The 72,089-nt window shown below is 44.1% G+C and overlaps 1 protein-coding gene across 1 annotated transcript; it reads left to right on the top strand.

Moving 5' to 3' along the window:
• The first annotated feature begins 14,924 nt into the window (after nucleotides 1-14,924).
• On the top strand, nucleotides 14,925-61,033 carry runx3 (RUNX family transcription factor 3). Its single transcript, XM_026151549.2, has 8 exons — nucleotides 14,925-15,146; nucleotides 15,513-15,625; nucleotides 34,380-34,621; nucleotides 35,308-35,464; nucleotides 36,922-37,026; nucleotides 49,099-49,245; nucleotides 55,575-55,649; nucleotides 60,391-61,033. The coding sequence occupies exons 2-8, from the start codon at nucleotides 15,568-15,570 to the stop codon at nucleotides 60,870-60,872; spliced, it is 1,266 nt and encodes a 421-aa protein (XP_026007334.1). The 5' UTR covers nucleotides 14,925-15,146; nucleotides 15,513-15,567; the 3' UTR covers nucleotides 60,873-61,033.
• Nucleotides 61,034-72,089: the final 11,056 nt, after the last annotated feature.

Below are 72,089 nucleotides of genomic sequence, written 5' to 3'. Positions count from 1 at the left end.
GCCAATGTTTCTATATCCTCTGATCTATCACCTGCTGCCTCTAAAACTGCCTGCTGGTGTGTTTATACGGCGCAGCTCCATTTTGAAGATGGCGAACACAGAGATTCACTGTAGAGTAAAGTGGGACGGCCGACGGCATTTGTTGCCTGCAGCAGGTACCCCTGCGTATGACACATCCACAGCTCAAAGCAAGATAGGAAAAATGGAATAAAAATGTTAACATCACTACAACTGCAGACACAAACTGGCAGACTGCAGCAAACTCACATGCACTCAAGTAGCACTGCAGCGGAAACCATATGCCCCGAGTCTAGTCACGAAACAGAGTGCGAACGATATAGAATAGGATCTATACTCAAAAATAAATTCACACACACACACACACACACACACACACACACACACACACACACACACACACACACACACACACACACACACACACACACACACACACACACACAAGCAGATAGAAATACAGAAAAAATAGGCAGTTCCTTCTCGGTTGTCTGCACAGCAAGCAAGCCACCAACCACAACCACAAAGCCCCAGTATGTCAGCAAGCACCTGGCTATATACCCGCTCCCAGACAGTCAGCAGACACACACAAATACTCACACACACAAGCAGAAATTTACATATGAGCACCTTAAGATGCACACTTTGGCTTTTTTTGTGCCTTCCAAGGAAGAACATGCAAAAAGCACCTGCTCCTGTCAAAGCAGCGCCATATATTTTATATAGGTGAAGCGATGCATGGATCGCAGTGGAAGTTTCTCTGTGTGTATTTTTGTATGCGTGCGTGTCTTTTTACCCAGCAGCCTCTAGACCTATTTACAGCAATGAGCGTGGGAAACAACTTCAAAACCCGTCTTCAAAACCGAGAGATCGCACATAAGCAACAAGCGATATATATGCATGAAATACATAAATAAATCAATATATCCCCCCCACACACATATATACATTTATTTTATATAAAATCTCCCTTTTAATATTTTACATACATTACTAGTGACACATATCTTGAATATTTGTTTATTTTTATTTGTATATAAAAAAATAAATAAAGGCAAATTTCCATGAAAGTCTGCACAGAACCAAAGTTGAAGACAGATGTAAGATAGGAGATGCAGAAGATCAGTAAATACTGAGGAAATGACACAAACACGCACCCATCCACCCACACACACGCACACACGCGCAAAGACACGCTTGGATGGCTTTGTGGGAACATTGATTGTTAATACACGATCCCTAACACTAACCATCAAAATGACGTGTGTAACCCCAACGCTTCTCCTAACCTGAACATAAGCCTAATTTACAGCCTAAAGCCAAAGCTGTGAGAGGGTGTGAGAAAGTGAATGCCAGTTCTGATTAACATCTTTTTAAAAGTCATACTGGTTCTTGTGCACCTTCGCTCCACACATGCAAACACTAAAACTGGAATGTCGCAGATGGTGCCTCCATCGCTGATCTCTGCAGACCTTGCTCCTGAGGTCTGAATTTGACTCAGCTATTTCAGTAAATTTGGAAAAAATTTGTCTGTTGTTGTTGTTGGGGGAAAAAAGCATCATCATATAGTTCCCTATAACTCTGTAGAGTTTATATTCTCGTACCAAGGTGTTAAAACCACAGTGCTGGTGAATATATATTCACAGCTTTCTCATTTCTACATTGGTCTGCACCAGCAGAAGCCCAGCTAGCGAGCCGTCATTGTTATTATGCCTTTATATTCCTTTAATCCAAAAAATAAAATACTACTATTATCATTACTGTACGTGTCTTATACTGCATATACTATACATACTCAACATCGACATCAGCATGAGAGAGTCCAACCGTAAAGCGCTGTAGTCCAGAAATGTAAATTTCATGGCTTAAATTTGATTCATGTTCAGGTTTTTGATAAGACGTTGGAGGCAAAGGTGATATTTCATTTTATTTTTGTAGAATACAGCACCACCACTCACATGCTGGGTAAGAAGTGAGCGGAAGCAGAACATTTGTAGCTGCAGCTTCCTGATAGCAGTTACCATCCACCACCGCAAACAGCTCCTCTGGACACAAACATCAAAGTTTCGGTTGTGTTCTCACAATGTTCCTAATGTCTGTTGTTTTTGTTTGAAACAGGTGCCACGGAGAGAGGACGTCCTGCCATAAAATCCTAATTGACCAGTCAGCAGGCTTTACCTGAAGGCTAGCATTTGGCCCTCGGCTTACTGTAGGAGAAAATGGAGAAGCTTCCCTCTAAGAGAAAGACCGTTCTGACATATGATCGATATGGTTTTTGCTTCTTTGTTTAAGAGCGCTTATAAATAACTGTTTAAGTCATTTAGCTCCATTCGCTCCTTTCACACTGGCCTCTAGTTTTTGTTGTTTTCAGATCATTTGAGGTAAATTCTTATAGATATAGCTCTATGGCTGCTGCAGAAGTGGTTCATTATCAGTAGTTGTGAACTATGCTACACTACAATACTGCAAATTTTTAATTGGTTAAAAAAAACGTCTTGCAGAAATGCATTGTTAAATAAGGAAGAATATGTTTTCTTGCTCTACTGACCAGCAGAATGGCGTGTATGGGAACAGCCTTTTCAGCAGTGTGGCTTTTTGGTATGATTTTAATAGCGATGACTGGACAATAACGCAGCTCGGTCACGGAGAGGAATCAACTTTATCAGGCTTCACTTATATACACACACAATATGTGTAAGTAAGGTCAGGTCATACTTACTTGTGGTCATTTTAGGGGATTTTTTTTCCTTCACTGTAGGCTGAATTATATCATCATGGTGACATATTTTGAGCCTCTATTGTGAGCTCTATCTGTGTTGACAAAGCTTGAGTCAACTCCCAGAATGAAACAGCTGTTGTGTGACTTCTCCATGTTGAAAGTTATGGATACAGCAAGTGGCATTTTCTGCTGCTTTTAATAGGGAAGTTTATGACCTTAAAAAGACATAGCGAGGCAGTCATTCGCATCACAATCTGCCCACGGCCGTGGTTTAGCATGTTGTCTCACAGAAATGGCGGAACAGTAAAAGTACGTGTATTGTTCTACATGAAAGAGCACAGGGATGCAAAGTTATTGGGCCTGTGACGTCCACCTAAATCGGGGATGTCATTTTTTTTGTTCATGTGATCCAATCAGAGTGCAAGTGGGCCAGACCAGAAAAATGCTTTACACATATCTATTACACAAACTGAGTCTTCTATTGTAAAGTACATTTATTTGTTACATGTGCAGTACAATCTACAGCTCGCAGTGCCTAAAAAAGGCACAAAAGTGTTTCCAACTGAATACATTTGACTATTTTTATGATTCAAATAACTTTAAAGATGAGGCGATCGCAGCTGAAAAATTCAAATATGCAGTTTTCACATATTTCAGAGCCATCCAGTGGTTTGGATTGGACCCTTTGGTGGGCTGACACTTCATGTCAGGAGCAATATCAGAAGACTGTGTGTGCTCAGCTAAATGCAAAAAGAAAATTGGTAACATTTTAAGGTTTTACTATTCATATAATTGTTTACGTAAAATAAACTAGTCGTAGAGCTCGCTGAGGGTCTGGGTTTGATTGTCTTTAGGGACCTGTGGGTGTTCTGGTTTCCTCAAACCTCTAAATCTAAATAAAAATACAAATGCTAGTCCATTTCTATGCATATGTATGTTAAAAAAAACATGAACTCACAGTACGCAGTCAAGGGTACAACAGCTGTACTTTATTTCCTGAGAGTGTATTGTGCCTGTGAGGTGAAAAATCAGTGGACTGGAACTATCAGCGAGGTGCTCCTTCTATATTAAATAATAGTGAGACCAGGAGAGTCATTAAAAGAAGCCTGACGGTGGTCTTTGACACCATCAGCAGAGTGGAGCACAGGGGAGTGAAGCAGGTTTACGCTGTAGCACGCCTACTATATCGTCGTGCACCCGTGAGTCCAAGCTGTCATACAGCCTGCTAGTCAGCCAGTCTTGGGGGGCCTGGGATGCATTAGAGACCAGGAGAGAGGCCACTGTGAGTGGCCTTCGTTAGGAATCCCCCTCCACAGACACACTCCTCACCCACAAAGGAAACACAACATGTTTCCCTCTGAAAAAAAGCCAGCCTTGGATCACAGATCAGACGTGTGCAGCACCTCGACCAGCGAGGATTCAGACACACACACACACACACACTACACACACTAGGAGACAGCACGAGGATGCATTGCAATGGATGACAAAGAGCAATGAGCTCCGATATTAAAGAGCACAAAGGATGAACGAGGAGGCAGAGAAACACAGGGAGACTTCAGACTGTGTGTGTGTGCGCGTGTTTGGGGAGTCGAGGCGGTGTTATGAGAGTGCCCCGTGTTACCATCACCTCATAAAGCATCGTAATGGACGTCAGTCCTATTTGTCAAAGCAGGAGACAAATGAAAGCGAGGCTGTCGGGGGGTGAAAGTGAGAACGACATTATGGAGAATAATGGTGCGTGCTATTATGTTACTGGCTTTCAAAAGACTGTAAAAAGCTTATGCACATATGCCTACATTCACAGTTTGCACAGACACACACACATACAAGCACACACACAAAAACGCAGCCGTGGATTTCCTGAGCGCCCCCCCCCCCCACCCCCACCCCCCCAAAATCCTGTTCTAGGTCAGTAAAACCACCGAGTTTCTGAGATGAGTTAGCTGCAATATGAAAGCAGGTCACAGCTACAAACACACGCATGCATGCATGCATACAAAATCAGTGGAGTTATGTGAAGGGTATGGTGTCAGCACTGGCCATTACCCATCACACTGAGTCTCAAAATTCTTGGTAATGCAAACATGCTGCTTTTAATTTCACCATGAGCTGTGATCTAACATCCTCTTCTTTGCTGATTATGAAGTAAATATCTTGATTTGTTTGCTCTCCATAATACAGATGCATAATCATGCTGATAATGTGAAGTTCTATTAATAACTTTTTATCATGTAAACAAAAGTAAGACAGTTGTTATCAATCTTATTTCATTATTTAAGCACATTAGCCCTCTGTCTGTCCTATGAAATACGCTCTATTGACTTGACTTTGTTCAAAAGACAATTTTCATTCATCGGCCGCAAAATTTCTCCCACATCACTGAACGCTTTCAGCAGATGAATTTGAAAACAGACGTTCGGTTTATAAACATTTATCATATTATACAGTGAAGGCCAAACAGCCGAGGATTTAGCAATAAGCAAAACATATTTCTGAGGAGAGCGGGAGTTTAAATAACTGAGAAAAATAAAAATTCCACCATTAAAGATGATTTGTTTTTAGTTTCGGATGTGTGGGGAGGAAATAATAAATCACACTAATTTGGTTAAACCATCGCTTACAAACAGTCAGTCATGTGTTATCATACTGCAAACTCTCACGTAATCGCTCACATGCTCCGGTTAAATCAGATGGCATAATAAATACTCCATCAGGTACAAGCTATGGAACTCTTTGGATCCAAATATTAACTTTGATTTTACAGCTGTAGTTACATTTACTTTCCAAAAAAATACTTTAGGCATTTATGATGTCAAAATATATGCTTAACTTATACATTTATATATACACACACTTCAAGCCTACAGTACAAGTCATCATCAAGCATGGGATCTACCAAGGAGACGCTCTGTCCCCACTACTGTTCTGCATAGGCCTGAAGCCCCTCAGGGAGATCATCAGCAATCGTCTGCCACCTCCTCTACATGGATGACATCAAGCTGAATGCCATGAGTGAACATCGATTCACTGATCCACACCACTAGGATCTACAGCAACGATATCGGAATGTCATTCGGATCTGAGAAGTGTAGTCGGATGGTAACGAAGAGAGGGAAGGTAGTCAGAACTGAAGGCAATATTGCAGACATGGAGGACAGCTACATGTACCTGGGGATCCCACAGGCAAATCAGACCCATGAAGAGGCCGCAAGGAAAGCTGTAACCACCAAATACCTGCAGAGCGTCAGGCAAGTCCTGAGGAGTCAGCTGAATGGGACGAACAAGATTCCCTGATGGGGTAAATAAGCTGGCCAAAGGAGGCGAGAGCAGCCACTGACATCAAGACAAGAAACCTTACCACGTATGGAAGGTTTCACCCCAAGTCCAGCACCCTGAGGCTGTACGCTGAGCGGAAGGAAGGAGGCCGAGGACTCGTGAGTGTCAGAACCACGGTTGCTTGAAGGATAAAGACAGGCAGGGGCGAGAGGGGAAATTTTAATACAAAAAAATGTTTATAGTAAATAACAATAATGCTGATAGACCTAGAAGAGGGAGTAAGAACATAACAATTTGGCCTCAAAACCGGCAACTACATTTTGTTCCTATACTTGTAATTTTAACTTGCAAGACAGCTTTTTCATATTGTGTCAAAGCAATTTTGGCACAAGCTAAGGCGCTCACTATTTCCTCCACCACGCTGCAAATGAGAACTTATTTTACATCTAACATTGCTACAGAGGCGCTTTAATGGAGACGAAAATGCACGTCACTTTTTATAGAGTGAAATGCGTGCACACTGGACCTATTTGCTTTGAACTTTTCTTAAACAAGCTGCAGGATTAAAGCGACTGTTTCATGTAGCTATGCAGGGGCATACGCTCACACGCACACAACTAAACCACTATGCATCTGCTGTAGAGGAACATCCTGCCCCACACAGACTAGCATGCTCGCAAGCTTGTCTGTCACATTCAAAACCCATGTCTGAACCACAGGAAATACGTAAAACACGCACACACATAAACATAGACTCATGCGTGCATACACGCACACGTAATAAAACATGCTGATACCAGTTTGACATACTTGCTGCAGCTCTGCAAAGAAAAACATGCAGATGTGCAGAAAATGCACAAATTACACAGGAGTTAGATTTTAGCGGTAACCATGAAATGGTGACACGAAACAGAACAAAAAAGTATGAGAGCATTCCACCTGCGTTAGTGCAGGTGATCCCGATGATGCATTGAGGTCAATGGGATGAATTGGGTTTGTGGCAAGACCGTGGCCTGCTCTATTCTGGTCTGACTGGGGCTGAGATGTGTGCGTGTGTGTTGAGAGTTGGGGCATTTGGGGTAAATGAGGTCTCGGGTTTACGGGTGCTTTTATGTGAGGCTGCAGCTCTTCAGCCCTCCAGCTGCTCTGTTGCCATGATGTGGTGCCTCTGTGTACCTCAAAGCTGAACGTAAATTTACCACTCTGGTGAATACGAGCGGTTCGCAGAACACACAGGCACAATGTGATAAGCACTCTCAAGCAAAACATCATAAAATTAGGAGGCGCTCGGTGGGGTGTTTAGTGTTGTCTTTTCTATCACTCCTCTTCCTCATCTGATTTTCAAAGTAATAGCCACTAATGTTTAAAACAAGCAAAGGCAGCATTATGTCATGTCGCAAACACAGAAAGGAAACCACTGCAGTGCTCACAATTCTCTATTTATGAACACAATGAGAAATACTCGGAGGAAACTTGGGATAGAGGTTTGCACGCTTTCTAAACTAACTCCGGTCACTGTGTGTGTAGGCGTTAGCTCCAAAAGCTGCCGAGTTGTGATGTTGTGTGTCAGAGAATCTGCCAAAAGCTGACGATTTTGCCAAGAAATTAAATTCAATTAAACTAAATCAAATTAAATTAATTATTTCTGGGATAGGTTCATCAAATTTTTGGTAAGCCTGACATCTTTTAGCCGGCACACAACCTTCAGGAAATAACATCTACACCGGCTGGAAATCTGATTGAAGATTCTCTTCAAAGACTTTACAAATTGGGTTAGCTCGGCATTTTTCTTAAATATTTGCTCATATTTGCCTGATATAAATACTTAAATAAAAAACAGTTTTAGAGTTTAACTAGTTCAGATTTAGCAGAATTTTGATTTATACATCCAGAAGTAGCTCTTTTATTTGCTCTTATATATGAAAATATAATGAACAGTAATATGATATGATGCATACAGTATACATTCATTAATTATGGGAGTAAAGAAATTGACTTGATCAGCTAGAAGCTGCAGAAGAATCTGGGCTTGAACCTTGGCCAGGACAAACCTGGCCTAGAATAAGACACGCTCTTTATTATTTATTTAATAATACAGGGTTGGGGTTAGGATCCTAAAATCTTAGAATATTAAATTTGATGATGAAAACAACACGTTGATTAAACATCCAGTACTTAACACATTTTTTAAAACCTTTTTAACCCCATTTTAAGCCCCAAACATCATTCTAAAATACATAAATCGCCTCTATTTAAAGTCCTATAACTTCCTTACCTTTCCATACCTGTTAGAGTGCTTTTAATAGGCTTGGTTATATAGTGGGTGCACACTACTAGACTGTAAAATGTTAAATTTACTTTTTCTTGAACTACTTTTACGTCTCAGCTACCATCCAGACTGTTGCAATAAACACAAAAGATTAACCAACTGGTTATCCTTTGTGAGGGCAGTAGACTAGACAGGAAGTCAGAGAGAGAGAGAAAGCGGACGGGGGGGAACGACGCAAACAGGAAGTGGTCTCGGGGGACTCAAACCTAAGCCCCGGCGATGGCCTTTTGGCCAAGACTCAACCTGACGAGTTATCCCAGCACCTAAAGAGAGCAAATGTATAGGTTCTGTCACGGTCCCCGTGTCTCTCTGGTTGGCCCACGCTGGCTACAGGTTTTGTTGTTGTTAGTTTTGGTTTTTTGTCTCTCCTCCTCCTCTCTGCCTGGGTGGAGCTCATTACGGGCTCTCACTCTTGGCCCACGCACCCGTGTGATGGTGTCCACCTGCGGCTGATCTGGCTGATTTCCCCAGCTGCTATTTAAGGCAGTGGCACAGAGCAGCTCACCGCTGGAACGTTGAACCACCTGAATTCTGGACCGAATCACCGGACCTGTCCAAGTGGGGCAGTGTGTGGAGTGTTGGAGCGAGTGCGGCTGAAGAGGAGTGCGTGTGTGCGGAGGAGCGGTGGCGGTGCCTGAGTGGAAGAGGAAGCGTGTGTGTGGATTCCCCCCCCCTTCTCTCCCTGGAGCCCTGGACCCCCTCCCAACTCACTGTACATATATTTTGCACTAAGGTGATCCCTATTGTAAATAAATCCCCTTTTTGTTTCCTTGAAAGAACTGTCTGCGCGTGAGTCCGTTCAGTAGCCATGACAGGTTCCAAATTATTTAAAGTTGAACCAACTTGGACAATTTTCTCAACAGATTCCTCTTTAGCTGAAGCACTAATTAATACAAGTATGTAGTGCTACCTATTACACTGAAGGTTCTGAGGTGTCTTCCTGTTAAAAGGGTGTTTTCCCTTGCCTGTCACTTTATAAAAGTGGAAAGCTGTAAAACAAAGTTAATACAGTTTAAAGTTTCTGTCCTCTTTCAGTGGGCCGATTCTGGCCCCCAGGCCTTATGTTTGACACCCCTGTCATAGGTGGCCGCCTGATTGTTGGTATTTTTTCTCTCAATGATTGTACGGTCTTTACCTTACTACATAAAGCTCCGTGAGGTGACTGTTGTTGAGATTTGGAAATCAAACGGAATTGAGTTGAAAATTAATAAAAGCAAATCAGATTACGACTTCAAAAATAACTTATTGGGACAAAATGCACTGTTTTTGCACTTTCATTAAATACACAGGGGCACCTGTCTGACGTTCAGCCTGCACGGCTCTTTGCCAGAAGTTGCGTGAAGCCTTTGAATCAACCTGGTGTAAAGGGAGCTGGATGCGCAGTCTTTGCGTTGGCACAGTTTCTGAATAACAGGAAGAGCTTTGGTTAAGGGGGTCGGATGGAGACTTTACTACTTGCAAACATGGTAAATATGTCTTAAAGGGTCGCAGCAGGTGCCAGGGGCCCAAAACTACACTGAATGAATTCAGCCACATCCCTCACCTGGCAGCTGGAACAAAGTTAAGCTTTAATCTCCTCACTCAGCTTATCGTTGCTGATCGTGACCTAATGCAGGGTCAGCTTTCTCCAGAAATATCCACATTGGAGTGGCACAGTTCTCCTTTATTTAGCAGCCACGGGTTACCGTATACTGTACGCGCAGCGCTCCTCGGGATCTCTGGGATACGGCCTGCTGCACCGTGTGTGGCGACACGGCGCCCCCGCTGCCCCTCCTCTCAGTGCGGTTACCACAGTCTCCATGTCTGCTGGAGCCAATAAATAAATAATGGGCCTGGCGATCGCTTCCAACGGTGATACTGCATGCTGAAACCGCTGCATCTGGGAGTGCCTCGCTGACAGTGAAAACAACAACACAAGCATGCGCGCACACACGCATGTAGACACACAGAGAGACACTACAGATTAATGCTGAGCTGGTAACACTGAACTAATTTCTCACACAGCTGCAACTTTCTTTTCTAAGAACTCTCTAGAATAACAGCTCGGGCTGCTCAGCTGCTTCCCGGTTTATTTGAAGTGTGACACGTTAGGAATGTTTTACTTTTTTTTATTTGTCTCTTACAAGGTCCGATGCCCACTTCCTCTTTGGAGTGCCAGTGCTTGAGAATTTCCAGAAGTGTTTGGAGTTATATGTAAAAGGTTTTGTCTCGGAGGCTATTTTTACATGAAATATGGGCAAGTTAATAAATGACACACTGTAAAAAACCGCTGTACACCAAAAGCACTCTAACTTAAACGTTTAAGCAGATCAAGCTCACGTTTTACTAACTTTCTGTAAAAAGAAAGGATTTTTTTTACGATAATTCCCTGTTCTTTGCAGGGAAATAGAAGATTAACAGGAAGACACTTTACATTTTACAATATAACAAAGTTTTTTTCCTTGTTGACGGCCTGGGAGTCATGGAAATGTAACTGCTCGAGTTCAAATAATTAATTTGGAAATGCTGTGAAGTTATTTCAGTTATTTTGTGTTTAAAAACAGCATTTAAGGTTGAGAACATTCAGTGTCTTTACACTAATAATTAAAAAAAACTGTTAATTTACAGCATAACACCCCATCGTAACACATTATTCACGCAGAATACAAAACAAAAAGTACGAAACTTGTTATTACGGTAGACACACTGTAAAATACCAGTTTAATGCTGTCAAATGACACCACCACTACTTTACTGTAATTTGATGGGGAATTTTGACTCTGAGTACTGAAAGCAAACTGGGACACTGGTAGGTGGAATGAGCATTGTAACATAATTAAAAGAAAATCAGGGAAATGAGGTGTGAGTGAGAAGTCAGGACATTGGACCCGTGTACGCAGCCCAAAAATGGGCTCCCATGGCCTATCCTAGAGCGCAGGCAGGATCATGGTGTTTGATGCAATGACGGCCACTTCATTATAAAAGCCTCCTCAAGTCCCACGCTGCATTCCACGTTTATGGGGAACATATGGGGAAGCCTGCAATTTTTAGACCACAAAATAAGCCCCTTTGCAGCTGGACGCACGACCGCACTGAGTCCTTTTTGCTTGCGAGCCACACCCGAGAGGCGTAGGACCACTGACAGTGATTAAACCACCACAGTTTTCTCAGCAAAACAGGAGTTATATTAAGCTTAAATACAGGGGCTTGATAAACAAGGCCTGGGCAGGGGAAAAAAAGAATTGAGAGGAAGACGGCCACAATGATCTTGAGACTATTTTCCCCTCACGGTCATGGGCAGTGCAAAGCCATGAGATACATTTCAAAACATGAAGCAGATGTTTACCTAGACAAAGAAGAAAAAACACACAGTAGACTGAGGCCTCGACTCCGGCGCTTTCTTCAAATGTCAAGTTTGGACAGCAGGAGCTAGTTCCCATTCTTGCACAATGCTGTGGGATGGCTCTTTGCATATATATGTGTGTGTGTGTGTGTGTTTTCGTTTTTTTAGCTTTTCCTTTATTTCTCAGTAAAAATCCAGATGCAGTGTCTTTGTTTCCACAAGCGGACAAAAACAAGGAAATTGACAATAATCTAAAGCAGTCTGCCTTTTTGGAAACAAATAGCAGAAAAATATATTTCTCACTTTAATGAAATCTGAAGAAGAAAACATGACTTATTACCAGCAGCATGTCTCGCTTGCACAAATACAGCCACATAAAATGATTATAAACCGAAACAACCACGAGGCTCTGTACTGTGAAACCAGTACGCTGCACTCCAGCAAACACGGACGAGACCAACGCAGAAGGCGGGAGACCCCTGGCTCCAAACCAACCAAACCGAACCCCCGCCTGTGACCCCAAAGAAGCTAAAAATTCTAACTGACACTCATCAAAAGTTATTCTTTTTTTTAAAGAAACAAAACAACATTTAAGGTTAGGGTTTGGAGATGGGTTGGGGTCCAACCTCCTTGGGCTGAAGCTCAAGACTCTAAAGTATAATACAGCATAAAGGTCTGGAAACCCCGTCTGTGGACTTGCAGGTTTTGCCCTCCGGGCCTGTGTGACAACACTACCTCTTGTTCAGCAGGGAGACATAGAGCTGTAATCTGTCAGGGCTGGCAGGCCAGGGCCGAGGCCATGTCGGGAGGCAGGAGAGGTGTTAGAAGAGGAAGCTCCGCTGTGTGTGAGGTTAAGTCAGAGGCCTATAGTGGCCGCATGGACGGACTGATAAAAGCCCTGGGGCCACGGCTGTGGCCTCAGCGTTCGGCCACACTCGCTGACACGCCGTGTCATTTAGCCCGCGCTGCCGCCTAACTCAACGGCAACTGCTCATTTACAGGGCAGTGCGGCCTACCAGGAAGAGCGGCAAGCTCTCCCTCTCTCTCTCTCACACACACACACACACGTTCAGAACATGGTACTGTATATACACATACAAACACATGCTGTGGTCCATGCAGCAGGTTTGTCCAGCAATTAGCAGATGTGGGCTGACATCCATACACAACAAGGTGTGAAGCAGAAACAGAACAGAAACATGCGCACACACATGCACACGCGCGCGCACACACACACACAGGTTTCCAGGGAAAGCGAGTGGGTCACATGAGTGACCAGACGGTGGTTTGGGTCTGTTGTCCCATGGCCAGACATGGTCAGTGTGTCACTGGGAGACAGGAGAAAGGAGAGAGGAAGTGAGCATCCCAGAGGTCTGCAAATGCCAGTTATTTGCACACACATGCAGATGCTGTGCTGCAAGATCGCAGCCTAACAGTATGGCTGCACACAGTAACTCTGCTAACGAGAGCCACCACGGGTAAAAAAAACGAACTCACATGGAAATATTAAAAATAGTTTGAGTATTTCCAATACGCACATGAAGAGCTATCTGTCTAAGTAAGCACGATTTGCATAGTTTTCCCAGGAGATGTAAACAGTGAATAACGTCAGGTGCAAAGTTCATTCTGAAACTTTCATTTTAGAGCACGGTTTCTTTTTTTGGTACAGTCTAAGGTGTAAAAAGAAAAAAGACATAGAAAATATTTTATCTTTCCTTCATAAATAATAAAACACTGTCAACAACAAAACAGAAAGTTTGAGGCTATAGACCAAATAAAAGAACGTTTGGTGTATTACAGTCGAGGTGATGCACAGCCAAGTGCATGTGAACAAAGTCATTTTGAGAACACAGCTTAGATATGGAGATATGCACATGCATCTTCAATAGAAATGAAGTGACAGATAACACCATGAGAATTTACTCAGTGATGATTCTATCTCATTAATTATGCTCTAATTTGCATCAATATCACCTGATGGTTTATTTTGATATCTTCTTCCCACCGGTCTGAAACAAAATATACCGTAGAAACAAAATCTCTGTTAACTATCTTTTTGCCTGTCGTGCCGCGCCTTAATTTCTCTCGCAGTCTGAAACTACATGAACCATTTCCTGTTTTGCTCATAACTACAGATGAAACTTCCAAATAAATAGTTCAAAATCTCCAAAAATAACACAATATGTGATATGCTATCACATATTGGGCTCACGCCGTTCGGGTAGTACAAGCAGCCACATCAGTGAACACTTTTCCGTTCTTAAATTCAACCCAGAAAATGAAAAAGTGTGAAAACCACAATCAGGTTAAATCGCTTTGCACTTTCACAGGGGAAAGAGACTTCAGTTGCCCGCAAATACTAAAGTTTTATAAAAATATCTTTTGTATTGCATAAGGAAGTTCAGGTTAGAAAAAAAAAAGGGACGCATATAATTAATATTTAAAGATTTTGTGACGTGGACACAAAGTTTTATTTTTGCATTATGCAGGTTCAGCTGTGTGAGAATTAAATGTACATGAATATAAAAGAGGGCAAAATAAAGAGAGAAAAAAAGGGAACTTCAAAGGCTGATGGCAGAGGAGAGAACCCGGGCAGAGTCGAGCCGTTCGGCTTCTGATGAGACTAAGATTATGATACTATCAAGTGGTAAGTGAGGGTGGAGGTTTTGCAGGCCCAAAACCACCGGTTCTTACAAACACAGATGTGCCGTGAGTCAGACAAACATAAAACTAGCACAGGACACACATACACAGTATACACAGCATGCTCAGTGTTGTTCGGCAGTTAGAGACAACACTTTCCTGTCTCCTCAAGCCACAGCTATCTCTCATTTTCTATTTCTCCTCATCTGATTCAGTCCTGTCTTTTTCTCTCTCCTGTGTTTGTCTTGGGCTCAATACATCTGAATGTCTCTTCAGCTCCTCTGCAGTGGTTTTTAGTGCTCTTTCTGCAAACCTCAGTGAGCCACAGCGACGCAGGCCGCTGCCTGGTTTGAACTCAAAAGAAAATAGAATATTTCCAAAACTTGGACGACCAATGAAAAGTGAGAATGAAGACGGCGAGTCAGAGAAGAAGAACCATGGAAAGTACAACCCGAAAAGAGAAACCAGAGAAAAGGCAAAGACGATAGGAGAAGACGGGAGGGAGGGGAAGGAGGGTGGGAGGGAAAGGCCCGGTGACCTCACGTGACATGTGACGTGGGCTCCACCACTCACGGAGGGGAGTGTGTGTCTGTGTGGAGGATGGCGAGGAGGATGCAGATAGACTGTGGCTTTTAGCCTTTTACTAGCACTGACGCTCCAGTCAGGCCGCCACCATCGTGGAAGAGAAAGAGACAGACCACGCTAACAAGCTAGCTGGCTAACCTCAGACCTTCAGGCCGCTGACAGACCACCACAAAAGCGGCCCCCCGCCCCCGTCAGCCTGCTTACGCCACCCGGGCACCGTTAGGTGGGGCCCCCTCTTATCTCCAGCCCTGGTGAGTCCACCTCCGCACCTGGAGACCCAAATGTTGATGCCTGCCTTTGTTTAAACTGTTTTTCTCTCAACCACATTTGCTGTTTCTTCTGTTTCTTCTTTCTTTCTGCCTCTGACCCTCTTCTCTTCACTTCTCTCTCTCTCAAATGTCTTGTGGTGCTGCTGCTAACACATGCTGCTGCTCTCTCTGCAAGCTTGTGGCTTGGGATTCCTGTGGTAGTCACAAACCCTAGATTCTTGGTTGCAAAGAGTCTCGGAGCTCCAGGAGTTTTGTCCTCTTGTGCTCTCCTTCCTCCCTTCACTTCTTTTTATGCTACACTTTTATTTTTGTGTTTCAATCCTCCTGTTTCTTGCCCCCCTCTCTCAGAAGTCTGTGGAGATTGACTTCAGCGAGGGCTCCACACCATTCTGACTTCTCTGTCATGGCATCCAACAGCATCTTTGACTCCTTCTCCAACTACAGCAGCAGTCTACTAAGAGGTAAGTGCTGATCCTGCCCTCTCCACTCTGCTCTGCTCACCCTCTGACCATTGTTTTCAACGTGCAGTGCTGTCAGTTTGACAAAAAAAGCACTGACAGTTCCACAGTGAAATGTGAGAGTTGCTTCTTGTAGCGTTTGAATGCATTTATCTGTCTGTCACGTGTGCTGTGAAATAGGTTCATAAAGGAGGGTGTGATTTGCACAGTAGCTCTCATCTGATATGTCCCATAAAGGCCTCTCAGCTCCTGTGTTTTCTGTAGGCTTGATGGAGTAGCGCCATAATGGGATTCTCACCACAGACATTCATTATCAAGTGAAACTCGGCGCTCTCTCAGTGAGAATACGAGCTCAGAGGCTCCATGTGACTGGGCCCCTTACTGGAACACGGCAATACAATAAAAGAGAAAAGAAAAAACATATTAGGCTCTCTCTGCTTTACTTCCAGGAGGTACTTTTGGTCTGTGCGGTGAGGTGAGTGCACTATGCTCGGTGACGAGCCTCAGTGAAGAAGCCATTTGTTGCCATGGCAATTCCAATCAGGCGGCTTTTTATTTGCAGTTAAGCTCTCGAGATGGAGAGCGAGAGCGCAACGTTTACCTGATTTCAGTCCTCATCCTGTTTATTCCCGTAAGTCGTGAAAAACACTGAGACGAAGCAGCGTTGACACTCGAGTTGTTAATCCGACGGTGGCCGAGTTTTTCTTACTGTTCCTCAAACAGCCACCGAGACAGCCGCTGAGAGGCAATAGGGAAAAAAAGGAGATACCCCCGCCCCCCCAATTAAGGCCTTGTTGCCGTGTTAATTAGAGACAGCCACAGGAGAAGCACTACCAGTTGGTAATTGTTTGCAGAGTATATCTTAAAATCTGCAGAGCCTCACACACTCTGTACATCTGTGTCTCACATGAGAGCAATCCTCTGATATCCTCAGTGGAACCGCAGTGACAGGAGATGATGTTCTAGTGTTCTCACAGCTTCTACACACACTCAGGCATTTATAGTTTCCTCATGACAAGCTCAGGCCCCCCTTTTCTTCTCTTTAACCGCTGGATCTGCATCCCTTTATCTCCTCACCGTTTTACAGATCAGTGTGTCACCAACTTCAGGGTTCACGCCTGCTGTCTTTTAACCTCTAACGTAATGTGCTTTCGGGGGACCTGATTTTCTTTTTGTTTTTGAACCCTAGCAGAGCACTGAGGTGGCAGAAGGAGACAGTAGGTCAGAAGGGTGGGGAAAAGAAGAGACGAGCATTTAAAATGGTGATCAACCATTGGAAATCATTAGTGAACATGCAATATCCTTTTACAATTCGCTCTGTCAGGAGACTGAAACCGAACTGCACGAGAACAAAGGCCAAGACTCATTAAATCCCCCAGTTCAATCTGAAAGCATTTCCAACCAGGACTACCTCATGTAAGCAAAATACCCCAGCGGTTAGTTTAACAACTTGCATTACACAGGCAAAGCAATTTGGCCAATGCTCTCTTTTTTAGACTCAAATCAAACTGAAATTAAGAGGAACGGTTACAGAAAATCAAGAAGACTGTTAAATGTCTGGCTTCCTGAGCTCTGACTTTAATGCAGTGTGACGTGAAGCTTATGGAAATACTGCATTCATCTCCTCAGATGTCAGGAAATACTAGCATCTTATTCATTTAGAAAAACACAGTCATCCAAGATCATTCTGATCTTTAACATGTCTTGTTGTTTCAAATCATGTCACATTTTCATTGGAGCTAAAAGGAAACAAAGACTGTAACAAAAATATCAGCACCATACACAGACGGTTTCGGTCTATAAGTGTTATTTCGGTAACTTTAGATATTTCAACCGATCTCACAGAGCAGACAGACGACACATGTGATGTGCAACATCAGATGCACTTCGCGTGAGAAGCGAGAGGACGCCTCACCTCAGAAACCTCAGTCCTCCGCTAAAGTTCATGGAGACACAAACACACACTGAGACACACATGAGCGCACAACACACGCACAAAGGGAACAGACACCGTTGCTCTCGTCAACTTTAACTTTGTATAGATCACAAGAAAAAGCTAATAGTCTGATAGCACGTTGTGAAAGAAACAGGCAGCAACGGGGAGAGCTTTGCGACATGGTAATCTGATGCAGACTCGCAGAGCTGCTGCAGTTTGCTGATAAAAACCACAATGAGGCTACACCTGCTAACCCTTACACATTAGCACCACTATTTAATCAGAAAGCAGCATTTCTGAGACCTTTTGAAAAAAAAAACAAAAAAAAACAAAAAAAAACTCGGTAGCTCCTAAAAAAAACACTGGACTTTCCCCCCGTGAAGCAGGGTTGTATAAACTTTACTGACTTTTCCGATCCTTAGTGCTGGCAGCGTTTGCATCAGGTGGGGTACCTGCCTTACAGCAGCTGTGTGCTGGGTCATTTCCTTGGCTCAGTAGCTGTCACCACATTTCCCTCCACTTGGAAGGGCCGCTGTGTTCCCTGCAGGCTGTTTTACATTCAAGAGTCCCATTTGATTTTTTTTAACACTCTTGGGAGCCAGCTCCCTTTGTGGCAGAGAAAAAGGCCTCAGTTTATTAGGGTGGGAATGGTTTTATATGTTTGGCTTATTGAGCTGCGTGAATTGAAGTGAAGGCTCGTATGTGAGAATGAGTTGTATTTTCGAGGCTTCTGGGAGGTGGTCTTGTTTGCTCTACAAGTGTTAGAAAGGGGGGAAAGGCAGTATGAGAAAAATACCCTTTATATGCATCAAAATGAATCATTCACAGAGGATAAAACTTACGATGAATTTCTGCCTCAGAACCACTGACAAATAAAAAGGCCTTATACAGTAGCTCAAAAAAATGGCTATAAATTTAACTGAACACATAGCCGGCCTCTGCTGAATTTATTAATAACAAGTCACATGGTGAATGTTTTTTTCTCCTCTCTTAAATTAACATGCTTGATTGGAGCCCGTTCAAAATCCTGCTGAGTGCGAGGCCCCCGAGTGACGCCAAAACAAAAAGACTGGCTGAGCTGGCTGAAATCTGTAACAAGATATTAAGAGTTCCAATATTTTAAAGTGAAAGCAAATAATAGAAAACGCATGACAGCCACAGAGCGGCGAAATCCTGTCTCCAATTTAGCCCAGTGTAATATCTATTTATAAAACTCTGAAGGCATATTGGATGGAAGCAGCGCTCTGGACTTGATTAGGGCTGTAAATGTTTTTGGAGGTACTTATTTACTTTTTGGTCCGTCTCGCTGCTTTCACCGGCTGTCAACACAACGTTATGGGGCACACTTTTAGTGGGAGGGGGTGGGGAGCGGGAGGGTTGCCAGTAAGATGGCTTCCAGGTAGAGCACGCAGAGGGGCGTGCTGATTATGTGGTCGACTAATCCTAAACGTGCCTCCGCCCTTGCAGACTTTTGGCTGAAAACAGCGGCTCTGCACTGGTCAAGGTTAAAGCTGTGTTAAGTGTAGTAGTAAATACAATTTTCTGGTGGTTAGCAAGCGACCACAGGGGCCAAATTCTTTGCAGCCAATCTGATAATATGGATTTTTGTTTTTAAAGGTTTCTCCGACTTTAAAAAAATAAAAAAGCGCTCTGAAAGGTTGAGCAACTTCTTTCAATAAACACTCCCGGCATGTTTCTGTGAATCTGCTGGAAAGTAAACTGGAGGTGTGCTGGCTGCGAACCGGCATCCTGCGAAGGGTGCAAACGATCCGAGGCTGCTGCGCGACTCGGCTCCTCGCACGTTAAACTCTAATCTGACCATGCATTGCTGCTGTGAAAGCAATAAACTTCCTGCGGGTGTGTTACCGAGAGAAATCTGACGTTTGAAGCAAGAGAACTGAAAATGCACTATAGTCTTACATAAGAATTACAGAGCGTTTTTTTAAAAAATGACTGAAAAATTTCCTGATATGATGCAAGCGATGTCAGAGGAATTTATGATGTCTAGACCAACTTCTTCGGGAACAAACTATATGTCTGGAGGAAAATATGCAGACTTGTAATTGGATAATGAGGTGGAAATGATCACAATATAAAACTCTCGAGCTTTATTTCTAAAAAGTAATGCCCATACCGGATGAGTCTCTTCAACTTTGGTGAGTCATCTCTTTACGGTTAATTTGCTTCGCTTACGAGCTGATGATATTTCATACGTTAAAATGATTAAATCCAAACTGTTATTAGACTCTTCATGATCTCATTCATCCTGCACAGTGGACAGCTAAATTAAGGAAAAGCTCCTCTTGCAATTTGGCTATTTAATTTTGTTTTAAACCTACGCCCTAAACCACAGGCCGGCCTCACAGCTTATTACATGGTAAGGCTGGGATTGCAGAAAAAACAGGAGTATTATTGTTAGCTAATTTATGTATTATTAACCTAAATTTATGCAGCAATTATGCCGGTGCATGGAATTTGCTTGCAATTTTCGGCAAAACTGGAAATAAGATAAACAATTCTTAGTAAAACCTGAAATAAGCATTTATTTCATCACAGGCTTAGTTTGCTTTCAGGGATTTGGCTACAATTAGAGAGCCGTGTCCTGCGCTTGACTCAGATGAAGAGGACTTGTTGTTCGGACCCCTCCCTTTGTCGTTAGGCTGATGTTGTCGACAGCATCTCTTCTGCGGCAGTAAAAGAGGTGAAGCAAAAACTGCCTGTGACTAAGCACAACGCCGATTCCTGCGCACTTTTGTTTTTGACATTACAGTCGCATTCTAACCCACAAATTACTTTAATGGGCAGGCATGGGTCTGCGCCGCGGCACATAAACTGACTCAAACTTATGGAGATCCCACATGTTCAGAAACATATCAGCAGGCAGAAACTTCTAATTTTTTTTTTTAAATGAAATGGCGAGCAAAGAAAGAGTACTTTATCATGTGTGAAAGGTTAGCAAAGATCTAAGGCTCAGAGCAACTCATTCTGTCACCATCAGAAGGATTAAAGGCAGTGTTTTTCACAGACAAAAATCCTTCCTCCACACTGAATCTTCACTTCATTATGACCAACTTTAATCATGCTCAAAACATCCTTATAGCCTATCCTCCTTCCCATAAGCAATAAAGAAAACACTTAATTACGGTGGAGGAAAAATGCAGATAATGATAGGATGTGAGCGGCTGCAGGCAATGAAATGTTTTCTGATTCTCTATTTTCCTCCATTTTCCCAGAATTTTTTTTCTTGACTTGTTTACATACAGCTAATTGTCATTGCTGCAATAAAACATGTTTTTTGGGTTGCTTCTTCCCTCCCCTCAAACATAACTTTAACCACAGGGAATTGATTTTTGTGGAAAGAGCATTTCAAAAATGGGATTTTAGTTTTCTCTCAGGCTCATCGGGGGAAACGGATGAGTAACGATGCTGCAGTAACGCGCCAACTAAATGTGCTTTTTGTCTTTAGCACTGAAGAGGGTGGGGGTGGGCAAATTGGGAAAAAAACCCAAAACAAAGACGTATTACTATGACCAACATATTACTGAGGAATTAGTCAGACATCGTGGGAAAAACGTACTGTCTGAGATGTAATGACTGATATCACTCTCACATAGTATTGATACTGCCAGTTAGCTTAGCTTAGCAAGTGTGGCAAACCTGCGTCTGGCTTTAACAGTTTTATTTCATAGCTACAAAAGCTAAAGAATAATAATGACAATTGGCATCATGTGTCTGACGGCTCTGTGGTCAGATTCTGTGTCTTTTGAAGCGCTCAGCGACGAGGAAGTCGCAGCGTCTGGATAAGAAACAGTCTGACACTTGCCCCCCTCCCCCCCTTGTAAAAGCCAAAATTAGTTTTACGCTTTGTTTCTCAATTAAGTTTTTTCTTCCAGTATATTTCCCAAAATGTCTGACTACTCGTTTAAAAAAAGATGTTTCCTTAAATTAATTTAAAATTACTATCTACTTCCTCCACAAATGCTGCCCGTATATTATTCCCGTATTTGTCTACATTGTGAAACTTCATGCAGAATTAAGATAACGATCTCCTGTCCCTGTGCTGCAGCAGGTTTTTGCCCTAAAGTAAACTCAGGGAGCCTGTACTTTCTCTGCAGCTGCTCACTTCTGTATTATTTCAGTAGGAAACACCATGCCAGGGATTCCCCCTCAGCTGTGCAGCAGAAGTGGCCCCTCCATTTCTTCTCCTTAGTCTGTCTGCACTGAGGTCACTCTGTCTGCTGCAAATACCGTTCTCACGATCGCAGCCGTCACGAGCGTAAACGTACAGACCGGCGGTGATGTGTATAGGCTGCGTGCACGCACATATCCAAGTCCACCGCCAGACTCCTCCCCGTGCTGACTCAGAGAGGACCGTGCATGTCAACATGATGACTTTGACGTTTTCCCCGCTGTAAATGCTGTCTGACCTCACCATAATAGCTGGTCAGGACTAACATATGGTCTCCTGATGCCTTAGTCCAGCAGAATTACCCACATGGTGACTAAACACACACAGGACTTAACAGGAAAATATCAGCAACCGCCTTCATGATTTTATAAGGTGTTGCAAGCTTAAAAAAATATTTAACCGACTACTGTGTACTGTGGTTACTACTGTAATGTCGGGACTGAGATGGTGGTAACCAAATAAGCATTTCCTGTGAGACTGTAAAACTTTGAAAATCTTGTGACTTGGAAAGAGACTCAATTTATTTTATCCTGTTAGATATGAAGTGTTGTAGAAGTGGTCCCCAACATCTGGAGTTGGGCTGCCCCTAAAGCTCAGTAAGAAGGAGTCAAGAAACCTTTTCAAGAAATGTTAAACTACATCTTCATCACGATGTGTGCTTTCAGTTATCAAAATGTCTCATTCTACTGGTGGTGGTCAGAGGGCCCGGTGGCGCCAGTGTCCGGCAGCCTCGCCTCTGTCAGTGCACCCCAGGGTGGCTGTGGCTACAATGTAGCTTTCCATCACCAGTGTGTGAATGTGTGTGTGAATGGGTGGATGACTGAGTGTGTAAAGCGCTTTAGGGTCCTTAAGGACTAGGAAAGCGCTTTACAAATACAGACCATTTACCATTTACATCTATCCATCCATGAGCTGAAGACTATTTCGGCTGAATTCGGGTAAGAGGCAGTGAAATTGAGACAACGCCTAAACCACTGTCTCAGGTATCAACAGGAACTGGTTTACTTACTTTTAGTTGCTACTCTTTATGTTTAGTCATCAATTTCAGATTCTTATCAATTATTTTAGGCAACATTTCAAGATGGTTTCTTCTGTCTAGCCCTTTCAACCACGAATCCATACCGGTAGCTAAGAATTTTCCAAATTGTTATTTAGAATTTTAGCTAGCTCTTTCAACATGGTTAGCCTCTAATTAGCCACAATGTTAGGTAACAGTTTCATCTTATGTATGTGTACTTGTAGTAAGCGATTTCAAGTGTTTTTTAGCCCTTTTTGACTATTTGTTATATATTTAGCATCTTTATTTTGGTCATCTGTTCATTTGTTAACTTTTTTTTAAATAGCTAATCTAGTTTCTTGCTACATGGTTATCTAGCTGATTGGTTAAGGCTACGTTAGATGAAGTTCTCAGCTAAATGGAGGCATTCATCTTTCCACTTTTATAGTAAGACAGCCGAATCTGTTAACACTGCCAACCTGGCAGAAAGACGTGTGTGTGTATGTGTGTGTCAGACGAGCCTGATGGACGTGAACACAGCTTTTCCCCTTTAATCAGCGTGATGACATAAGAGGCAGACAGCAAGCCAGTCTTTCAGCCAGTATAAAGTTTGATTAACCTAATCACCAGGCAGCCAGACTCGAGGCTACTGATTGGGTTTACAAACGCTCCTTGTCATCGTTGTGTCATTAGCTCGTCGTTAGCTGTGGCCGCCTTGACGTGGAGCAGCGACATGCCGGGCGTAAACACAGCAATCAGGGGATTAGAGTGCAGTTACAGCAAAGCCTCGATGGACGCCTCAGGCTCTGAGTCAAAGAAGGGAAAGTCCTGCCTTACTATGCAAGCTCCACGTGGCCGGGGTGCTAACTGTACTCGGGCAATGCCACTGCTGATTAGTGATGGAGATGATGAGAGGAAACATTCAGTCACTTCAGACCCGCGGATGGTTTCCTGGAGTACAATTATACCTAGTATTTGACTGGCGTAATGACTTGAATGGAAGGACTCTAGTGAAAATACGTTTTTGCCTTCAATTGAGTTTACTTAATCTAAAACTGGGAATCGACCCAAAAAAGACACACAGACACATGGCTACATGCAAGACTGAGTGACATTTGGAGATAATTCACTTTCTTTTGGATTACTTTGTAATCAATCGCAGTGATTGACAATAATCATTTACTGTGCAAAAGATTAAATTTATGAGGGATGACAGTATTATGCATCTAAGTGCTTTCCAAAACTGTTTGGCTTGCAGGCTGAGGGCCACCACACCCTTGTTTCCTTACGATGAAAAGCCCAGAGGGCCAGTCGAGTACTTTCCAAGAGTTGTCTCACGTCTGCAGAGGAAAGTGGCATGGACACTTGTCAGGAAACCAGCGCCGGGTTCCTGTTCAAATCTGGTCGAATTCTGCAGTGAGTCAGATGGTGCTCGGGAGGCTGACCCTCTGAAGAGGGAAATAAATGCAAATTCAATATTTGGGGGCTCTTTGAAGTCTCTCTGCACTTGAATGAGTGTGACAGAACCTGGAATGACCCTCGAGAGAGAGTCCCTTCAGCTTTTGATTTTAAATGCACAACACCACTAATAACAAAACATTCGTGCGTTTTGCCTGTCAGCATTCGTGCCGTTCGTGTCACACGTTACATACCTTGCCGTGCTCCTTCACAGTTTAAAGTAACAGAAACCTCGTCTCAAAAAGTAAAACATGTGGCTTTTGTTGCAGAGAGGAATGAACAACAGCATTCCATGTGCAACCACATCAAAGGTTTCCCTCGCCATGGGGCTAAACGAGGGCAGACTGTCTTGCTCGCCCCTCCTGTCACGACTGCCACTAATTAACCAGATATTAAAAGTGACACTTGCTCTTCATCAGCTATACTTCTCTTTAGCTTTTAAACATGTAGCGTTTCTCTTTGAGAGCCATCGAGTGGGGACCGCCACACAACACGCACAAAGAGGCATTGTCTGCTGGTGAAAATGTGGTTTACAGCCTCTGCTATAATGGCTTGGTGGTTGCTGGAAGCCATGTGCACTTCCTAATATTCGGCTCACATGCGATTTCATTTTGAGAAAAAGCCGAGCTTTTGGGCTTTGCTTTTGTGTGAGCGGGACGCCTCACAACTTATTTTCTGAGCTGACGGGCTCCTTTACCCCCTCCCTACTCTTCACCCCCTTTTCCCCTCTCTGGTGGCGCTACTATATTTGTGTGGGATCTCCAGCGATGGAAGAGTAGACGCAGGCTGCGTTGCCAGTCAAACGTGTTTGGGCTGTCAGACTGAACGGCTTCCAGCGCTGCGATCTGTCTCCTCTCCTCGCCAGTGGGAGCTGTTTGATCTGACAGAGAGACTCCATTAGAGACACAGGGAAGTTCAACTGCTGGGAGGTTGGATGGCTTCAGCAGTCAGAGTAGCAGCCCAGAGAGGAAAAGGTTTGCACACACAGTCTGGTTGCAATCTTGGTGTCTGTGCTGTGTATCTATAAATGTCTCTGAGTATTAGCTGTCCTTCTAGTAGGTGTGTGTGGTGACACAGCCGGGGCTGACATACTTTGGGGGCTCTGTTGGGCAAAAGGGGGCGATGACGCGGTGAGTAATGATATCATAAACGTGTGTCGCTGCTTTGCTGGGCTGAAATGACAGACAGCCGGAGAGCGAGAGAGATTCTCTGCTGAGGCAGTATGAAGTGAAGCAACTAAGCTGTGTTGGGTTTTTTCTTCTGCACACACACCATAGTTTGCCCTCGGTCTCACGGTGGTGATGACCTCATAAACCCGAGCCACAGTCCAACAGAGTCGAGTAGATGTTGGTGTCAGCGTGTTGAAAATGGTAGACGATGGTTAGCATCAACGCGCATCATTGGTTCAGCCACAGACCGTCACTGCACCGCCTGAATTTAATGCGGCTGCAACTTCCAGTAATCAGGAGGAACTCGGCTCTCCGAGACAACTTTACAAACAAGATCAGGGGATTAGAGTCGGACTCGTGTTAATGTCACCTGCTCGCACTGTGCGATACCTGGTAAAACGGAGAGAGGCAAGTGAATTGATGTGGCTCCTGTGAAAGATTTGTCTGCCGATCTGTGTGCGGCAGCTGGGCTCTGGCACGGCTCTGGCACCGGGGCTGCATGGCAGTTAAACTGTCACTGTCAGGAACTGTAAATCTTTTGCAGAAGGTGAATGCAGCAGCATGACAGCGGCACAGGTGTGTGTACACAAGTGTGTGCGTGTGTGTGTTTACCACTCACACTACTACATTTGCTCGTCTCTTTTCCTGTCTGCCCGTGAGGAGAGGAGCACTCTCCAAAATTTCGGCCACATTTGGCAAAGTCAAAGTGATTGAGGACAGTCCGTGTGTGTGTCTGCATGTGTGTGTGAGAGAGAGAAACTGTAGGGGGTGGGGGTGCTGTCACTTTGGCAACACAACTGCACATATTGCAGCGATTACCACAGCGGAAAAATGTTTTTCTGCAACATGCAATTACTACAGATTACAGATTGCCGTCCTTGCATCAGAAGCTCTCGCCAGAAAAGGAGAAACACTGTGCATTTGTGTGCATATGTGTTTGTGTGTGTGTGTCGTTACACACAAATAGACAGAGACACGGAGACAAAGAAAGATGAGAAATGATTATAGCTCACACTAAAAACCACAACTGAAAAAAATAGGGGAGTTGACGTATTTATGGGTCTCATTTAGATTTAAAAGTTATACTGACTTACTCGGGTAAATAAAGAAAGAAAAAAATGCAATCTGTCCTTCAGTAAAAGTAGAGCAGGGCACATTTTCAAGGCCTTTTGTCCATCATCATCAACATTATGAGAAACGTATACTGGTGCTCTTGTAGAGTATACAAGCCTATATGCCTCCAGTTTAAGGCTTTGCATTTTGTTCCACGTTACAAATCACCCTGAATATCAAAAAGCTTCTTCAGGTCATACTAAACAATATAGCCCAAAAGTGGTGCCCCGCAGCAAGGCAGGGCCCTATTTACAAACCCACCAGATCAAAACTCAACCCAAAAGTGCTCCTATAATAGCACTGGGGCCTTTTGGTGAGCTTACCATCCAATGCTACTTTTAGTGGGTTTCCAAAGAATAAACAGGCCTGCCAACCACATCACAGGCCTCTGACTGTCATCGTTGGGTGAGTGTACCCGACGGATGATGTGAGGGCGGAGCGACCGTGACACCGAGGTTTACGGCGAGTTCCCCCCCGCCTGGCTCGGGGGTGGGGTGAACTGGCATTGAAAGGATGGGTGGGGAGGAGGGGGACCTAAACTGACTTGCAGCAGATTCTTTAAAACAGCCACAACAATCCAAAAATGCTCCATGACAAGTCAAATTCTACTCAAATGAAAAAACTGGAGTATTATTAACAAATACCAAAGTGAGAAACTGACAATAAAGTGGCATTTTTTACGCAACCATTAGTTTCCGTAAGCTAGTGGGCATTAAGGACGTAAGCTGAAGCAGCATTTAATAGAATAGATGCGCGCGTTGTTCATGGTAAATTTACATTTTTATTTGGAGTAGAAACAATTGCCGTTTTGCAAAAACTACATAGGCACGAATCATCTTTTAACCCTCAACTCACCAAGCTGCTTAGCAACAGAACTCACTTATTTTACTTCTTATTGGCTCTTGTTGTCTTTATCATCTTCTGATTCCATTAATTGTTGTTCCTAATCACTTTTTATGGAAAAATAACTTAACGAGGATGGTCTCTGCCAGTTGATCCGGTGTCGTTGTCACGTTGAGCATTCAGGCTTCGCAGCAGTAAATCTTCCGGCTCTCAGGCTGTTAGCCACAAGTTTAGCAGCAAAGCATCAATAATAAAATCAAAGCCTCGAATGTTAAAAGACATACTTATATTAGTCGAGTCCCCATATAACTTTATAATCTCCATTGCACTCTTTATACCATATGTAGAGGAGCATTAACACATTTATGCTCAGAAGCATTTAAAAACATCACCGAGGCACAAAGACGTCTGTGACCCCACACAGTTACTTCAAAGTTAACAGCGACTGTTTCATTCATCAAAATGTGTTCATTCTGTTGGCTGTTAGGGAAAATCTAAACACTCGTCTTATTAAATATTAGAATGTACTTGACAGAAAACAATATTTAATGCAGTTAGTTATGCACTGAAATCGGTGGCCTTTCATCCTTGCTGGGTTTCATCACTTGAACATTTATTTTGTGGACATAAGTGTCTCTTGTCTTGGGCTCACAGGTTAGGCGGCTACTTCCTCCTTTGTCTTGTGGTCGATTTTATTTTTCACAATTAATTCCACACCCATTTTTATCATTTTATTTCCCGTTCCCAGAGTCTGCTTGTCATTGTCGGTTTTTACTAAAATCACTTATGTTGAAACATTATAGAAAGTGTACCTTTCAATTGGTTTCAATTTCTGTCTTACTTCAGTGGCTTCTCAATTAGAACAGCTTGCTTTCTCTATGACACGGTGCAGCAAAGATGTTACCTTATATGGGCGTGGCAGGCTGCTGATCGCAAACGGTGTGCAAGCACCTGTCAGATTATCGAATCGAAATGATTCTGCATTGTGTGCAAAGTACGAACACTTGCAGTGCAGTTGTGTTATTTTTGCTCCTAATTTTGCCCCAGTGAGTATTATAATGGCTGTATTATAAATGGGTACACGTTGGTTTCTGCACTAGTTTGAGTTGTGTTGCTTTAAATAATTACATATAGAATTCAAATATTTAATTACAGGTTTAGAGTGAAGCCGTTTCAGAAGTTTGGCATAACAAGAAATTATTTAATAACCTAAATAATGATTTGGTTGGAGTTTAATTGGGTGTATTTGTTAGACTTAAGTATTTTGAACATAAAATCTTAATTTGACAACTACATGCTGTGCCAAATATTTCCATTATATTATGATAATTTCAGTCCCTGTAATCAACGCAAACTGTTTAGATTTATAAAATATTAGCATTACAGAGTCATCATGTCAGTTGTTTGGTTGCCATTAAAGTGTGATTTTAGTTTTTCTGCCATAATCACTCAGAAGATTTCCTGCATTTGTCGAACAAACGCACTGTTGCGTCTTTCCAGCGTTGCAGCACCGGGCTGGTCAAAATCGACGCTACCAAACTCATAATGCAGTCAATATGGGATGAAGTGATGAAGCACCGTTTGGTGGGTCTGAAGATGAATGCAGTCTTTAAGAAGGCCATTTACATTCAGCAGACAGAAATAAAAACGTAGCTGCAGTCGTTCCCCCAACAGCCATTACGTTGCTAAATTGATTCAGGAGGCTTTAATAAGCCCTTGGCTCCACTCTGCACCTTTTTTTAAATGTATGCAGCGTATTAAAGATGCATGAGATGAATGTGCTCATTGTCTCCTCCGGTGACTGCCTGATCACAGCTCATCATGCTTACATAGTAATTAGCTGCTGGGTTTGGAAGTGTCACCATCCTCTTCATCATCTCTGGAATCAAATATACTCTAAATGCCTTCAAGGATCTGAAACTGGGGCCCGAGTACAAGGCGGCAGGCGGTGGGGGGTGAACGCTGAAGAAAACTATAGAAATGAAAATGAAAATAAAGACTTTTGGGGTCATTAGGAGCTCAAACAAAGTTTACGTACACAGATGCATTCCAGCCATCATTAAAACTAACACAGGCGACCTTGCTGGAGAAAAAGTAACATGCAAATTTACATGATCAAAATTGTTCAATGTGTTTCCCATTTTCTTGCCCGAACATCAAAATGGACAAAAATGACCGCCAATTGTGATGTGCTGACACATTCTGTAATCAAGATTTGAGAAAGAATCAGGCATCAGAGCAGCAAGAGCCCCAAACCCAAACAGTCTGTACCCACTCACTGTTGTTTAAAAGTTTCTCCATATACTTGTGTATATAAACACTCTGACGCTAGAATATGATTTGGCTTTGAGGGGACTAGCACAAATGGCTTTGGTGACTTACATCATGCTTAGAAGTCTAATCACAGACACTCTTGTCATATCAAGCAGAAAAAGTCCATTTCATAGCGAGCTGCATTTTGAAAAAAAGCAAAAAGGGGGAAAAAGGGAGGGAAGGGTAAACAAGCTTGGCGTTCCACAGTCACCACAGAATTCATCATTCATACAAAAAAATACCCCAAGCCCCAAAGTAGAGCTAATTTAATCCAAGAGGAATAAAACTCCATTTCATAGAAGTCGTCCATTCAGAACACTCAGATTTCCACTGAGCAGAAACCCCCGGCTGAAATTCGAGCAGACACTTTTCGGAAGGAATGCATTCGGTGGGTTGAGGGCCAAAGCTTGCCCTGTAATTTGTGAATGTACAGAAATGTGTGACCGCCGCAGCTCCTCTAAAGATAGAAATCTTTGTCTTATGTCATCGCTGAACCTCAAACTATTTCTAATTGCCCCCATAGCCCCCTTTTCCAAATGAATAGCTACCCATCCAAAGGCTTATGTGTGCATGTCTGAAAATAGCCTGGGAGTTTACACAGGCTAATAGATCATATTCGAGGGGGGAAAAAAAAGAAAAACTTTAAAGAGATCTCGACATATCTGAGACTGTCCCCATCTTCAAAGTGGCTTTTAAGTGGCACTGAAAGCAGTGTGGTTGGCATTTAGAGCCAGGTATACCTTTACAGACCCCAAAGGCTTTGCTGTTTCTCCACTAATAGGGATCATACTCATATTAGTCTTTACAATCTGACTCATTGCACACAGAACCCAAAGCAAGCAGGGTTTCCTTTGGCTTTAAATTCGCAGAAGACTTTGTAAAGATTCCACAAAACCTTTGAACTCCTTTTTTTTTTTTTTTTTATTCGACTTGTCCAGAGTGTCTAAAATGCCCCATTTCAGATTTGTTTTACTGCGGTGCTTCAGACAGACTGTGTGATGCTTTCTGATGCTGAGGAGACCCCTTCTTTTGTTCTGATTCAGGCCAGGAAAACAGATGAAGGCAACTTCTCAACCACAGGTTTTCACAGAGCAACCGTCAGTAAACAATGATGTGATTTCTTGATTTATATCTGAAGGATCTGTTTTCTTTTCATCCCTGAATGCTCAAGAATCTTATACGCTGAGGCCTTTTTGAGGTGGGTCCTGGGTTTCACATGTCCTCCAGGAGTTCTGTCTTGATTTCAGGCTCAGCCCACTCGGATCATTAAAAATCGTTCAGGGGCACGGCGGGCTCCGTCCTCGATGCCTGTGCGGCTGAAACTGTAGAAACTGCATGTTGAAATGTGGAGGTCTAAATGTGACAGGCGCCCGGAGCGCACATTAAGGCTGAGTGGGGTATAGCTGGGGCGTGTGGTCACATATTAATAATGAACTAGGGCAGGAGGATGACTAAAATACCACCAGCATTGTCACTGTCCCAGTCCAGCTGTGCTTTTTTAAAATAGAGGCAGTGTGACAGCTAATCTGATCCGATTTATTTATTGTTTTAATTCAGGGAGGTCAGGTTGTACAGCTCTAAGCTTCTGTGATTTGGAGATTTCTCACATCAGGTAAAAAAAAAAAAAACCAACAGTGTCAACACATAAAGCAATTATTTATGCTGCTGTCTTCTGTGAACCAGGGATAAGTGTGATGGTGGCTTTGCTACCATAAAATATTTCTTTTTTTTTTCTCATGTGCTTTCAGTGCGTAATTTTTTTCAAAGCTTTGCTCAAACCCTCTGAACCGCTGTCCTACATTATAAAAAACAAGCAACCACAGACAAGGAGTGTGAGAGTGTTAAAACAAGCCTGCACATTAATATTTCTCACAGCATTCAGCCCAGAAGGAAAGAGAGAGAACGGCACGCAGGTAGAATTTCACAGAATTTATTTAGAGAACTAAAGTTTAGCAACACTTGGCTGGCACTCTGCGCACACGGTTGTGCAACGTTACCATTGTAAATATTAATGAATGTTGCACAGATGCGCCAACAATGATCAACTGATGTTTGCTGATAGCTATTAGGAAATAAAATTGAGTTTTCAGACGATTTTAACATCTTAAAATTTTAGAATGATGTTTATAATGTTTCTGTCTAAGCTCTGCATCCTGCTGTGTGACTGCAGCTCTGATCACTGCGGCAGGAAAGGTTAAGGGAAACCACTCCGACGAGCTACTTAGCTGCTCTCAATTAATTATATTGCAAACAAACAGCGTTAAAAAACTGCACACACACTATGAAAATTTTACTAAAACATATATTCGCTGAATTTAATTCATTAATTATTATTTTACGTTTTGTGGCATTTTTAAATCAAAACTACCAAATTTCTAGAGCGTAATGCTTTCTCTCCTAATCGATCACTCCTCGCCAAACTCAGTAAAATGTGCACACGGTATTTTTAAGCGATGTTTAAAAGCCTGTCTGTGCATTTAAAATGAATTACAGCAGACACACACACACACAAAAAAACTCTCAGAGAATTGAATCTATAAATGATGTATGTAGACGCGCAAATATCGCATTTTATTCATTCAGTTGGCTTCAATGAGAAGTTTTTAAACGAATAAATGTGCGTGCTCTAATAAGAATTTTTATTTCCCGACAATAACACATTTTATTGTGATCCGGGCAAATATCTCACACGTGGATGTGAATATGAAAATGCCCGGGGAGCAAATCTCCCACCAGCTAAACAGAAATTCCCCCCAAAAATCAAAAATATGTTTAAGCGTTTGGCCTAAAGTCGAAATTAATTCAGATTTCCGACTCATCTCAGGGAGCAGATAAAAGTTTCCTCTGCAGATGTGAAATGTCTGCTTCTCAGACCGCCGGGGCTGTCAGCGATTGAAAAGGCAAATGCGCCAACTAGTGTCAAAAAGTAGCACGGCGGAAGGCTTTAGCAGGGTGTGCCGTCATTTGATGTAACCCTCAACATTTCTAATGAATTCAGCCTCTGGCACACACGCATTGACTCTGTTATGTTCTTTGATGTGGAAAAAACACATTTGCTTGTTTGCTTTAATTTTTTTTATTGAATTCCGCTCAGTCGATTAAAATGATATGGATCTATCTTAAACCCATAATTTCACTTTATGAAAATTTAGAGATGGTGCGAAGCCTCGAGATATAATAGCGTCTAAAATGAATAAATGAGATTGAAACCGCAGACCTGTGCAGTCTCGGGCCTTCTTTAGATCACTTCCAAACAGCTGAGTTCAGAGGAGGCTGTGTGATAAACCAGCGTGGAGATAAAGGTGCACACCTTTGATCTTATATAATATTTTAACGATTAAGGTGGTGCCCTGTGACACTCGGGATTTACAGTAAATCTCCACAGAAGCCAAACGCAAGATTTATTCTTAAGCGCTATAGTCCATCAAATTCACCATTTAAACCATCTGCTTATTTCATTAATAGTCATAATAAAAATAATAATTTAAGCAAAAGTATTTGCTTGCATGCTGGTTTTGTTTTCGTAAGTTATATCTGGCGTCTCTTATTCTGAAAAAATAAAATAAAAATAAAACATTTCCTCTTAACGCACGCTGTCTCCTGCTTTCTGTTTCATGTAAAAAGCGTGTGTAGCGCATAAAAACACAGAGAAAAGCAGAGATATGTATCAATAATTTAGATCGTGTGTGTGACAACAGTGCATAGCTGCAGAGGGAGCACCGGCGAGTTTGATTGGTCTGATGAAAGCCCAGCCCAGTAGATTCATTGGTCGAAATCATCTCCACACTCCCAACCACTAAACACTAAAATGACTAGGGTAAAATAATATCGCGGCACTCTGCACCCTGTTCATCCTCACGGCTTCTTCTTGCGCCCTAAAGGATAACTTTTAAAGGAAATCCAACTGGAGCGACAGGATCGTTCCCATTATTCCAGAGTTGTGTTGGTTTTGGGTTTTTTTTTTTTTTTTGTGGGAACACCTAAACTGGGATACGGTTGCGAGAACTTTTACGCAAGAAACAGGACATCGCTGTGCTTTAACTGCAGTTTGACTGTAGATATTCGAGTTTGAGAAATTTAATTAGACTTTTTTGTTTTGTTTTGTTTTTAAACCAGCGGTGAAAAAAGTTTCTGGTGAAATCAGCGGGAGGCGTCTGCTTAAAAAGAAAATCGCTGTTTAGTCGAGACATTTTTTTGGTTTTAGTTAGGCGGATTAATTTTTTTTTTAATATATCGCGCCTGGATTACCTGTGCCAACAGACTCTTACCGATCTGCAGAAAAATATTTGGGAGATTCATTCACTTATTTGCGAGTTTGAGTGAGATCTCGGGCAGTTTGTGGTGCTTATATTCAGTTCTCACGCGGCAGAAAGAAATCCACGGTGTGCGGCAGACGCGAGCACCGATATAAGACAAGCTGAGCGCTGCCGCAGAGCTTTTATTTGCACGTCTTTGCTGAAATTAGAGCAAACCTTGTCGGCTCTGGTGCTGCTCGAGCCGACACATTATGTGCAGATGATCTAGCCACACAGTCACCAGTTTGTAGTTTCTGTTCAGGTAGCGAGGCTCTTTCCACTCTGCGCTCTCGCCTCCAACCTTTGCGCCAACACAGTGGACTCTTGACACCAGCATCGTCTGGAGAGACAGACAAAAACTTTTCCCTCCAAAGAGTTTTGCTCCTCTGATCCGACCCAGTCAGGTGGCACTGACCCAAGCTGTTGTGATGCATATTCCCGTAGAGCCGCCGACCACCAGACGGTTCACGCCGCCCTCCACATCCTTCCCCTGCAGCAAGATTGGAGACAGCAACGGGGCCATGGCCACCGCAGGGCCCATCAGGTCAAGACCGGACACCAGGAACGTGGTGGACGTCCTTGCGGACCACGCGGGCGAGCTGGTCCGGACCGACAGCCCGAACTTCCTCTGTTCTGTGCTGCCGTCTCACTGGAGGTGCAACAAGACGCTCCCCGTGGCTTTCAAGGCAAGACACATCGCTCCTTATTATCATGTGTTATGTTTTTCATTTAATAATTCCCACTGCAGGCCTCTAACTTCCTTAAATGTACGAGTAAAGAAAAAAAAGAAGAACAAAAAATAAATAAATTAAAACCAAGCAAATGGGACTTGAGGAAGTAATCCATTTTCTTTTATTTAGAATTATCTGATGGGATTTTTGGGTGACTTTCAGTTTTTGCTTTGAGTGAAATTTTAAATATCAAATCGTAAAAATAACATTTGCTTTTTTAGGCTTTAAATTACACAATAAGGGATAAGAAATTTAAGTGCAAGTAGCAAGAGCAGCTGAATTAATATTTTGTACCTTTATGTGTTTCTGGATTACGCAATGTTGACGCTTCCTGAGTCAATTCTTGTGTTTTTATCAGTTAACTGTCTTTGTCATGTGTTCGGATCCGCTCGGATGAGGACATCACAGTCACAGAACATATGATTTCTTTGTTAACGTGATGACATTGTCTACTTTAAAAAAATCTCCAAGCTGCATAATTCAATCAGCAGTTTATTGTTGACATTGTGTTCAAATTGTACAATGTACGATTTCTAACTTAATATTACGAAACAGTCGGATGCGGTTTTACGCGCGCATTGAGCACATTTGCTTTGATGACCCGAGTGACCAACATCTTTTTTTCCCTCTCCTGCGCTCAGGTTGTGGCTCTTGGTGACGTCCCCGACGGGACTCTGGTCACCGTGATGGCCGGAAACGACGAGAACTACTCGGCCGAGCTGAGGAACGCCTCGGCTGTAATGAAGAACCAGGTGGCTCGCTTCAACGACCTGCGCTTCGTGGGCAGGAGCGGACGAGGTGAGCGTAACCTCTGAAACTCTCTCTCTCTCTCTTTCTCTCTCTCGCTCTCTCTCTTTCTCTCTCTCTCTCTCACACACACACACACACACACACACACACACACACACACACACACACACACACACACACACACACACACAGGCCTGGACACAAACGATGAGGGAATGTCTGCGTGTAATGCATTTGAAAACACATAATAATAGATCATATTTCTGGGCACAGAAAAAAACAAACAAAAAACGAGTGACAACATATTATTTTTGAGAGAACGCGGATGATATGAAACTAAATATTTTGCACAGGCTGCACCGCTGCGCGTATTAAAATACAGCTCGCGCATAAATACTTTTCTGTCAGTTTTGGGGATGATTTCTGTTGCTGAGATAATTCTGCAAATGTGGAAGCGTTTATGTTTGGGTACGACGAGTGCCCACACCTTGCCAACTGACGTCCACGGGTGTCATCAGAAACATCTGGCCTGCGTCACGGTATGCAGCTGCAATGTGGCTGTATAATTTTCTTAATCCGAGGGAATACAAATAATCATCGACGTGGTGCAAGTCGGAGGGATGGATGAGAAACCACCGTGCAATTTATGTCCCGGGGCAATTTGTCAAATAATCCCCGCCACCGTTTAGGATGCGTGCATCTTATGGACTATTGCGCACTATTTATCACGGTTATTGCGTTTAATTGCTGTATAAAAATTCCCACGTCAACAGGCTCGTTTCCAGGATGTTGTGGTCAAACCATAGGCCTACCGTGTACCATTTTATGCTATATTGAGAAAATCAAAACAGCGCAAAGTTCAAGTAAATATGGTCAACTTAAATAATAAAAGAGAACGATTTTAAAAGCCTCATCGGAGTCATTTCGCTTCTCTCCGTGAGGCCATTTCTGGATTTTATATTTCTATTTTTTATCTGATTGTCTTTTCCATGATTTTTTTTAAGTAGTTCGTACCTTTTATTTCTGCAGCCAATTAGCCCACCCACATGAGGATTTTATGTCTGTCTTCCCACTCAGTCTCCATTTAACAAGGGACGCTATTCTCAGAGCCTGGGACGAGCGCCGGACTCCCTGCGTGGTCCAGCCTTCCTCTCTCTGCACTTTGATGCAGAATGGGAGCGAGAGCCTGCCTTGTTGAACAATAAACTCTTGCTGTAAGCTCTTTGGCACAATCTGGAAGACATTCCCTCAATAATCCAAATCATACCCGCAGCCAGACCGTCAAAAGAGAGCCGGTCCTTGGCTTCTTCTCTTTCTTCTTCTTATTATTTAATTTGAATTCAAAGGCTGCAGCAGCGGGACGAAAGCCGGTGATGATTTGAGGTTGAACAAGCGAAGTATTGTTGTGAGAAGAGAGAAAATAAGTTTTGCAGATCATTCTAAACGGTCGTTTACAAAGAAGAATAAATAACACTCATGAACGCGATTTGGTTGCTGTGCTGCAGGAAAGAGCTTCACTCTGACCATCACCGTGTTCACTGGACCGCCTCAGGTGGCCACGTACCACCGCGCCATCAAAGTGACCGTGGACGGACCCCGCGAACCACGCAGTAAGTGCACACGCACACGCACAAAGAGACCCACTCACACTAGCATTATTGCTAAAATGCATTGAGGTGCGATGCTGCACAGCACTGTCAGCGTCGACTCCCGATTCTCTAAGTGTGGGTGTCAGTAAACCCACTGGCTTCTTGAATGTAGATGAGAGTCTTACACTGAGCAGGCCTGAAAGCAAGTGCAAGTGCATTCGTGGGTGTGCAGTGCCTTGGTGAAGGGAGAGCTAGAGAATCAGTTCACACGATCAAGATGTGCTAGAAAATCCAGTTTCCCCTAGATTTCTTTTGGGGTTAAGGCTTGGGTTTTGGGGTTAAGATTAGAGTGAAGTTTGGGTTAAGCTTGGGTTATGGTAAGCCTCTAGAGAATGAATGTAGGGCAATATATTGTCCTCACTTAAATAGTAGGGTAGGCTTGTGTGTCTGTGTGTGTGTGCAGCAGGGGCACAGGGAAGGGCCCTGTCAGAGGAAACTGTAAAGCATATTAAGGCAAAACCCAAGACCACTAAGAGGAGCTGAGTGAGTCTCCAAGCCGCAGGTGGCTCAGCTCAGTGGAACCCTCCTCCTCCTCCTCCTCACTCCTACCTTCTTCAGCGCTGGTCAGAGGGGTCGTACTGTACCTGCCTGCACAACCACATAAGTGGCTCGTTGATTTAACACAGGGCAGACTCCAGCCACCGTTAGCCCTGGCAGGAAGGCACGGCATGCTAAAGCTGTTAGCGCCATCCTTCAGCCACAGCTACATGCTCTTGTGGTTTGATGCTTCTAGTGCGAGGGATGGTGAAAGCAGAGGTACTCAGATGACTCAGTCACTGACGGTTAGAGCTGTATGCGTGCATTTTTATTTTTTAATGAGCTCAAGGTGAGATAGATATGAGAAATAGGATTTTCTGATAGTTTCTATGGAGGAATCTTACTTATCAGGGTTGCTTAGAGGTGGATAACTGCGGCTTATGCGGAAGTGGGTTCTTTAGAACCGGTGAACATGGAGCACACAGGGGACAGAGAGAGTGGCAGCGAGAGCCACATGAAAGGACACGGTTAGCAAAGGGAGCTCAGGGGGCATGGAGTGAGAAGCATCAAGCCCCCCACCCCCACTCCTCACCCTGCCAAACTAAGTGCCGTCTATTTGCAGAGGTATAAAAGAGAACAGCGAGTAGATAATAATAAACGCTGTGTGTGTGTGCGGGCATGGTTTCAATTTGATTGTATTCTGTTCAAATAGAAAAAAAAGAAGCTGAATGTGTGTGCGAGTGCATCAAGTGCATTCTCTGGTTCATCTGCAAGTGTGTCGGTGTGAAATAACTGTGTACGTTAATGCTGTCTCCTGTCTGTCTGTCAACAAGTTACGGCTTCAGCTGAGGCGTCAGAGAGGCCGTGCTACTTTTACACTGGCGCTGGGTGCTATAAAGTAACACTGTTTAATTTAGGGCAGGAGGAATTTAGAGCTCCATTAAACTCTGTTACACTGTGCTGAGAGGAAATTCACAGAATGACAGAAAAGAAACGTCTGAATATGATTTCAATATTCATGAACTCGAACTAAAGCCCCCTCAATTTCAAACACAGACTGGTGGCCTCTTGTGCAAAGGTTAAAATGCACTCTGTGAGGAGACCAGGATAGAGGGAGCATTTTGAAACGCAGCACATTTATATTGTTCATTATGCTGGTTTCAATGTGGTGTGTCTGATCTGAGGCCGAGATGAGCTTAGTTCGTAAAAAAAGAAAGAAAAAAAAACTCAAAATAGAAACCTCACAAGATGAGATTAAGGGCCTCTCTTATTTAAACAAGAAGCACATTCTGAGACTATATCAGACAGAACAGGAACACACACCAACATTCAGACATTATTAGGACCATAAAATTAATCAGATCATTTTCTAACCACAAGGCAGCACATTGCAACTGTGCAACGTGTCGAGCCAAATGTTGCGAGGCGCTTCTGCCAACACACAAAACTGCATTTTTTAAAAATTATGAATGTCATCTCAGAGACAGTTTTACATGCAAAAACTGCTTTTCTTTTGGTTGTTGTTAGTCAACGATTACACACAACGATGCCTGTACATCTTGGTCAGTGCCGGGCTCACCTGTCTGCAGGCTGGCAGGCCGCTAGGCCCGGCCGTGCGGGGCTTTGCAGGCTGTTTGTGTACGGCCTGCATTTGCATTGCTGCCTGTCGAGCCATGGCAGGAGCTGGCAGCGAAGGGAAGGAGGGATTTTAATGTTTACGGATCTAGTCGAGAGAACCTGATGGACAGGACTGCAGCGGTGGCTCGCCTGCGGCAATGTAACAAAGAATGCTATGCTTGAAAGCGCTCGAGCAGTAAAGGAAACACTTACGCTATGAGTACAGTTGTGTACACTAATGTATATCCACATGCCCAGACACACAGCATCACGGTCATGAATGCACACAGACAGAATTCTGTTCCTGAACAGTATTTTTGTCTCCCTTGCTGCTGATTTCCTCATCAAACATCCGGCATTTGTCATCCTAATCCACCCCCACCCCCCAATCTATCTGTCAGACTTTAATATCAAACTTCTGCTGAGCCCAAACTGGAAGCACAACTGTTGATGAAAGCTCTCCCTCCAGTTTCGTCTGAGCTCTAACAAAATATCACATCCAGCAACAAGAGAGGGCATGCTGAGCTAGAAAAAGACAGAAAGGCAAAAAAGGAAAGCAGATGACTGAAGTGTCGAGTCCCTCCCCTGTTTGTCGCTGCTATCAGATGCCTCCACACAACAGCTCATACGCCCGAGCAGGGTTATTCTCACCGATTAATCCCTCAGCTATATTTTTGTTGCCCTTCTCACCACCTCGCTTATACATGACATCAACTGCTGCCTATTTAGCCCCGGGGGAAGGGCCCGTTTGTATTTCTGTATCTCTCAACCTGAAATGAATCAGTTCCCCGAAAGACCTTGCTGTGGGTCAAGGCAGAGAGTTCAGACAAAATAAAGCTCTTTCGTTAAGGCTGACAAATAACAAGTATATGGTGTCAAAAAAATTATATAAATTTAATATCTGACAGCAGATTAGAGACTTGTCTGTGTGTGAGAAATCAGTTCAGCTATGAGTGTGTGTTTGTAATGTCACTAACTAGAAAATAGCTTCCACACATTTTCAGCTGAATCTTAAATATCTAGTTTTAACTCTGCCTCTGCCTCTTTGCCCTGCTGTGGAGATCCCCCCCGCCCTATTTTTTGGAGATATGTGCTGTGCCCCATGTTTCGTTATTAGTAGCACATCATAACCAAGATATTAAAAAACTAAAACCAAACAAAATGATCCATAAAACCTTGATGTGAGCAGTTTCACGTGGGAACTATTTCCTCTTTAACTGAACTGCACCTGCCAACTATGTCAGTATGCAGAAGAAAATGCTTCTCTACCTGCAATAGGAGGGTCACGCTTGTGACAGCGTGTAAACATTAATGCTGTAACTCAACTGAGCTGTAATATTATCTAGCTGCGTGTTTCCTTTGGTTGGCGGGTGCGCTTCGGTAGAAACAAAATAGTTCCTATGTGAAACCGCTCCCAATGAGGTTTGTGGATTTTTTTTTTGAGTAACCGTGTCGTGGTTGCTGTTGAGTTTTTCAAATGAATTTTCGAGTGCCATCTCATTTAATCAGAGTAATATAATCAAGACGGATAAATAACACTAGAAGCGAAACGATGAATATGAACTGTTAGATAGATTGGCTCATTATTTTTTGTGCACGTATGAGGTGATGAGATTTGCACAGACTGTTGTTTGCTGAATGCTGAAGATGCGGCAGCTCGTTCCACCTGAGCGACGTCAAAGTGCTCATTTGTCTTGTGATACTTGAGAATGATACACGTGAAAACATCGTAACCACTAACAGAATTACACAGCATACGTGCAGTACCTGTATACATACAGCCAGAGCTGACACACTTTCCCACCAACACAGGCCCACGCATCCAAAATCACACAAGTACTGTCGTGTTTTGTTGCCTGTGTTTACTCGGTTGGGTGTGTTCCTACAGCTCCATGAGGAGAATGGTGGGCGTAGGGAGGTAGTCAGGGAGGGAGGGGAGGGGGTCGGGTGCATGTTAGAGTTGGCGGGTTGATTTTATTTGCATTTGGCACACAGACTGTACAAAGTATGCAAATAGACAAACAATGACATTTGCTGTGTTATTTTTCCTGTGATATTGCAGTCGCTCTGCAAAGTAAACAAAGAGATAGCATGAATGCTGCTGCGTATGCATTTGCGTGTGCGGGTGCCCAGCTTATGCACCTGCCAGGTGCATCTCTTTAAGTGCAGCCACGCCCATGCTCCGCAGATCACATGAAAGGATCCCCCTCGGTGCGAATTGCTCTCTCAAAGAAAACTTTGATGTTTGAAAATGGAGATGGGTGTCTTTGAAAGAAAGGCCTACAGGTGTATCAGTGCCACGGGAGGGGGGGGAAGCGGCGTGCGTGATGCCGGGTGCTTTCCTGACTACGAGATGTTATAACCTGGAGACATAGCAGCCTGCTCATGCACACAGTCACACATACACAGACAAATAGTGGCGAGCCTCAACGATCAACCTCATGACCACCTAATTTATGATTTGGTTGAGACGAGAGTCTGCCTCAACACCACACAGAGACAGATGGGAACTGATAAAGGGCAGATTTTATATCTTTTCGAAGAAATGACACTCAGTGGCGTCTGCACTGACTGGAGCCTGTCGACTGTGGTCTTTCTCCCCCCCGGGGTCACTCCAGATGCATCATACTTGGCTTCAGTGATTAGACGTAGAACAAATATTGGCTAACTGATAAATCCACTGGAATGCAGTGGTACATATTGAATAGTTCTGAACTGATTTCAGAGAGGAACTCGTGTACTGGGACAAACCATCCACCGCATTTTGAGCTTTCAGACTTGTGACGGGAAGCAGATGAGGGCCATATCATGCATATCCGTAAGCTTTAGAAGCAGCCACTCGGCTGCTAATTATTTTCTCATGTCTTTTTTCGTTGTGAGTGTAACATGATCAAATTTTGTCGTGGGAGGATAAATAAAGGACTGAGATGGAAGCTCTCTGACCACTGTTGCCACCTTAACCACATCTAGAAGCTTTGAGGCCAATTCTCTTTGAGGACGAGACGCGCACTCGTGCATTCACACACAGTTGTAGGTAATCCTGCTTAAGCTTTTGCACTTAGGCTTTCCTGTGAAAGCAGAGCTAATTAGTTTAAATACCTCGGCCGAATTGTGATATAAACAAAGAAATTGCAGCCATTAGCCAATCACGGGCACCGTTTTTTCTCCTCTTCTCCCTTTGCTGCCTCTGTTTGTTGTTCGGCATGTTGCTGCAGTGTCAATGCACAAGTTTCAGCTGTATGAGGAAAAAGAAGAACATTGTCCACATTTTGAAACAGTGCAGTGAATCCTCCTCCTTCAGGCCTGCTGATGACTGTTGGAGGCACGCACACACACACACACACACACACACACACACACACACACACACACACACACACACACACACACACACACACACAAGCTTTGGGGTAAAATGCCCTTTCTTTTTCCGCTCAGACACAAATTTCCTCCCCATATTCACTGACGGCGAATAGAACAGCATGACGTCCCAGGAATTACCAAATTATTTACAGAGGTCCCAGACGGCACTTTTAATTCAGTCTTATGATGCAAGCAGAAGACACATTCTCATAATCAAATAAGAAGTCGGGCCAACATCTCCACTCAGCTCTCTCCACCTACCCACTCCCCTGCAAACTCAGCAGCCAAGCGTCTTTCCTGTTTACTTACCTATGACTTGAAGTAAAATGCCCACTCTGTGTGTGCTCACTCTTCCTTATTTACACTGACCCATACAGGAGGGAGCCATTACGACCTTTCAGCTGTAATTCAATAAAAGTTCCGATCTGCATTTAGAAAAATAAATGGCCCATGAGTGGAGGAATATTTTTCTCCCCCGCTGGATTATGACAATAAACCGTTTTCTGCGTTGGGGCAAAGAGTGCGAGGGGTGGGTGGGGGGGCGGTTTGTGGGAAGAAGGCACCTGCTGGTTACTGGAAAAGACGCTGTGTACCACCACCCTGCGGTTTGGATATTTATTTCTTCAGGCCTTAATGGTTAGGAACAGTGAGCAAATAATAGGTGCAGCAAGAACTTTTCTTTTGCTTCCAGCAGTGGAGAAAGTTGTAATTCTGTAGGTAAACACAGACTGGAATCATCAGAGCAAAGGAGAGGTCAGTCTTGTAACCTTGACACTTCTGCAACAGTCCACCAAGAGCATTAAAAAAACAAAAACAAAAAAAAAAAACAGACACACAGAGAAAGAACTGAAAGTAAAAAAAATAAATAAAAAAATTTATGCGTGCCTACATGATGGAAAATTCACACATTTTACATTTCACACATTTGCTCTGACCCACCTGGAATCTTAATCTTGTCATTCAGTGGAACTCTGTGTGTTTGCGTGTGTGTTTAGGGGCAAATGCACTCATTTTTGCACATAATTGTGTGTGAGCTACTATGCACGGAGGTGTGAACGCAAAGCCGTTTGACACATCTGCTGGCGTTGCATTGATGTATGTGACAGCAGCAGCTTGTCTTCCTTTCCCACAGCTCTGCGAGGCCCCCACCTTTCACCCAGCACCTCGCTACTTAGAGCGACCTGACTACCACGCAGACGCGAGCGTAAACACACACACAGATGTGCACAACAACCTCATTCACCGTTTGAGCTAAAATAACACACTCAGAGCAGCTTATTGCTTTAATATGATCTGTCACCCGAGCCAAATAGGCCTTCTGTGCACAACAAGGCCAAAGCAGCAGCAGCACTGCAAAGTCTGCAGGCATTCAGCCAAAAGGCCTGCAAAACAGCTCCACTCATATCACCCCCCAACACGCCTCAGAAGACAGTTACACACACACACACACAAAAGTACAGAAAGGCCAGACAAAAGAGGGATGATTGCTCTCAATGTGCTACGGGCCTTGCTGTATTGTTCTAGAATCTGGGTATACTATTTTGGCACCCCCTCACCCTCTTTGCCTGCCTCAACCTGCCTCGCTGCAGGGCTGTCCTTGTGTGGCACTGCTTCTGTTCCACACACACACACACACACACACACACACACACACACACACACACACACACACACACACACACACACACACACACGCAAAGCACTTTATCCCCTTATCAGAAAAGGAAGGCTTCGCTCTTTGCTCAAACAGTCTCATGTAGCAACTTCCGTTGTGAGCAGCTTGTGTTAGGCCTACGAGGGGGATTTTCACAGTGCTGATGTCCCCAGAGACAGGCTGATGCATCTGCCTCAGGGACCAGACGGTCCCCCAGCTGTGGCCGTAGAGGATGATAAAAGCATGCCACAACTTTTGTTGACGTCCCCCTGAAAGCCTAAATAATGTTTCCGCAAAAAAAAAAAGAAAAAAAAAAACTAAAAGCGCTGCTGTGTTTATGATAGACACTTTAGCTCACACTTATATCCAGAGATACAGTTTGTCATTATCATGAAGTGAGCGCACAGAGTTGTAAAACTTTACGCATTTATTCATAAGGACGTACGGGAGCGTTATGTAAATGAGTTTAAAGCAGTGTAATGTCTGAGTGTGGCAAGCATCGACTCATTTAGGCCCAGACGAGACAGCCACAATCACCAGCCAAGGGTAAAACCCACATCCTTCAGGGTCAGCCTCAAAACAAGAACTTTGATTTGCCCCACTGTAAATACCCAATGGTGTGATTGGTGGCCTTGGGAAGCACAGAGCCAAATGCACTGCTGCAGAAAAGTGTTTTGGGCTGTGCTCATAATAGAACGAAAAGGGAAGTAAACGAAAAGGGTGGCAGAAAGAAGCAGGGTGGGAACGTGACGGGGGGGGGGTTCAGGTCCACTAGAGAGGAGGAAGAGGAAGACAGGTGTACAAGGTTTTGCTCAACACATGTTGAAACGTCCCCAGTGTCTGTTGAGGGCAAACGGAAGTTTGCTCGCAGGCAAGTAGGCCCCACTGCAACATGTGTTCAACTGTCACCCCGGTACACTGTCGAGTTTCAGAAGTTAGATAAGGATGCAGCTTGTTTTCATATCTTTTCAAGACTTTAGTTTCAGTGCGCTAGCACAAAAAACAAGGGCTTCCCTGACCTAAAACTTGTGGTATTATTAAAATGATTCAATAATGCAACAAAAAAAGCTCACCCAGCTGCCATTTTGTGTACTTTGCGCTGGACTCGGGAGTGCTCCTTACACTACCCAAACATTGTTTTTTTATGCAATTCAATACCATGCATACATAGACAGTCCAGACATAGTTTTCACTGTGATACATGCACTCCACATTAATTCTTGTCTGTTATCAGGGGCCTATCAAGTCCATTTATACGACGAAAACAAATATTTACACTTCAAATATATTCACTGCAGAGCTGGGTCACAGCCAAAGCACGTATTGGCCTTTGCTGTTCAGATAGAGTTTCACTTTGTCCCTGAAAAAGAACCCAGCCCTTAACTAAAAAGGGCTTGTGTTTAATGTGTCTCCCTTTGGACGGCAACATATGTTTCTTTCTTTTAAAGGAGGCAGAGACAGACAGACAGACAGAAAACGAGAGGAGAAGTAGAGAAAAGTGCGAGGGTGAAGGAAGGAAACAGGTCGCACTGGGTGATCGTTCAGCTGTGGCATCGTGTTAAAGTCCTGGCAGTCACCTCGCTGAGCAAACACTGCCTCCCTGTTGAGCTGATACGGGTTTTGTGAAGGGAAGGCTGGGCAACGCTCGGTGGAGATTGTTCGTGCGGTCTGGTCTTCGAAACGCCCACGTGCAGTGTGAGGAAGAACATAACTTTACACTTTTCGCACGTTTTACACCTGAACTTACCTCAAAATGCTTCAAAGCACAGACACAAAAGAGCAAAGCAATGCTGCAGTGAAGATAAAACACTATCAGGAAATAAAAGCACACACACACACATACACACGCGAAACAAAGCAGGGCTGGGAACGGCACACCCATCTCTTCAAAACACAGCCATCGCCTTTCACTACATTGTTAATACCAGACATTTTATATCAAGCATTTTATTTGTTCTTCATAGACTTCCATAATGCTTTCAGATGATGCGACCACTACTCTGAGAGGAGGCTAGTAAATCTACAACCTTTAGCATCCATTTTCAGCTCTGGATGCATATTGAGCGCTGCTGTTTAGGCCTCATGTGTGCATTGCCTCCCATCTCCCAGCTCTATCTTGTGGTTATGATATCATAGAGAGAAAAACAAAGGCATTCTTTCCTAAGTGCACACTAACACATTAAATATTCATCTGACCAGAGAAACCCCTCTGAAATGGGGCTGGTGTGGAGCACCGGCACCCCTCTGGCCCTCCAAGCCCTGCAGAGTAGAAGTCAAATGTTGGCGGTTGGACTTGACACAAAGCAGCTATAGCCGGGGTCAGCTGGCCAAAGAGACTCTTATGCGGATCATTTAGACAGCTATTAAAACTTTTCTACAGGGAGCAACAGTTTTCTTTTTAAGACACTTGCCATGTGCAGAAATGGCAAAATTCCTGCTTCAAGCTACACGGGCAGTCCGAAGCTCATGCCCTACCACCTCTGATCACAATTTCCCAGTAAGGCTTACAGGCTCACACAGACAAAAGGGACGAGGAGTAAAACTGAGAGGAGGTGCCGAAAGCTTCAAGCCACCTCCCAGTCGACGTGCAATGTTTAGAGCAACTGCAAGGCCAGGGTTAATGAGCGCCAGGTCTTGTTCTAATGATGCCACCGCTCGCTCACTCCTTCCAAACATCGCCCTCTCACAAGCCACTAAACCCCCTGCTGGAAGCTGCGAACAGTGTGTCGCTAAAGCATCCCTGCCAACTGGAACTGGGCCACGGGATCCACAGCTCAAGTGTGTTCATGTGCATGTTTGTGGGTAACTGAATGATCACTTTCATCCCTAAAGAGTCAGCCAATTCATCTCAGACCACCAGTGGCCACAGAAAAACTGACCAATTATCATTTTTTTCCCCCGTGCTGCCTGTCTTTTTTTCCAACCAGAGAGCAGTGGGATGTATCATTTCCCCGACCTCAGCCGTTTGAGGTGGTGTAAATCTCTTAATAACTACACAAGGACACATATAGGGGCTATATTTGGAGGACTGCTTCCCCTGGCCGCCCCTGCTCTGGCTTGGAACAGACAGTAGCCACAGTGTCTATGTGGGTTATGGAGCCTGTACCAGGCGCTGTGTGTGTGTGTGTGTGTGTGTGTGTGTGCAGAGAGAGAGAAGTATTCTGGCTTCTACCTTCCATCAAAGTTTAAAAAGAAGGCCACATGTGAATAAAAATGATATTACAGAGCGTGCAAGAGCGTACGAGTCTATCCGGGATTTGTTCTGAGTAACAGCACAGAGCAAAGTGGCAGGCCAGAGGGTGGACTCAGTCACACACACTCACACAAACAGCTGCAGAGCAGCAACACGACTCCTGTCTCTGCTCCTACAGATTAGTCATGACTGACTCTTTTTCTTCTCACACATTTAAAGTTTCATCCAACTCCTAATGAGTGAATGAAGAGCGACAATTTTGATTTGAGTGCCTGCTTGTGTTCACATTATGTCGGAACATCACCCCTCCATGTATGTGGCTGCCTGCGTGTGCGTACGGGGAGGGGGCTTCAAAGCTTGATATTTCTATATAGTTTGTAAAGAGAGGCCGGAAGCGAGGCGGTGGGCACAAACAAATGGACAGAGCGGTAAACGAGAGGAAACTTTACCCATGGGTCAGCCTCGGAGGGAAGATATATTGCCCATGGGTCAGTGCAGAGAAAGGACGGGCAAAATCCATATTGGTCCGTCTGCCTTGCCCCCTTTATATAGTGATAAAATATTCAAATCCAGCCATTACTTCACATTAGGCCACTCTGTAGAGATGCCAGGGAGAAAACCACAGAATGTATACATGCCGGTTCACACACAGTTTTGGTGCATTGATAGTTACATTAAAATGTCTTCCTCCCATTAGAGGCACAGCCCTCATCCGCACTCACATCTGACATTTAAGGTGTGTTCACATGTGTATTTGTACATGAGTGCGTCTGCATAAAAGGCATGATCAGAGGTTTTTTCTCATCTCATCGTTTCCCTGAACAGGGCATCAAAGTGATATGGGGGCTAAGTGTGTGCGGGTTAGGTACTCGGTTGGATTAAAGAAGCGCTGCTTCGCTTCTTAGAGTTAAGTCTCACCTCCTGCACACAGACACGCGCTAAAGTCTCTTTCTCTTTCCCTTCTCTTCGTTATGTTTAACAGCGATGACTGTATGGTCTGCTAACCTCGTCTGGGTGTTTCCTTCTGACTAAGTGCTGTGTCAGTCAGACCTGAATTTGCGTGGGTGTGGGTGTGAGAGACGAGTGGTTATTGGGGATAGATGCACTCACTTTTTTTCTTTTCTTTTAATCTTGTTAAAAAGACCAACAAAAGCACTTTTGTCCACTGCTGCACTCCTGCAGCAGTTGGTAGTGTGTTGTTTCTTAGACTTTAGGTTCAGGGAAACAAAATTCCTCCAGTAATTATTTTTGACCACTTACGCTATCGTTATCTGCGGATGACGTGGCAGCAGGTGCAGCTTGTATAACATTTAGTGTCTAGCCAATGTATTTCAAGGTCTGCTGACATTCTAATAATATTTTTGTATGTGGAAGCTGAAAACACGGTGACGGTCTCTTGCTCTCTCTCTCTTTTTTAAATATGAATATATATATATACATATATATATATATAAATGAATTGCACTGAAGCATACTGATGCTCGTCACAGTCCAAACTAATTTTACACTAATTACAGTTTAGACAGGAAAAGTTGTTTTGCCAGGATGTGTCAAACCGCTGTGCTCCAGAAAGAAATTAGGGAGAAGGGGAATTTTCTAATAGGACTCTTGTTATTGTGTTTGCTATTTTTGTACAAGCCTGGCAACAAGTGCCAGTTTTCCAGGTTGTGTAGGAGGTAAAATGTGCAAGTGCTTGACTTTCTCTCCCCTCCTCATGTCTTTCTTTCAGGGCACAGGGTGAAGTTAGAAGACCCCCAGAAGATGCAGTTCTCAGACAGGCTGTCAGAGATCGAACGCTACCAGCGGAGTATGAGGATAGGCCCAGGAAACACCAATCCTCGCCAAATCCACCAACCCCACCTTGGCACCACACCAGGTAAGGAGGTCCACTGACATATACGAGTACAACCAGCAAACTTTCACATCTCTTTCGAAAGTACTAGTTGTGAAACTGTGACGCTGAATGAGTGTGTGTAGGGAAAATTCACAAACGTAATTTGCTGTTACTTTCGTGCTGACCTTTATTTATGATTCAACTTTGACCCTTTTTATTGATAGTTTTAGGCCTTTGCTTGACTCTGAGCACACACACACACACACACACACACACACACACACACACACACACACACACACACACACACATCTGAAAAACTCAACATGGCTACATCTAAAAATACACAAATGTTGTTGTGAGTAATTTTATTTGTTGGAGCCATTTTCTTCTACTGAGCTACACCCACAAAGCATCACTGTGCATCTACCTGTGACGGGAAGCTCGTAAACATTAATGGCGACCCACATTATTTAGCTTCATGACAGATTTAGATCAGCTGAAAGAAACGACTTCCTGCTCCTACTATCGCGATACTGTAGACAAAACAAAGTGTGCATATTTTTAACCGTGTTTATCTAATTTTCCACAAACATATTTAAGAGAAGAAAGTCATCTACAGCCCATATTTTCAAAAATGAGTTAGAAGGAAGAATATGTACACTTTAATTTGGCCCTTTAATGACTTAGAACTGAAAATCTCCTTTAATAAGCCGAACATATTTGGTTTAATTTGGCTGAAGTAATTGAATCTGTTCATATGTCAGCACAGCACACGCTGTTCACCTCACCCTGAGCTAAGCCAAGAGACTTTCATGTTCTCCGCAAACTTTCCTGAGGTCTGTTCCACTAATCTGAGAGCTGTTATGTGTTGGCCGTTCGAGGGGAAGCTCATGTCAGCTTTGTCCCCGGATGCCCTGCGCTGGTGGGTCTGGGCCCCACAGTGCGCGGGGTAGAATCTGCAGCCAGGTGGCACGGCCGCCGCTGCCAGCCGAGCTTGGCCAAGTTGCCGAAGCTGGCCTCCGCACACCGTGCAACTACAGCCTCAGGAATGTAGCAGCCTTCCGCTACCTTGGCAATCACGTCAGTCTGAGACTGTCCGAATGTGTAGGGGTGCGGGGGAAGCTGGGGGGAGAGCTGAGAGTCAGACAGAGGTGGTGCGACTGGAGGGGAGGAGGCTGTGTGTCAGCTGTGGACAGCTGCGTGGGTGAGGATGACTCTTCCCTCTCTGTTGGAGCCTCTTTAACAGGAAGCACACATGCCTGAACGCAAACTTCGGCCCACTCTCTGGTTCTCATGCTGGCTAATGAATCTCATTACCTTTGTATCAGCATGCTGCTGTGTACAGGAGGGCTTGTTTGGGACCTCTGAGCCGTGTGTGGGTGGAACACTATCAGTGTGCACACTGTTTGGCCTTGTGCTTAGCTTAGCCAGCGCTGACTCACCAGTATGGGGCTATCTTACAGCTGACTGCAGAGAACACGGGGTCTTTCACCCTTCTCTCCCCTGTCCTTACTTACTGTTGATATCGCTTTTGTTCCCCTGTACGGCGTGTACCCAGATGAAAACACGTCAGCCATTTTAGAAACACCAGCGACAGGTTATGCTGAAACTAAACGGTGCGGCTCTTCGACACAATACAGTCACTGTGATGATCATTTTTTGACGGCTCAGGGTTTGCCGTGCGCACCGCAGGCTGCCTGCCAATAAAAAGACCCCTGCAGCAAAGCTCACACTTTAGGTTTCTGACTTGAAAAGTGGGCGGGGGGAGCGCATGGGCGGGCCGGCGGGGATGCACGCCAATCGGCGGGGAGGTGTACAGACACGGTCCAGACAGCAGACGAAGCGCTCGGCTCTCGTCTGCCTCACGCAGGATTAGGGCAGGAATTAGACTTGCCTGGCTTCAAAGGCCTGCAATGTTGCAACACACACATGTAGTCGGAGAGCAGACACAACACGCTAACATCTCTTGGAAGTGTCAAGATAAGTTAAAGGCCTTGAGCTTCAAGTTACAGCTGCCGGTGACTCGAGGCTGTCTATAAGAAGCGCATGTGAGTGAGACAGACGAGGGGAAGGGCTGTAAAAACCACACACCTTAATCTGTGGTATTACCATCGTGACGGCACACCGCAGGGCAAGAGTGGTAAAATAATTAAATAACAGAGGAGAGAGCCTTTCTCCCTCCCACCTCGTCTATCCGCTGGCTGAGCGGCAGCCCGTGGATGTATGTTGTGGCACGGGTCCCGCAGAGCGGTCCCGTATGCGCAGGAATCGCGCACAGACAACAGCACGACAGCATTACGAGCAAAGCTCAAACAAAAATAGACTTGTTGTAATAAATCCCATCCAGAGACACAGGGAGGTGTTTACATATCAACAACACACACGTCTCTGCTTTTGACAATCCCTGCCAGACGCTGTTGTACTTTGCAGATACTTTAAGTCCCGAAGCCTGTTTGTTTGAGAATTGCCGGGTGATAGATCGCCCATCAACATGTTATAATTAAATGGATTCCCTTCTTGCTGTTACAAAAGATGTTTTCCATTATCCGAGGCTGGAACCTCCCCCCCCTCCAACCCCGTCCCCTCTGAAGATGGCTACAAAAAGGAAAGCATAGTGTCACCCTCCTCCTCCTCCTAAAGCCTCCTTGCTTCATATTGTTGTCTGAGCCGTGAAATTCTGTCTCAGTTTGCTCGTCAACAGGACACGTCTGCAGACATCAGCTACCGCTGGATTCTTAAATCACACCGAGACAAAGATGATTGCACCATAAGCACACTGAAAATAAAACACGCACACGCACACACGTAGTTTCATTCTAGTGTTGCAAGTTCTCCGCTAGTGTCCCAGACAGACAGGGTAATTAAGAGCTCATTACAGTGCATGCAGTGACAGGATTCCTGCGCGCTGGCAGACGCTACACTCGCTGCTTGTTTTTGTTCTTCTGTGTCCACAGGTAAGCCTGCTAGACATGTGGAATGATTCTCAGCTAGGGTGGAGGGACTGTGTGTGCGTGTGTGTGTGTGTGCGTGTGTGTGTGTGTGTGTGTGTGTGTGTGTGTGTGTGTGTGTGTGTGTGTGTGTGTGTGTGTGTGTGTGCGTGTGTGTGGTTGAAAAATGCATGGTTCAACTCGTGCAGTCAAGCAAATCTGACACTCAGACAATCAAGTACTAAATTGTTATTCTGGTTTTCAAAACCTCAAGTGAGCTACATGTGTATACTATGTGTATCTGTGGGTGGCAGTTTTTTTTCTTCCCTTCCTCTGATACACAATGTATTCGACAGCATTTACAGTCTTAAGGGAAGCAAGCAGCTGATTGAAAATTTGATTTATATCAAAGTTAAAAGTGGAAAACAGATTCCAGTTTTACCCTAATCCGTTTTAAAAGCGGACAAAACTCAACAAGCCCTTGGCAGAGCCTCTAACAGACAGCCGAGAAGAAAGACGCTCTTTTAACTTTAAATGTGTTTTAACAGTTAGAGAGGCAGGAGGGGGAGAAAAGAAATGGAGCACCAATTTAATCATCCAAAAAGAAAGTCCTGGCACTTTTGAGGTGGTATCACTTAACATGTTATTTGTTCCAACACCTGTGTGTTCCTCTCTGAAGATGAATATCAGATACTAGCATAACGTTCCACCATCAAGTCAAGTGCTCAGGGCTTTGATGACGGCCCAAAAGTGTGTGCGTGTGTGTGTCTGAGTCATGTGGTGATGTTGCTGAAAAACTCGGCGTAATCTTTCAGATCTACTATATTACTCACTAAATTTTTTTTTTTTTTTTTTTGCCGTATTCAGCTTTTACCCGGAAAGCTCTTGCCCGTTAATGACTCTTCTACAAATGTTGGTACCGCTGGCGTCACGCTGCACAACTGGCGCACATCTGCTGCAGCTCGGCTCTGGCGCGCTCGCTCAGTGCGTTCAGGCTGTGGCCTCTGAGTTGGAATTGACTCGAAAAAGTCCCATTTGATGGAGGACCGGCCTGATTCAGCCCCTCCTGCCTCGTCCACAGTGACCACACTGTTTACTCCACATAAACAAGCCGGCCGGCCCCCCAGATTCGAGGCAGCGCTCTGCTACTGCCGCAAACTGAGAGGCTCGAGCTAATTCACACATCCCGAACGACACGATCAGCCAATTAGAAGCAAGAGCGAGACAGGAAATTAGCGCCGTCAGGTAGCTGTGGTGTAGGCTTTAGAGTATAGCCACCGCGCTCGTTGGGTTTCATGCAGACTTGTGCCAAACCCGAGCAGGAAGCTGGCCCTCTGAGGTAAATGCAACTAAAACGAGCAGGAACTGGAACAGTCCTTTAGACACTCTGTTTTACTTCTGCACTCCACTATTTACATAATATGTCAATGGCCACCACAGAGTTTATTTGTTATGGTGCCTGAAAGCTTCACTTGTGGTTAGTCTCTTTTTGTGACCCTGAGATGAATAATTCAAACTGAAAATGTTTCTTTTCTTCAACTGAGAAAAAAAAAGCTCTTTTGAAGCCCTGGTGGGGAAAAAAACACAAAAAAAAAAAAACAAAGAAAAGGAGAAGTGAGAGCGAGATGTTTTTTACCAGACTCAACTGTTTGTGTAAGTTATAATTTCACATCAGAGCCGGGCCCAGTTTTACATTTCAGCAATTACAGAAACTACATGTGTGCCATGAACAGTCTCTATTGAGTCTGGGGAGAGGGGAAGGGCGGGCGGACAACGAGCCCTGAAAGAGAACATAGGATTTTTCAGCCCATGTGTTTGTTTTTGCTCACGTTATAAGTGAGGGCTCAAAAGACATATCAAATGTCCCACATAGCTGAGCCAAGGCCGTGTTCCTCCCCTCTCTAACACGCTCTCTTTCTCTCCCCTTCCCTCGCTGGCGTCTTTCTTTCTGTCTTGCTCGCTCTCTCACATTCTCTCCCTGCTGCGACGCCTAAGGCCTGAGCGAAACAGGAAGCCAGCACAAGGACCAGCATTCACTGTGTCTCAATGACACGCTTCATTACGGCAGGCGCGTTACATGTCTCAGAGGCGTCGCTAGATCCGGAGTCACGAGGATGGACGCCATTTTGGCTCTAACATCTTCTCAGCCTCCTCCTTTCATGTACACATGCACTTCAAAAAGCAGCACATGTGTGTGTTTATATGCGAGTCCTCTCCAAAACTACACTGGCACCACCCCAAAAGCTTCTCATTAGTGACGCGGTCGCCGCTTCTTCCCTGCTCAGCCACCGCCTTCCTCACTCCTCGGCTCCGCCCAGGGCTGAGGGGCGGCCGGCCGTCTTATTAACAGGGGTAATCTGTGCCTCTGGTATTGACGTTGTCTGCTGGCCAATCAAAATATTTGAAGGAAATGTTTATTTTCTTGAGCGAATCGCACCAGCTGCTTGCAAGCCTTTCTGAATAAGGCCATTTATGTTTAAGAATTTGCCATTGTGAGGCATAGTGCAGGACCTCTCAGTGACTGAGTGCTGATTTGGGTCTTTGCAAAGGAAGTGGAGGAGCTCCAGGGGAAGCAGAGATCGTACACTAGTTAAGCCCAGTGTGGCTATAGGTGAACAACCCAGCACCGCCCTCCTCTCTGCCTCTGGCATCCCCTCTCCATCCTAATTGCCGCTACAGGAGGCTGGGAGAGGGAGGGTGTGCAGAGTCACGCTGAGGTTAGACGGCTGATTGATGCTGTCGTTAAAGGGAGACGACACGAGAAAAATGTAATACACGTTTTTCTGCCTGCATGTTGAAAATATTTACGCACATTTGATGAAAAAGTTTTAAACGGGACGTAGCACTATCCGGAGGCGCGCAGACTGGGCTGTCACGCAGCACATGTGCCGAGGCGCTCCACGCAGCTTCGTGCACGTTGTCGTGTAACAACTGCGCCGTCTCAGACCGAGAGCAAACAGCCAGCTGTTTGTGCTGCGGTGTGACCGTCCAGTGTGAAGCAGGGTCCCACGCGTTGGGCCAGTAGCTCCTCGACCCTCCTCGGCTTCCTGACAGCTTGGCTGGATAAGCTTCACAGGTCTCTCCGGTGTCTCGCCTGAAAGTCCCAAAAATATCTCATATGCACCCATCGAGCATGTTTTTCCAAGCTTGGTCTCACTGTGGTGAGAAAACCACCCCTCCTCTTCCCAGCCTTCACTGCTCAGTCAGCAGAGACCGACCTGTGACAGGAAAACATCTCCAAATGTCCAGATGTCAAGACGGTTCTGCCCAGTCTGTCGAGAAGGCGTTTTTGGATTGTGTTTTAGATTGCTAAGGCGCAGGCAGTGACCTCCTCACCCTGTACACGCACACAACTCGTATTAATTCCCAGAATTGCTCTACTGGATTGTTTATAAAGCCCACATCCTCACATATTGCTTGTATTTGTGTGTGTTCTTGCAGCCCTGTGGCAGGAGCAGATGGACACCCCCACCCTGAAGACCTGCAAGGTGGAGGAGGACCTGAGACCATGGCCAGGTGAGACACTGCAATGCACTGCTTTTTTTTTTACCCCACACACTCTTTTTGTCTCTTGGCTTTCAAGGTTATTTTTATAGCGCTCATCAAAAACCAGCTTGACAAGGAGGTTTCTAAAAACACATTATATGCAATAAAATGCCGTCATACAGAAAATTATACGAGGACAGTTCGTGCAGTCTCTGAAATACTAAAAGGCAATCAACAGTTATAGATAAAATATAAGCAAATTAAATTAAACATATTTAAGTCAAAATCAAATCAGAAACCTGTCTGAGTGTCTCAGACTGCAGACTGGTTGGTAAGGGGAGAGACGTTTTGATGTGTTTAGTAGGTCATGGTTGGTTCTTGCAAGAAGTCTCACTATTACACTTCATACTTGATAAAAGAACTAATTTAACTAAGCATGAGACTCTGTATTTATTTTAGGATGTTGTTTATGCATGACGGTGTCTTTGTGTGTGTGTTTCAATTTGAAACCGAGGGTGTTCGCTAGTTGCGAAAAAACAGCCTGAAGGGTGAAGTCACTAGTAAGGACTTGTGTGAGCAAGCGTGCAAAACACAATGAAGATCGCTTTGAATATAAGTCTTTAAAAACATCTCGCACTGCTTTGTTTTAATTAGTAAACGTAGTTTTTCCAAACTGAAAGAAACAAGCTGGAAAGGGTGCGCCAGCGTACCAATGATATTAGAGTCTGTTTCATTTTGCCTGTAGGGCCCAACTACATCACACGGCGTTCCCGTAATGCCACCATCCTTCTCGCTTTTTTTTTCTTCATTGTCTTCCGCTGCCTTTCCCCCTTCTCCTTTGTTTCATTTGTATCTTGGCGATTTTGATTAAAAGCCCTCTCAGTCTTGCATTCTCCTACGCACAACCCACCACTCCACACCGGACGTGCTGACTCATACGCTCACGCTGTGACGAAGTCCCGCATTCAGACACAAAATGACTTTTAGATTTAGCACTGCGCTCTTGCTCTCTTTTCTGCATTTTATCAGATACAACGCAATGTCTAAAGAAATGTGTCTAAGCACTGACACAGCAGAATTATACGTGTTTGTTGGCGTCTGTGCAAAGGCACTCGGGGCTGTGTGAGAGACTGGAAGCAGCAGTGAGAAAAAAAATTTAACAACAGCGATTCTCATGTAGCTACAATCCCAATGACTGGTTAACAAATACATCACACCAGTCACTTTACAAGTGAGTATCGTATCTCTCGCAGAAAAAGATTTACTTAACAAAAAAATATTTTAATCGCGTCACCTCGTGTGTCGACGCATTAGGGAAATCTCAGGGTTTTTATAATCACAAACTTCTTTTTCCCTTGCTTGTGTTGCATGTCACAAGTTGAGAACATGCAAAATCCTCCGCACTCACATGATAAAGTGCTAACGTGGATGAGGCTTTGGGGCTGCCGACCGTGTTGCCACAGTACAGAGGTGATCGGTATTTGCATTCGACATGATGCTCCGGCTCCACAGCCTCGGCGCTTAAATAAACACCTGGAGATCATTTGTGTTCATTTGGGTCTCCTATTCTGCAGCACCGGCCCTGCCGTGGCGTTACGTTACCCTGTACTCGTCGGCCAATTATCAACAGCGCCTTCTCAAGCTAATGGCATCCACTGTTCAAACCAGTCAATAAATCAACCGGACGCTTTCTGCTTGTGAAAGGACTTAAATCCCTTCTCGGGAGTCCACAATGCAGAGCAGCTGGGCCTTTTCAGGGATTATATCAGAGAAAAAGATTAGAAAACATTCTTATTACACAGCACAGTGGCTCTTTCCACGTAGCCGCACCAGCCCGGGCTTCTCTCTTTTTCCTCCTTTCACTTATTTGCCTGAGACACCCTTCCCTGGGTGCTGGCCGTCACAGTTTGCATCAAGCCTGAGTAAACATTTCACAGGTGAACGCCTGGATTTGCATCCCCCCCATTGTCAGCCACCACATTCAGGCACACGTGCATACACACACACACATAAGCCCGTGCACAATTACACACAGAGACGTGACCGCCTCAAACCTGCCCTTGTGTTAACAACCAAAATCAGTTTCTCCCGTATGCAAATGAGACAAACCTCCTGTCATATCTGGGTTACACGCTTGAGTGTGGACTAGAGGACTTCTTGACCTAAGCAGAAAGGAGGAGGGCTCCACCCTTGGCACTGCAGAATTCAAAAAGAGCATGGCGCTGCACTTCAGAGCTCATGCTGGAACACCGTGTTCTCTATAAAAGCCCCGATTCCCAGCTACCCGCTTCATACACTCAGAACATCACACACTGTGCTAGCTAGGCCTCTGGGGTCCATCCTTTATCCTGTCCCTGCAATTTAGTCAACACGTTTCAGATGAGCCTAATGGAGATCATGTGTGGTTTTGTGCCGTAGAGGTTACAGGCAGCGAGTACTCGGCTCAGTTAGGAAGACCCTCTCTGCCAAAGATACACCACCGTTACCACAGCCGCAGCAGCAAACCCTGCACTTATGTTGGGTGGGGGAGGGTGGGGATGCAGGAAGGTATGCAACGCAGTCAAGAGGGAGAAAAAGCAGACTGCAAACTTTGCTTCTCAATTACAGGACACTTTGTTTAGCCCTCTCCTCCAGAGGGAGCTACTGTACTGTACCAGACTCCTCAGGGCTCCCAGCCAAAAACCTGAGACTGCATAAGCCCATTAAGGTGTTGTGATAAGCGTCCAGTCCAGTTTCCCCTGACGGAACACAGGAGTCGATCCCCACCGCAGTTTGGCCCACACATTTCCACCGACTTCAATTAAGCGGAGATCGTGGGCGGCGTGGGCGGCGTAGGCGGCAGCAGCGAGAGCTGTCGTGTCCCCAAGCCACAGAACGCCTCCCCGGTTTCACCCCGAAGCCTAAATTTAGCACAGAGTGGGACAGATGAAGGGACAGACAGAGAGAGAGAGAGAGGGAGCAAAAGCTTTTTGAGAGTCCGGTAGGAATTAGTAGGCTGACTCCACTTCACCCGAATCAACAGCAGCTGAGGGCTTGGATTTTCCTCGCGTGAAATCAGATACGGAGCTCGACTCCTGTGCCTGGTAGACTCTGGAAAAAGAAACAGCCCCCCCTACCACCACCACCACTACTAACTCCCTCATCCCCTCCCAAAAAAAAGGAAATTCAACAGCAGCAATGTGTTGCTGAAAAAAAAAACAAAGAGTAAAGCTGGGGCCATGGAAATTGCAAAGGAACTGATTTTTTTGCAGCTGAAAATGGACCCTCTTCTCTAGACACAGGGAAAAGACATTTCAACAAGACCGTGGCACGCAAGTTTGGCATTCTCCCCCCTCGGGGCTGTGGCGTGCAAGCGCTTGCTATTTGACAAATACAAGCTTTCTTTTCTCTGCCATCCAAATCCACATTTTACACTTGAAGTCATGTGGGCACACTGGACCCATGGAAGCCACACGCAGACAAACAAATAACCACGGGCGTACACAGGCGTGGGCTGAGCGCATACTGTAGGCTGACATCAGGTGTGAGGAACACTCACTAGTCTTTATGGCATACAACCAGGTCAAGGGCGTTTGTTCTGGCTGAAGGCCACCTTATTGCTTTGGAAAATATCGGAGTATCATGAACACAAAGACTCGGCGCGGTCAACTTGCCAAGCAACACTTAATATTTCACACCTTTACCTGGGAATTTAAAAGTGTGTCTGAAGCCAGTAAAACCACAACAGTAGCAGGTAATTTTCCCAGTGTTAGCATTTAGCTTACATGCAATTAAAACAAAGTGAAAATAAATCAAAGGTATCGTAAGTACATTAAGCAGAAACTTGGAAAATAACTGGTGCTGTACTTGGACTGAAACACAAATACTATCGGAGGTGTCAGTCGGCAGCTTTCATAAATCTGTGAATGGGTTCGTTTCCCAAGCTCGGGTGGTGTAAGATCAGCCAATAGCACTCCTTAGCTGAGCGAGGAGGGAAATATGGTGTTTGAGTTCCTTGGTGACAGTAGTGGCATCAAATCTCAGAGCAGCAAACCGCCAAGCCGAACCCTTCAGCAATATTTCTATTTCCCTTTTGCCAGCTGAATAAATGAGAAGGTGTGCAGTGAAATGGCAGACATAGCAGCCTGGTTCCACTGTGCTTCGTTACCTGTGAGATTACACTTGGCAGCGACTCTGACAGGTCATTCACTGTGATACACATTAGTTTAGATATACACAGAAACACAATTTCTCTTCCTTCCTCCCCTTCTCTTTCTCTCTGACCGTCTCCGAGTGCGACCGTCTGCCTCTGCCACCTAAATATGATTTATGACAAGCCGCACAACAGTGCAGCGAGCTGTCTGTGTTTATACAAAGCACCCCTCACTACAGACAATGCCTCTTTTCATTGCTCTGAAAAAGATAGAAAACTGTGCGTTGCGTCTTTTGAAGCAGTGGTGGGAGGGCTGTGGCAAGGGGGCCTTTTCATAACTTCAGTCTTGTGCACGGGGCTGTGGGATGATGTGCTGTCAGTGCTTGATGACTGTTATTAAGCAAAGAAATGTCTCAGTTCATTACTTTGAGCAAACATTTCCATGGACCGGTATATCGCAAGAAACTTGAGCTCAGAATTGGGGGTCTGGGGAGATTTGCTGCTCTGGAAATGTGGGTCTTTTTTTTCTTGCGAATAATAGAAAAGAGAGATCTCTGAGTCGCTGGTTTCATAATTGCAAGAGCAGTTTGAATGTTTTCTGGCTCTTTCCAACCTTTTGTTTCTCTGTTTTTATAACAGCGACTACAGAGCTCTTCCCGCAGAGGACCACCTTCCCGTCTCTGTCACCGCTGACCGACCCTCGCTTCTCAGATCCCCGCATGCACTACCCCGGGGCCTTCCCCTACTCCACCAACACCTCCAGCACCGGCATTAGTGGCCTTAGCATGTCAGCCTCTACTAGATACCACACCTACCTGCCACCACCCTACTCAAACAACCAATCCCAAAACTTCCAGTCCAACTCTTACCTGTATTATGGCACAGGCTCTGGATCCTACCAGTTCTCCATGGTGGCTCCAGGGAATACCGGGGGCGAGCGCTCTCCCACCCGCCTACTGTCCTGCTCGGGGGCTACAGGCACTGGCGGGACCAACAGCCTGATGAACCCGGGCCTAAACACCCAGAGCGAGGGCGTGGAAGCCGACGGCAGCCACAGCAACTCCCCCACAGCCATGAGCGCTTCGGGTCGCTTGGATGAATCTGTCTGGAGGCCTTACTGACTGACAGACAGCTAGACAAGAAGAGAAGGAGAAAACAAAGTAAAGAGGATGATGAACAAAGAAAAAAGAAGCTGAACACTGAAAGAAAAGAAGAAGAAAAAAAAACAAAAAAAGAGGAATGCTGCATGTTTGTCTTTTATTTCTCCGGCACTCGCTTTAAAGACCTTCTGCTTTTACCAAATCCCCCAAGACTTCTATTTGTTTTGTAAATTCTTGAACTCCTGCACTGTACCGAGGTACCGTCAAAGAACCGGAAAAGCCATACGAGCTGACGCGTTACTTGGCAGAGACTGTAAACAGAAGAGAGAGTAAAACGAGTGAAGCCGCAGTAATGTGCCGGCCTCATTTGTCTTGTGCAAACAGGTACTCATCAAAGACAAATGAACAAAAGGCGGCGGAGGTGTGATCAATCAGCACAGCTGACGAACTGAAAAACCGCAGCAGAAATCCCTCAAACAGACCGATCCAGCTCACTCGGCGGGTGGAGGAGAGAAGTCGGGCTGGACTCCTGCGAGGCATGGCTGCACTGCTGTAGCAATCCTTCCTTTTTAAAGCTTTAATTTCTGTCAAATTTCAACATTGTAAAAAATTATTGAGTCAGTTGTGAAAACATTGTCAGTTGCACCCAAGGCTGTTTCGTGCGCTCACGGTGGTTATGCAGTACCTTATTGCCTAATTTATTATCCAAATGGACACATTAGTGTTTGGAGCCACACTGCGCAGTGGACGTTTCGACACAACTGCTGCATTATTGAGAAACAAAAGCATTTTACATGTCACGTTTTTAGATATGACTCCTCCTCTGCCGCGTCATCAGTCAATCACGCTTCAACAGGACAGTGGCTGATATTTCAAGGAATGTATAAAGACTAAAGCAGAGGAGGGTTTCTTGGTTTTTTTGTTTTTCTGTAGGAGTCCTGTTGTCTCTACTCTTTACTTTTCCTTTGATGTTCTTATTCAAGCCCTTTTCTAAAGAAAAAAAAGTCCTAGTCTGGTATTTTTAAACTGGATGAGACAGTTTACCTTTCATATTTATTTGAGCCAAAATTTGAGGAAATGTATGCATATACCCCAAATCCTTAAGCATTTCTCTCTGCCTTTCCTTTTTTTTTATATAAATATATATACAGTATATATACCATGTTTTGTTGTTAAGTATAAATTTGGAATTTGTGTAATATATTGCTACTAAATTATAAAAAAAACCAAAACCTTTAATGTAATTTTTTGCCTTCCAATGTAGCTTTGATGCACTAAAACTTTTATTCCTGAGTGAACAGTGCCCAACAGCATCTTCTAGAGCTGTAAGCTTTTAAAAAAAGTTCCAAAATTGCCTTTCTGCGCTTAAAAAAACCAAAAAAGCCATTTGCTGAATTTTTTGCACTATGTTTGAACTTTCATTTCTCTCTTTATTTTTGGGTTTATACATTTACAAATATCCAGAAGCGTGCCGAACTAAACATGGATAGATATATAGACATCAACTTAAGTCGCCAAATAATTTCGTGATCAGACACACAAACACATTCCTGCACCACAGGTGTGTGTGCGCATTCCCCCTGTCCTGGGAGGGCCTTTCCCCTTTAGCTACACATGTGATCCCGTGTTTCCATAAATTAGGAGGAGAGGATGAAGGGATGGAGGAAGACAGGTGGGGTCAAAAGGGGTATCTTCTTACAAAACCAGAGGCAGTTGAAAAAAACCCCTCTGTTGTTGTGCACCGGTCCTTTTGTTCTAAATAATCAGTGAGTGCTTTGAAACCTTTTATGGCTCCCAGTCTAATTTACTGTCAGTGCCAGGGGGTCGTAGCTCCGCCAGCTCTGCCTGCACACATCGCCTTGGCACGAGGTGTGCTAAAGATATCTACAAGAAGTATCAGGTATCCAGTATTTACCAGGAAACTCTTTCACAAGAATGAAGATGATTAGGATTCATGACTTTGAAAGTTGGCGGCTCATGTGATAAATAAGTAAGCTTTAATGTCAAAGTGAGAAGTGATCCAAAGAAGCTAGCATTTGCAGCTCAGGTAAAGAAAAAAAAGTATGCAAGCTGTTTTGTATGCCCTCTGCCTTATTCCTAGTTTTTTTCTAAATGACAGCGTCTCATTCCCATCTCCCTTTGGCCTGGATGTGCCTGAAAACCTTACTGTATTATAGGCAAACATCATGCAGCTAGAGAAACCACCTACGTACTGAGATTTGTGTGGTTCCTTCAAACACAAAAAACCAAAGATCTTCACAACTGCCTGTAATACTGTTTGGATGTTTTCGATGGAGAAAATGTGTGGCAAAAAATATTGTTTTTGTTTTTCTTCTGCAAACAAGCCCAAGTGTGCGAGTAAATCGTATTTTTATTGTGTGTTAATTAAAGAGCACAATGTTACTTTTTTTTAAACAATCCCTTTCCAGCAAAATGTTCCTTCATCTTGCTCTCTCCATCTCTTTGATGCTCAAAGCATGTACATCTGAAACTGGTATGTTAATTTAAAAAAAATTTCACCATGTATGTAATGATATCGATAATGCTTCTATACTGAGTGCTTGTAAAGTTTGCGATAATGTAGTTTTTATTCATTTTAATTAAAAAAAAAAGTGTCTCACTTTTGTCTCCAAAGCTGTTTTCTTTTGAAGGATAAGATTTGTAAAACATGGCCACACTTCATGCTCACGGCTCCGCCCACCCACTTGTGAAACCTTTTGTTTACAGGGAGCAGCCAATCAGAAAAAAGGCTCAAAGAGAACATAAAAATAGAGCCGACAGGCTACAGCTACTTCAGCAGAGTCCAGGAATGAACCCTTATAGCCCCTTCAAAGGAACTCTTGGAGTGAAATGAATAAATCACACCTAGGTTAGATTAAAGTTGCAGATTTATGGCCACATTCTTTGAATTTATTTGCTTAATTATAAAAACAATAGCACAGTGTAGCAGTACTCCTAGGCTTGTGAGGTGTTGTAGTTTAACAGGGCGAGGTGTTGAGAGTTAAAACACGGGGGGGGGGGGGGGGTACATTTTTAAATCATCTCCAGAATCCAACACACCATCACATCAGCTGAGAAATGAAGAAGGAAAAAGAAAACCCTCATAAACATCCATGGGACCCGATTCCACGCCAGCACATTTCTGTACTTCTAACTTCTTCGGCTCACACAGAAAAAATACCACGAATGCCACTGTTTTCATCTCATAACCTTACATTTGCTGGGTTGTGCCCAGTAACCCTCTAATAATTCTCCTCCTCTCTCCCATTAGCGAAACTCTCGCTGGCAATTCCTCTCGCTTCCCAGAGGTTTGAAAATGCCTCAGCTGTCAGCGCGGTGGTACCCTGAGCGTAAATAAAACGCTGCTCAGGAATCCGACACCACCCTGGCAGCCTCCATGTTAGCGCACGTCGGCAAGTCGTCACTTGTTAAAAACAATACAGAAGTTTGGAATGTCGGCGGCCTTTTTTAACCGACGGCGCGGTTGTTAATTTACACCGCGCCGATGCCATCTGTTTGCCCCATTTGAAGCCGAGCCATAAGATTAAACACTTGAGATGCCACCTTGCGGGGTGGTCTGATTTCAGATGTGGTTATCCTGACACCAAATACCCACAATTCTTCGCTCTTTAACTAATGCCACCTGTTGATGTGCCATGAAAGGCTTTCACTTTGTTTTTCACTAATTTTTCACTCTTTTGTTTCCTGTGTTTAGACGCTTGCATTTTCTCTTTCTTTGCCTCTTTCATCCTTTCTTCTCGTTCAGCTCTCACCTTTCTTCGCCTTTGTGTGGCTTCTGCTGCATGCGTGTGTCTGTGTCAGGCCTTCTATGGCTGGCAGAACAACAGAGCCTCAGGATGCACACATGCAGCCTCGATACACACTGCATTCAATTAACTCTGCACACTCAAAGCATTTCCACGCAGACACACACAATCCCCCGCTGACAGATCTCGCACCAGCCCTCCACCAAGACGGTCTGAGCTCCACTTTACAGTGCGAGTTCACAACAGCGTTTCCTCCAGGTCTCATCACAGAGAAGCGCTCTGCCTCGCCCCTCGCTGATCCCCCACCACTCAGGAAGCACAAAGAGAAAATGATAAGCTTTCAATTAGGCCAGGCTCAGGGGAATTTTACAGCTGTCTTCACACACTCTGTGAGACCCGACTCTCTTGTCCACATGTGTGGAGCAGAGAGGCTCTCATCTGGCTCTGCCTTAGTCGTGGATGTACACGAGCAGAGCTGCTTTTTCATCTTCTCTCTGTTCCTGCAGCGCTGCTGCTCCTCTTCCGAAAACTGTAACTCTCCCGGAAAGAGGGGAAGCGTTTGCCTGGATCAGGCTGCCTGTCTGGATGTGATTGTAGTCAAAAGGCATGATGAATTGGTGTATAGGACAAACAAAACCACTTTTTAAGTGGGTAAAGTTGAAAAAATAGACGCATAACTTGCCCCATGGCGATAGAAAAGAATAACTAACGACTGCTTTGTTTATTCTGTCTGTTGCTTATTGGCCTCCAGGATTTTTCATCTTTATTCAAAAGAAAGATGATAAAACACTGAACTGGAAATAAGACACAAACAAAGCGAAACAGAGAAAGTTTCTCATGATAACAGTATCCGCTGTCGCTTCTATGATACCTGCATGCGAAACCAATTACAGCCTCTTCTGGAGCCACTAACAACCTCTGCCCTGAACCCGTGAGAAGCAGTGGGCCTGAACCGGCTTGTTTTGGGTGCCTGGTACGTTGGCCAGCAGTCTATTTTCTAACCAGACTGGTGGTGGGAACAGCAACTACCGTCCAAAATCAGGGTTCCCACAGATTGACCGAGGAACACAGGGGCCAGGGGCTAAGAAACCGCGAGAGCTGTGATGCAACCATTCTCACACAGAGCACTGCTTTGCTGATGCAGAGTGGGATATGGAGGGAGAGATGAAGAGAGAGAGAGAGAATTCTCCTAGTTCAGAAGGATCCCAGTGAAGGTAGTTTCTCATCCATGCCGAGTCTACAGAGACTGATCTTTGGAACCGGGCGACTCCCAGTTCCCACAGTGGAGCACCTCTCTGCGGGGCTGTACTGTAGGAGTCGGTTCCCGCTCAAAGCGGGAGCAACGGTCACAGTGTCAGATGGACCCGGAGAGCTGCCAGCACGACACTCTGCTGTGTGACCTCTTAACGAGCTGCTGATCTCATAAAAACACAAACAAATTCAGCAGCAATGGGAGACGCGTCGCTCTTAAAAGTCTCCCAAAGAACAATCTGTTAAATCAGCCGTGTCGCATTTTAACCGTCTCCCTGGATGCATTGCTGGGAAATGTATGAAAAAAATGAATAAAAACAGTTTTTAGATCTCAACAAACCTTAGCAAAGGAAAACATGTGATGTCATCAGTGTACTGACAGCACCTGGAAAATATTTGGTTACAACCGAACATATTTTCCTAAGATATGTCAAGCTGTTACTCATCAGTTTGATTAATGGATGTTTCATTACCTGTGACTATTTATGCTTAAAAAGAGGGGGAAATGTAAAGGTTAAGAGACGTGGGCCATGAACAACACGATAACTGTTGCTGAATCATCATCATCACACTTTTGAAGCCAAGATGTGAAATATGTTCCTAATTTCAGCTGTGAGAATGTAATGATTACTTCTTTAATGCAAAAATGATAATCTGCAGATTTTTGGAAAGAAATTAATATTTTTTCTAACCTTTATTTTGAATCTTAAGAGTTTTGTTAACAAACCTGGATATTGTTGAGCTTAACCTACCCTGAAAAATATCACACACGTCTTAATCGTAAGTGGCGACTGACAACATTTGCTGTCAGTAAACAAGAGGGAGCCCATTTCAGTGCACTTCCAAACTACAATCATCTCAGCAACAAGTACAAACTTTTAGATTTGCAAGCAAAACTCCTTTATTCATATTTTAATCTCCTGTTTATTTTACTTGCAAAAATAAAAATAAAAATCACAGAGTCTATGGTGATTCTCTCAGGCCTGTTTTTCACAGCAGACCTGTTCTGCTTGACTGCACATTACAGACACGAAAATAACTCCACAGATGCAGATGCAAAAGCAATAATATAGCCTACATCCTTCTGCCCATATTGCCATGTTGCATGTTTTTATGGTTTAACAGCCCCGAATGAAACTGAGACGTGATTTCGAACCACAGGAGTTTCTTTTAAGGCTGCATGGCTGCAGGATGTTTTCTTTTTTCCTTCCGTGGTGGCAATTCACAGAATTTCACATTGCACGTCATTTACTGAGTAACGCTCATACAAAGACGTGTGATGACACCGATAAGCGACGCTCAAAACAATCTTATGACTAAACTCGGTCATCTCATCACAGGAAACCAAGACATGTAAATGAATCAAAAACAGGAGGCCTTTAAAGAAACCCATCAGACCACTGGATGGCCGACCTGTGGCTCAGTCCATGGTTAGAGGGTAATCTGGCTAAGACCACAGCAGCTAACTTTCATTTAGACGTCCTACTGGCTCGGATGCAGATTGTCCTTACTGCATAATGACCACAGCTGTCTGTGTCAAACCAATCTGCCCTTAATTTGATTAATTTGTCAAGGAGTAAAAGTAGAACATTTGAAATGAAAGGACGATAGTTTGTAGTGTTTTGGGATTTTTTGTTGATGGGAATAATGAAATGACATGCTTTTCAGTTTGATTTAGACACTGCATTTGCACTTTACCAGTGAACCAAAATATGTTTTTACTAAGAAAGTAGGGCAGCTTCCCAGAAACAATACTCGTTGTTCCCATACAGATTCATGAGAATTGACACAATCTTTTTTTTTCTGTGCTTTTTTCTCACAGAGAAAATCTGAATAACGATCTGTACATGCAAACACTACTTCCTCTATAAAACAGGAAATTAATACGCACACACACACGCACACTATAGCTCTCTGCCAGGCTCATGGTAGGGGCTTTAGTGGGGGGAAGGAAGACGGCGAGGGGAAACGGGGATCCCTGTGGACCAGGTCTGTGTTCACTTGAGCAGGGGAACTTGCTAAATTGGTGGTTCACATACACACTCTCTATCTTTCTATCTCCCTTACTACTACTCCTTTTTTTTTTAATCCATGTGCGCAAACAGCGAGTAAAATGAGGATGATTGCTTAAGTCTGTTTTGGATCATGTGGGAACGTGGATGGCTGTTAAAAGCTGCATTGTCCCGTCCTTTCTTGCTCTCATTGTCTCCTTTGGAAGCAGCAAAGTCAGCAATTCCTTTGCATCTCTACATAACAGTAAATCCACGTGGTTGTTATCTGTTACCTAATAAGTGGCTGTTAAGAAATCAGTGGGTTGACACAGAGCAACAAGATTAAAGCATCTTTTTAAACATTACTAAATAATCAGTGTTGCACTTCTTAAATCGTCATTTTCTCCTTCGCAGTCACTTTTATCGCAGTTGTGATTCTGGTGCTTTGATTGTCAAACATCATCAAAGCCAGGTGTGGATAAATCAAATTACTGCTGACACCCAATAAAATGTGAACCATTGTTACCGTTAGACAGGTGACGTGATTAAAAGCCATTACTTTGGTGTTTCCATCTCCAGCCAACAGTGTGTGTGTGCAAGGGCTCTGCTAACCAGTTCCCATGGTTCAATGGTTCCACTATAGCTACTGTGGATGTCCTCAGGGGACACCTCCCACTCGCTGGTTTGTTTTCATCCTTAATGGGAGATCATGTTACACTCTTTATGGTGTGTGCATGTGAAGTAAACAGTCTGTCTGAGTGTGTGCTTTTTTTGTTTTCTATGCATGCACCTGTAGAACAAGGTGCTGACTGTGTGTGTGTGTGTGTGTGTGTGTGTGTGTGTGTGTGTGTGTGTGTGTGTGTGTGTGTGTGTGTGTGTGTGTGTGTGTGTGTGTACACGTGAGTTTACACACATGAGGTATGCTGGCCTGCAGACACCAGACACCTTGATTTCTGCTCCTTTTGTTTTTGCCCATGAGGCAGAGGGGAAGCTGAAGGAAGAAAAATATCTTTCAAGTATCTGGAGGAGTCTGTTTGGGAGCATTCAGATTTAGAAATAATTGCTGAGATATAACAGCCAAATGGGCCGTGGAACAAAGAGGGATTGTGGGGTTATGGAAAATGAAGCATTTACATTTGGGCCCTGGTAATGAGGGGGTTTTCCTGAGAGATGACAGCGAGGAGGAGGATCAGAGAGCGATGGAGGGGGGGGAGAGGTAAAACAGAGAGAATGCATCAGATCAGGAGGTGGCGATCACACAACTGATCCCAGACAAGCTTTTTGGCTGTAAAGGCGGCTTCAGACTGTGACACACACTGGCCAAAGGATTGTGCGCACATGTGCATTAGTCATGAAGCATACAGGTGTTTGTGTTTTATGAAAGACCCCGTACCACACCGCAGCAGGGGCTGCAGCAGCAGAGCACGCCAAGGAGGATTTGGGCTCTTGGCACATTCAGCCACGTTATGAGGTGCGGCCGTTTGGCAGGCCAGTCGCAGCGGGGCACAGCAGACCTGAATATAAACAAGGTTGGCCCCTTAAACGCCATCCATCAAACAGATCCACCGGGAAGCAAAATCCATCAATCTCTCTCCTCGAGACCGACACAGAAACAGATTATTGATGACATCCAGAGGAATATTAGAGTTTTTGGCACGTTTTGTTGCTAGGGTAGATTACCAGCTCTGACTGCTTTATTAAGATATAGTAGCCATTCATTGCTCACACTGGATTTCTCCTTACGTTTTCTTCTCCAGCCACCATGTATCCTGTCAAGTGTGGCCCTGCAGTTTTATTTTTGTGGCTTTTGGAAATGCCCCCACTTTTCCGGCCCTGCTCCAATTTTCTTTAAATACAACCGTAATTGGTTTGATTTCCTACCTCCGGCCTGGCGGTGAGGGGGGTGGGGGTGGGGGGTTACAAGGAGAAGTGGGAGTTAGCAAGAGCCAAGGCAAAGGGAGCCCAGCCCACAGCAGGCGTGCAGCACGCTTGGGTGGCATTACAGTTGACCAGTACTATTATTCCTTCATTTAAAAACTGTTTACGAGCATATCCTGAACGCCTATCGGTGGAAAGCGACTTAAATCGGCACAGAAAAACACTCTGACACACATAAGCACACATGCTCTGACAGCCTTGACACCTGAGAGTGCCTAAAATTGGAAATTGTGCACATCACAGCTCTCCCCAACTTTTCTCGTTGCCAGCAAATCTTGCGACATTATCACAAAGGCATTCCAGCCTGCAAATCAAAACCAGCCTCCGACAAAAAGTCTTTTCTTTGCGAGTTCTCTCACGGGCAGACGGCGAGGAGTGTGAGTGTGCCGCTCATCAGGCAGGCGTGAGTAATCAAAAAGGAAATAAGACGTAGCGTCTGGGAGAGTCCAAGTGGGCCCCTACTGATCTGCAGCCAGCACATTGTTCTGGACTTCTATTGTTTCCTTGCTTGGTTGGCAGACCAGAGAGCAGCCAGCCAGCAAGAGGCCAAGGTAGATTTATCCTCGTCTTGGAGCGCCACTCAAGTATGTCTGAGGTGGCGTGGTGAGGGGATAATCCTGCAAAATTACTGCAGACAATGGTCACGTCTAGCAGCAGAAAGCATGTGAAAGGAGAGAATGTGAGGAAGCTTAGCAAGTATCAAAAGATCATTTATATACAGTGCTGTGCAAAAGTCTTGAGCCACACCTCATTTCTTTATATTTTGACTATGGAAATGAAAAACAGGCGCACCAACTGGAATATAAATGAAAATGCGGTATATAAGGCAAAAATAAACTTTGTACAAATCGAATAAACTTGAAAGTCAATAACTGGTGTGACCTCTTTTATTCTTCCTCACAGCATGAACTCTCTTTTAGGAAAGCTTTCTTTCTGGTCCTCAGGAACGTTTCTCCAGGCTTCCCGAAGAATATTCAGAGGTCTTCTTTGGATGTTTCTGCGTTTTGTTCTGTTCTTTGTCAGGATGATCCCACACTGCTTCAATAACGTTGAGGTCCAGGCTCTGGAGGCAAATCCATGACTGATAGTGTTTTTCTATCCAGGTATGCTTTTACTACACTGGCAGCGTGTTTGGGATCATTGTCATGCTGAAAAAACGGAGCCAATCAGACACTTTCCAGATGTTGCTGCACAGTGCATCAAAATCTGATCGTACTTTTCTGCCATCAGATTTCTGTGTTGATAATTCCATCGATTTTGACGAGACACCCAGGACTACAGGCTATTTAGAGACATGACTTTTAGATATATGTGTCCTTTTTTGTCCTCTACTTGATTGATTGATTGATTGATTGAATCTTTATTTTGAACATGTTGAAAAAGTATAAAAAAAATAGAATTAAAAGAGACAAATGAACAAAGCAAACAAAAGGAAAACGAGCAACCACAACTCCAAATAACGTCCATGTTCAAAAAGGAGCAGGAAGAAGCATAAGCTTATTTAATCCCACCCCTTTTCCACTATCTAGTATCAATAGACTACAGAAATACCTCCTTGCAATTACATTATATGTTATGTGTAATTTTTTTTTTTTTAAATATATACACATATATGTTTCTATCTATCCATACATACGTATATACACACATACGCACATATACACATTTTCAATAACCCCATTAACACCTCAAGGATACACAGCCTACAATTATATATATATATATATATATATATATATATATATATATATATATATATATATATATATATATATATATATACCCATACCAACAAACCCGTGCATGCGCACACACATGAAAGTATTAGACAAGAACACCCTATCAAATCTCTACCTTTTCCCTGTACCCTGTAAAAACCATATCCTTAAACCGCTTTTTAAACTGCGCCATGCTTGTCCACTTTCCTCTCATTTATTCAAGGACACACTCCACACCAGGCTGGGAGATGCCAAGTTTTCAGATAAGAACTCTTTGGAAATCATCTCGCTCTTGCAAAAATCCTATTTTATGCTTGTCAATCTGTTTATTCATATATTCAGCTAAAGAAACGAGGACAGATGTGTTTTTGCAATGAGCCACCAGTGTCTGTTATCTGTAGATGCAACACTGGTTCATGCCCTGAGTTAGGCCTTTTTATGCTTGAATAAGTTCAGTGTTAAGTGATATTTCTCTGAAAATGGACTGAAAAAGTGCTCAAGAGCACTTTAAAAAATTGTTCTTCAAAGCAATTTATAAGAACAAAATGAGGCAGAACTCAAGACTTGTACAGT

Source organism: Astatotilapia calliptera, chromosome 19 (assembly GCF_964374335.1).
Source record: "Astatotilapia calliptera chromosome 19, fAstCal68.1, whole genome shotgun sequence".
In the NCBI taxonomy this organism is placed as follows: Eukaryota; Metazoa; Chordata; class Actinopteri; order Cichliformes; family Cichlidae; genus Astatotilapia; species Astatotilapia calliptera.
Note: the sequence above shows the minus strand (reverse complement) of the source record. Positions and strands in the feature narration are given on the sequence as shown.

What these genes read in the sequence shown, in the direction of transcription:
- runx3 (XM_026151549.2), top strand. Translation starts at nt 15,568, where the DNA reads ATGGCATCCAACAGCATCTTTGACTCCTTCTCCAACTACAGCAGCAGT. An exon ending in CGCTCCCCGTGGCTTTCAAG is followed by an intron (nt 34,622 to 35,307) that starts GCAAGACACATC and finishes TCCTGCGCTCAG; the next exon opens with GTTGTGGCTCTTGGTGACGT. An exon ending in CCACCTTGGCACCACACCAG is followed by an intron (nt 49,246 to 55,574) that starts GTAAGGAGGTCC and finishes GTGTTCTTGCAG; the next exon opens with CCCTGTGGCAGGAGCAGATG.